General features: G+C 47.0%; 1 protein-coding gene across 1 annotated transcript; it reads right to left on the reverse strand.

Annotated features, from left to right (window-relative positions):
- Positions 1-3,525: 3,525 nt before the first annotated feature.
- hp (haptoglobin) lies at positions 3,526-42,702 on the reverse strand (the record flags this gene model as incomplete). Its single annotated transcript, XM_084308181.1, has 6 exons — positions 3,526-4,083; positions 5,956-6,239; positions 7,695-7,747; positions 41,932-42,198; positions 42,296-42,566; positions 42,660-42,702. 6 exons carry the CDS (start codon positions 42,700-42,702, stop codon positions 3,526-3,528), a joined length of 1,476 nt encoding a protein of 491 aa, XP_084164307.1.
- Positions 42,703-72,089: the final 29,387 nt, after the last annotated feature.

A 72,089-nucleotide genomic window follows, 5' to 3' on the forward strand; every position in this document is an offset into this window, starting at 1 on the left:
CATTCTGCAATGTGTTAAATAACGTTTACATCCATTTCATATCGGTAACGTTACCACATTACGTTAGCATTTAAGCTATATACTATACATGGATATAGCCATTCACATTAGCATGTAGCTAACAACACCGGCGGTCTTTTGTGAGACTAAACTATCCGCTCTTGGTGGTAAATTGTGTTGCTGATGGTTTTGTTTCATCAACAAAATGAGAGGCAGAACACAGTGAATGTATCCGTTTGTTTATTGCAGTTTCTTTCTTTGCTGAAAATATATGTTCCGTTGGCAAAATGATCAATAGGGTCCAGCTGTGCTTCTAAACAGGAAGTTTACTTCTTCTTCTTCAGTGAATTAATGGCAGATCGCGACCCAACAGGAAGTTTAGTGAGCGTTCAGCCTTTTCTGATTGGTTGAAATGGCCTTCATGTCTGAACAACATCGCCGCCTACTGTTTTGGCATTGTACTAAATGTATCGGTTGCTGGGTTCCCAGATCTGCCGTGAGTACGCAGTTATACACGGTTGTTCACCTGTGTTCACCGTGTGGACGGAGTTTTATTTTTTCAAACTTCGGTCATATTAAATCCAAACGCTCGTGTGGACAGGGTCTAAGATCCAGTAGCACTAAAATGGAGCATCTACCAGAGTCGGCGGACATCATTAGATCATTAGAGGCAAATCTTTCCTGTGACAAAATGGCATCCAATGTAATAAAAAAAGTCAACCAACGAACTAGATTCTTGTACCGGATCTCCTCTCTGGTAAACAAGAATACCCTGAAGACTCTGGCAGGAGCACTCATTCAAGGGTACTATGACTATGCGTGCACCTCATGGTACCAAAGCACCTCAAAGGCGCTTAAAACAAAATTACAAACATCACAAAACAAACTGGTCAGACTACTACTTGACCTGAACCCCAGAACCCACCTCACCCCTGCCCACTTTGCCAACCTAGGATGGCTTAGAGTAGACGACAGAGTACAGCAACTTGCAATGGGCCTGGTCTACAAAATACACTATACGACCGGGGTGCCCATGTACATGTCAAAATACTTCCCAAAGGTCAGTGAATACCACAACCACTACACCAGAGGAAGCTCAACAAATCATGTTAAACCCAGATTCGGCTCAAACAAGGGACTAAACACGTTTCGCAATTATGCCACAACAATGTGGAACGCCCTACCCAAAGCTGTAAAGGAATGTGAATCCCTGCCCACATTCAAAACCGCTCTTAAAGAGCACCTACGGGAGGCTGCAATTCGAAACTGGCCACCGTAAATGCCCAAAACCCCCACCACCTCCTAATAGACAGTCTCCTCACCACCGCATGTATATATTCCCTCCCCGCCGTATGTATATTTCCCTCCAACCCACCCACCCCCTCCTAATGTACAGTCCCCTCCCCATCATATGTATATACTCTGTCAGGATCTAGGGGTAACAGTACTGTATATTTGAATACCGTTATGTCACAAATGTATCAGTACTAAATACCTATATGTCCCTATGCCATAAATGTCGTGTATGTTGTGTATGTCATAAATGTCTATATGAATTGAAAATGGGGGACCCTGATGGAAACAAGACAAACGTCTTTCTCAGGTCTGCATCCCCTTAACAATTGTATGTATTGAGCCGTACTGTATTGTACCCATTCTGCAATCTGTTAAATAAAGTTTTCATTCATTCATTCATTCATTCATTCATTCATTCATTCATTCATTCATTCATTCATTCATACTTTTAAAAGTGCAGTCTCCGTGGAGTGTTGCTTACGAAAACCTGACTGGAATTTGTAAAAAATGTGGTGTTCATTTAAAATGGATATAAGCTGGTTGGCAACCATTTTTTCTAAAATCTTGGACTTAAATGTTCATTTGGAGATGGGCCGATAGTTACTTAGTAACGAGGCATCCAGACTTGGCTTTTTTAAAAGCGGCTGAACGATTGGCTGTTTGAAATAGGCGGGGGACCTTGCCAGAGACCAAAGAGAAGTTTATGATGGAAAGCAGACTGGGACCAATAGTGCTGAAAACATGTGACTTAATGTTCTATTTTAATGCTCTTTATACTTATTTTATGTCTGCACTTCATACATTGCTCTTGATCTGCCAATTCTGTGCTGATTTTATGCCTGTCTTTTTATCCTTTTTTTTTTTGCTTCTGTGAAGCACTTTGAGCTGCAATTCTTGTATGAAAGGTGCTATACAAATAATTACTATTCGTATCCTGATTTCACTTGGATATTATGGTGTTATATAAGTACAAAAGTGGTACCGTGTGGTGATACATGCTTTACCGAGGCAGTAGCGTGTGGTGATACATGCTTTACCGAGGCAGTACCGTGTGGTGATACATGCTTTACCGAGGCAGTACCGTGTTCAATCCACAACACGGGACAATGTTGAGTTTCTGCACGCTCTTTAACACTTTGAAAACAAAACGTATTTTATAATAATAATAATAATATAATAATATATAATAATAATTGTATTTAATAACATAATATAATTTATAATAAAACACAAGATATTTGTGCCCTAAGGATAAGGATAACCGCTCAATGAAGAAACCCAATCCCATTGCCAAAGAAAAGTCTATACATAATTATACTATGGAACTACTACTAATAATAACAACAACAACTATAATATATAATATTATAGCCATTCACTTTAACTCAGTCAACAATAAGTCGGCTCCAAGCTGGTCATTGCATTATGATGAAATACTGTATGATCCCTTGAAACACCTTTAGTGCTATTCTGGTCTCCACTCAGCTCTAGAGAAAACATGAGGGTCACTATTGGGCAATAATACTATATCATCTATAAATAATAATAATAACACATTAGCTTTGAATTGTTAAATAATTGTCTGATTCAATGAAGAGTTCACTAACTATGGCAAATCCCTTTCAGACTCTGACTTGATTCATCCTAATTAATAATACCACAGTTAATCGTAATTGACCACATCATATCATTTATCATAACACATGACCAATCTTTATTAGACATTAATTTAACATCAATAGCATTTGTGTGTATTGTACTAACTAGTGTATTACTGCGGTACTCAGCAGCACAGATGCAGGGGTTCTATCTAAGGCTGCCTGGAGTACATCTCAGACATGACCGCTGAGCACAGAGCAGGGGTTCTATCTAAGGCTGCCTGGAGTACATCTCAGACATGACCGCTGAGCACAGATGCAGGGGTTCTATCTAAGGCTGCCTGGAGTACATCTCAGACATGACCGCTGAGCACAGATGCAGGGGTTCTATCTAAGGCTGCCTGGAGTACATCTCAGACATGACCGCTGAGCACAGATGCAGGGGTTCTATCTAAGGCTGCCTGGAGTACATCTCAGACATGACCGCTGAGCACAGATGCAGGGGTTCTATCTAAGGCTGCCTGGAGTACATCTCAGACATGACCGCTGAGCACAGATGCAGGGGTTCTATCTAAGGCTGCCTGGAGTACATCTCAGACATGACCGCTGAGCACAGATGCAGGGGTTCTATCTAAGGCTGCCTGGAGTACATCTCAGACATGACCGCTGAGCGCAGAGTGGCCGATCCTTCGCTGTCTCCTCGAAGGACACTGTTGATCCAGGGCAGATAAGCAGAAATCTTGGTATAGACTGCAAATGTGTCTGCGGAGCAGGCCTTGTCATAAGACAGGATTCCTGCTGCGTACACGTCCCCACCAGGGCCTCTGACCGCCAGGGCCCCCCCTGCGTCCCCACGGCACACGTTCTCGGTATACTTAGTGGCCATTGTGCAAAACATGTTGTCGTCCACTGAGGGTGTGTTTTTACTGGCCGCATACGCCTCCTTACAAGAGTCGTGATTGGCCAGGGGCAGCACCAGGTGTTTGATGGACTGAGCGTAGGTGAAGTGGACCCCCCAGCCCCAGCCAGCGAGGACCCCTGACCCCCTTTCCACATCCAGGCCCTGGTTTCTCTCTGGCAGGGGGATGGGTGTCACTTTATCCCCCAAAGCCACTGGATTCTGTAGTTGGATCAGAGCCAGGTCGTTGTCCCAGTCAGACTGGTTCTGGAAGCCTGGATGGAGAACCACCTGTGGGAGCAGAGCGTATTCTGTGGTTTTTGTACATTTTTATTTTTTTTTAACACAAATTTTCATCTCAAGATTCAAGATTCAAGAGGTTTATTTGTCACATACATACCAGGGCATACAGTGAAATGCGGGTGGCCATGCCCGCTTTGATTGTGCAATAATACTAAATAATAAAATAGACATAATAAACAGGTAATAAAATAGACATAAAATAGGCATGATAAAATAGACATGCCAAGGGCCCATGAAACCAAATCAAAACCAAATGTTAAACAAAAAAAATACAGTGGTGTCAATCTGTCTGTCTGTTTGTTTTTATTCACTTCAATTCAACCTTTCACCATACATGTACATACTTGTATGCATATGTGACCGTGTCCAGCAATTGATGCCACATGTCTCCATTAAAAATGTTCCGATGTTTCCAGATTGTGAAAGTACAGCATATAAACTTTCAAATTATGTGTCATAAGTTGAAGTCTGAGAATATTTGAAGAAGATGTACTCATTTGAATCTGCCCATAATTTTTATTTTCTTTCTGTTTGCTTTAAGCTGTGAAAACGCCTCTCGGAGAAAAGGCTCGAATTAACACCTCTGCCTGTTTCTGCTGGGCGTTAACAATAGCCCCCTACAATCCCCCCAGCCACTCCCCTCACTGAATAGCATTAACATACAGTACTGTAAGCTGTCAGTAAGTGCTGTAACAAATTAAATCTCGTGAAATCTTACTCCTGAAAAGCGGACCCTTTCAGGGAATAGGGGAGAACGGGGGACGTTGTCACACGGGTAGGTTGTCACATTCATTATATTTCACCACCAGAGGATCCTGTCTCCCATACTTTGGTATTTAAATGTCCAGAATTGGGGTCAGAGTTCACGTACATTGTCATATTTGGAGTGAAACAGCTGAATTTGAGGTGAGAGGCCTTTTTGTGTTTTTCATGTCCATTTGTAAATATTCCGCTCCTCAGTATTTTTCTTCTAGGCTTTTACACAATTGGTTTATAATGAAACAATTATTACCCTTAAAAAGTGTGAAGGGATAGCTATAGTTTAGATTGTTGTTAGCTAGCTAACTAGTTGTTAGCCTTGATGCTATCAAGACATTCCAGTTGGGGTTGGTCGTCACATTTTATTTGGGGTTGGTTGTCACATGTTACAACTATGAATTGAAAATGGGGGACCCTGATGTAAACAAGACAAACGTCTTTCTCTGGTCTGCATCCCCTTAACAATTGTGTGTATTGAGCCGTACTGTATTATACCCATTCTGCAATCTGTTAAATAAAGTTTTCATTCATTCATTCATTCATTCATTCATTCATTCATTCATTCATTCATTCATTCATTCATTCATTCATTCATTCATTCATTCATTCATTCATTCATTCATTCATTCATTCATGTTGTGTAGGCTATTATTGTTAGGCCGATTTATTGTGTTCTTATTTTGTTATATAGGAAGGCCTAAAGATGTGTTTCCTGTTTATGTTCATGTTAAGATGCATTAAGTTATGTATTTGTCAACTTGTCAATGCAATTAAACTTTCAAATTTAGTTCTGCCTTCTTTTTAAGATTTTCCCATTAAAACACATGGTGACAACCAACCCCATAGTGTGTGACAACCATCCCCGTGATGGGGTTGGTTGTCACAATGTGTCAGAGTGTCTTTGATCGGTGATTAACTCTTTGTTACAATACGTTGGAAAATGCAGAGGGATACACATTTCAAGCCAACATCTTAGTAAGCTTCAATTTAATGTAGGAATGACTATTAAAAGGTGTTTTGATGATGAGCAATTCACACTAGAGTAAAAAGTGTGACAACGTCCCCCGCTCTCCCCTACACGGGCAGCAACGTCACGCTCACCTTCTGCACCGGAACCTCCGTGGAGTCGGTGGCTTCGTGTCGATGTGAGATGCCCAGGTACACCTTGGGGACGGTCGGCTCTTTTCCCAGAGTGTCCTGGCGACTGTTCCTGACAAACAGATTCCTGCCAGCGGTCAGAACCCAGCGGTCGGAGATGAGCGCGCCTCCCGCGAAGCCCCCGTCCATGATGCTGTCACTCAGGTAGACCATGGCCTGCCACGGAACGTGTGGCGCCAAGGTGCCGCCGACCATACGCCTGGAGCGCAGCGGCGCCGCCCCGCGGGCTGGAACAGGAAGAGAACTCTTTCAGTTATCTTTTACTCAGGCAAGCGCCTACGTACACATGCAACAAGAACAGAGAGACTCTGACTCAGCTTCTTCCCCCAGGCCATCAGAACACTGAACACTGAACTCTCCACACACAAGTACACATGAGCACACACACACACACACACAACACACATGCTGCAATCGCTTTAAACAATCGCTTTAAACAATCGCTTTAAACAAAATGTCACTTTAAACAAAATGGAAAGGTCACTTTAAAGGAATGAGGAATATAAAGGTCACTTTAAGGAAAGAACCGATGTGGTTCTTGTATAGTATAGTTTAGATATAGCAAGTATAGCATAATGACAGAGTTAAAACTATATATTGTAGTAGTGTACATAGGACCCAGTGCCTTCTCAGGAATTTAGCATGTCTATTTTTATCATGCACGTCTTATGTCTTCTTATTACCTGTTTTTCTATGTCTATTTTATTATTAGTATTATTGCACAATCGATGCGGGCATGACCACCCGCATTTCACTCTATGCCCTGGTATGTATGTGAAAAATAAACCTCTTGAATATTGAATCTTGAATCTACTTCATTTGCCAACAAGATTCTCATTTAGATGTGTAAGGGCCATTACCGCCGACGGCCAAATCATATGATTAGAACCGGAATTAGTATCATATGCTTTTCCCCCACTTTGCTTCAGGTCGACGATAAGCCTTGTGTATTCAGAGCCTGTATAGCGGAAATGCCTGACTCAAGGAATCCATCGAGGATAGACGAGTGGAACCTTGTTTACAACATCTGCCCATTTGTTCTAATTTGACGTGTTTGTTTCCTAGAAACTGAAACATTTACAAGATGAGATGTTTTTGAAAACAGAATTTGATCCCTGAGAAAAGCACGAGACAAACATGCAAGGTTCTCCCACCATCTCCATGACCCCAAATAATCCAGCTGTGTATTTTAAAAGAACACGCCAACATTTTGGGAAATTAGCTCACCGTCTTCTCCAGAGAGAGACAAGAAGATAGATACCAGTTTCCTCTCTGTGCGTTCAGTAGAAAGCTATCTGGCTGCACGTTAGGGATCTATCTTCTTGTCTCTCTCTGGGGAAGACGATTGTTCTTTTAAGGTGATAGGGAACCCGTGGGGCCAAATAATTGCTATTTGTTCTGTACATCAATAAAAACACACAAAAAACACTACCCCATCTCAAAGCTTTGAGATGTAAGGAGATGCTTCACATAATGGCTTTAGGCTATACCCACTACCCAGTACGTATGACTTAGAAAGGTGCTTAAATCATGCGTGAATCCATACTTATTGTAGTCATCGGAATTCACCTACAGCATAGCTAGCATTAGAAGGAGTCAAAGCCTGTGGTGTGTGTGTGTGTGTATGTAAGAGAGAGAGAGCAAGAGCGAGAGCGAGAGAGAGAGAGAGAGAGAGATCCTACCATCACTGTGAGCCTCGTCCACCAGACAGACCACCAGGACCACAGCAAAGAACCTTAGAACAACAGGATCACATAAGTATAACACATTTTGAACTGTTTAATAAAAAAAATATAAATAATTAATATATTTAAAACACTGGCAGAAGGTGCACAAGTATATATATATATATATATATATATATATATATATATATATATATATATATATATATATATATATATATATATATATATATATATATATATATATATATATATATATATATATAGAGAGAGAGAGAGAGAGAGAGAGAGAGAGAGAGAGAGAGAGAGAGAGAGAGAGAGAGAGAGAGAGAGAGAAGGGGAGGGGGGCAGGTTGAAATAAACATCTTCAATTATGTTTCAAGTAACACTTACCACATTTTTTTGGGGATATCCATCTTCTGTGTTGTAAATATTTATCTGTCCTGAGTGCGCTGTGTATTCTGTCACATGTAGTGTCCTGGAGACCTTATATAGCCTACTACTGCATGCAGGGAGTGAGCTAGTAACCTTTACACTTCTGGGAATTTCCACTGCGGTTTCTACAAACATCCATTGTGAAATCTCTCTTTAGTCTAATTTGGACTCTCTTCAAGGCCTTACCGGTAGTTGCATTCAGCAGTTGATTATGGCACATACTGTAATGCGTGGAATCACATGGTATTGTAATATTCACTGTTCTGTTTACTGTTATCAACTATTAAATATTAAAGCCAGCGTGTCTCCGTGGGTTGGATTCAGGGCCGGACTGGGGAAATAATTCATACCGGGAGATATAGCGCGAAATATAGCCCCAATCAGGCCACTTTTTAAGCGGGGGGTCTGGGGGTCCCCCACCAGGAATTTTTTTGTTACAAAGACTTAATTTCCTGCATTCTGGTGAATTTGAGTGCATGTGAATCACAAACTAATGAGCCAACAATTGCTTAGTACAATGTACTGTTATGGACCTCAAATAAAACGGTTGTGGCACTAGCAATGCTACTCTCTCCACCTTCAAAAAGAAAAAAGCAAGAGCACAACATATTTTTCTATTTACTATTATAATACAGTTAACCACTCTCTCCTGTAAGGGCCTTTCTTTTTTTTGTTTTATCCCTCTCTCCTCCACCCTTTCTCTTTCTTCCACTGTCCATCTTGACATCAACGTTAATTGACTTTCGCTCTACTGTATCTCTCCCGAGTCCCTCACTACCTGGCTCTGTGAGGTTCGCCTCTTCCCTGGACCTTTAATTCCCTGTCTCCTCACCTCACCAGCCCCCACCCTCGCGTTGTCGTTGTTTATTTATTGCATTCCCTGCCTCGCTCCGTTCCTTTAAGGTACTGTGAGTACTGTGAGGTTCGCCTCTTCCCTGGACCTTTAATTCCTGTTCCCTGGACCTTTTATTCCCTGTCTCCTCACCTCTCCAGCCCCCACCCTCGCGTTCGTTTACTCTCGTCTGCTCTTCAGCAGCCCACACCCTTGGACTACCTTTCATTCTGTGTTTGATTGGTCCGTGCCGAACACACACTTCTAAGTCAAGTATCAATTACCATCACGCACCTGATGTGTGTTCTAATTAGCGCCCCAGTGGGCTTTAAATACCTCGATCTTCCCCCCAGCCCTTGTCGGGTCGTTCTCTATCTGTAGGCTCCTACGGGAGATTCTCTATAACAGTATCTATCTTATCTGTATGCTGGTTCATCTCCGGCGTGAGACGAGGTGCCAGCCTTCGCCACCTGTCGCCGTTTGCCTGGAGTGGGACACAGCCTGCGCTCTCTAATTCTCTACGGGAGGTATTCCAGTGTTCCACTCCAGACCCCGCGCAGACGCGCTCCTACAGCAGACGCGCTCCTACAGCAGATGCGCTCCACTCCAGACCCCGCGCAGACGCGCTCCTACAGCAGACGCGCTCCACTCCAGACCCCGCGCAGACGCGCTCCTACAGCAGACGCGCTCCTACAGCAGACGCGCTCCACTCCAGACCCCGCGCAGACGCGCTCCTACAGCAGACGCGCACCACTCCAGACGCGCATCGCTTCCTAATACTCTACGGGAGGATGCGTCTCTCCGAGCCGGCGCGCTCTTCTAGCCGACGCGGTACTACTCCAGATGCGCTACAACTCCAGACGCGCACCACTCCAGACTTCTAGCCGGCGCGCTACTACTCCAGACGTGCATCGCTCTCTAATTCTCTACGGGAGGATGCGTCTCTCCGAGCCGGCGCGCTCTCCGAGCCGGCGCGCTCTTCAAGCCGACGCGCACCACTCCAGACTTCTAGCCGGCGCGCTACTACTCCAGACGTGCATCGCTCTCTAATTCTCTACGGGAGGATGCGTCTCTCCGAGCCGGCGCGCTCTTCTAGCCGACGCGGTACTACTCCAGATGCGCTACAACTCCAGACGCGCACCACTCCAGACTTCTAGCCGGCGCGCTACTACTCCAGACGCGCATCGCTCTCTAATTCTCTACGGGAGGATGCGTCTCTCCGAGCCGGCGCGCTCTCGGAGCCGGCGCGCTCTTCAAGCCGACGCGCACCACTCCAGACTTCTAGCCGGCGCGCTACTACTCCAGACGTGCATCGCTCTCTAATTCTCTACGGGAGGATGCGTCTCTCCGAGCCGGCGCGCTCTCCTCCAGACGTCTAGCCTGCGCGCTCCTACTCCATCCCTGTAAGCAGCTCTGGCCCTCGCCCTGTCCAAGGCCTTACCCTGTTTTCTCTGTCCCTGTCTCCAGCCCGCCTCCCCGGGCCTCTGTCCCTGTTCCCCTCTCCAGTGCCCCTGTTCCTGCCCTGTCCTTTGCCCTGGCCCTGTCCTTTAGCCTTAGCCCCTTCCCTGTTCCCCTCTCCTGTGCCCCTGTTCCTGCCCTGTCCTTGCCCTGGCCCTGTCCTTTAGCCTTAGCCCCTCAGCCTGCTCGCCTCTTAAAGGCACAGTGCCAATTTTCCCTAATTCTTGTTTCCAGTATTTTGTGTTCTCCCTTAGCCTTCCCCTTAGCCTGCTCGCCTCTTAAAGGCACATTGCCCTTTTTCCTTGTTCCAGTATTTTTGTGTTCTCCCTTAAAGGGACTGTGCCGCTTTTTTGTTTGTTTTCAATAAATGCCCAGTTCTTGGCTTACTCTCATACCTGTCTTGTGTTGTGCGATTGGGGTCGGTTACAAACCATAACAGTACGACCCGACCAGTCGACGACCCCAGCCAGCACAGACAGTGTATGTTGAGTTTGTCCTTGTTAGCCTGTTAGCTCCCCTGTTTGCTTCCCTGTTTAGTTTCCCCTGTTAGTTCCCCTGTTGACTCCCCTGTTAGCTTCCCTGTTAGCTCCCCTGTTAGCCTGTTAGTCTCCCCTGTTAGCTTCCCTGTTAGCTCCCCTGTTTAGCCTGTTAGTCTCCCCTGTTAGCTTCCCTGTTAGCCTCGTTAGCTCCCCTGCAGCTTGCCAGGCCTCTACTACCAGCATGGCCCCGGTCTGCTAGCTTTGCCCCGGCTGCTAGCACAGCCTCTATGTTAATGCAGCCCTTGCAGCTAGCATAGGCCCTGTAGCTAGCCATGCCCAGGCAGCTAACCCGGTCCCTCTGCTTGGCCTCCACTTTTTGTGTAGTTTCCCCACTGCTAGGACTGCCCCTTCAGCTAGCAAGGTCAGTTTTCTCCCACTGCTAGGACTGCCCCTTCAGCTAGCAAGGTCAGTTCTCTCCCACTGCTAGGACTGCCCCTTCAGCTAGCAAGGTCAGTTTCCCCACTGCTAGGACTGCCCCTTCAGCTAGCAAGGTCAGTTTTTCTCCCACTGCTAGGACTGCCCCTTCAGCTAGCAAGGTCAGTTTCCCCACTGCTAGGACTGCCCCTTCAGCTAGCAAGGTCAGTTTCCCCACTGCTAGGACTGCCCCTTCAGCTAGCAAGGTCAGTTTCCCCACTGCTAGGACTGCCCCTTCAGCTAGCAAGGTCAGTTTTCTCCCACTGCTAGGACTGCCCCTTCAGCTAGCAAGGTCAGTTTCCCCACTGCTAGGACTGCCCCTTCAGCTAGCAAGGTCAGTTTTCTCCCACTGCTAGGACTGCCCCTTCAGCTAGCAAGGTCAGTTTTCTCCCACTGCTAGGACTGCCCCTTCAGCTAGCAAGGTCAGTTTTCTCCCTCTGCTAGGACTGCCCCTTCAGCTAGCAAGGTCAGTTTTCCCCACTGCTAGGACTGCCCCTTCAGCTAGCAAGGTCAGTTCCCCCACAGCTAGGACTGTCCTTCCAGCTAGCTTGTTCTCTCATGCTGTTCCAGCCCTGTCTGCTAGCCTAGCTCCGGCAGCTAGCGCAGCCTCTATGTTAATGTAGCATTACAGCTAGCATAGGCCCTGTAGCTATCAGTGCCCTGGCAGTTACCCCTCAGCTCCTCTAGTTACCCCTCAGCTCCTCTAGTTACCCCTCAGCTCCTCTAGTTACCCCTCAGCTCCTCTAGTTACCCCTCAGCTCCTCTAGTTACCCCTCAGCTCCTCTAGTTACCCCTCAGCTCCTCTAGTTACCCCTCAGCTACCATAGTTACCCCTCAGCTACCCTAGTTACCCCTCAGCTACCCTAGTTACCCCTCAGCTACCCTAGTTACCCCTCAGCTACCATAGTTACCCCTCAGCTACCCTAGTTACCCCTCAGCTACCATAGTTACCCCTCAGCTACCATAGTTACCCTTCAGCTACCATAGTTACCCCTCAGCTACCCTAGTTACCCCTCAGCTACCATAGTTACCCCTCAGCTACCCTAGTTACCCCTCAGCTACCCTGTCCCTTTGCTAGCCCCACTTTTGGTGTAGCTTCCCCTGCTAGCATGGCCCAGTATTTTTTTGTTTGTTGCCTTGTTTATGTCCCCTGCCACTCTGTCTGTATTTTTGGGTCGCCCGGTGGCTCCCGTGGAGGGGGGGGTACTGTGAGGTTCGCCTCTTCCCTGGACCTTTAATTCCCTGTCTCCTCACCTCACCAGCCCCCACCCTCACGTTGTCGTTGTTTATTTATTGCATTCCCTGCCTCGCTCCGTTCCTTTAAGGTACTGTGAGTACTGTGAGGTTCGCCTCTTCCCTGGACCTTTAATTCCTGTTCCCTGGACCTTTTATTCCCTGTCTCCTCACCTCTCCAGCCCCCACCCTCGCGTTCGTTTACTCTCGTCTGCTCTTCAGCAGCCCACACCCTTGGACTACCTTTCATTCTGTGTTTGATTGGTCCGTGCCGAACACACACTTCTAAGTCAAGTATCAATTACCATCACGCACCTGATGTGTGTTCTAATTAGCGCCCCAGTGGGCTTTAAATACCTCGATCTTCCCCCCAGCCCTTGTCGGGTCGTTCTCTATCTGTAGGCTCCTACGGGAGATTCTCTATAACAGTATCTATCTTATCTGTATGCTGGTTCATCTCCGGCGTGAGACGAGGTGCCAGCCTTCGCCACCTGTCGCCGTTTGCCTGGAGTGGGACACAGCCTGCGCTCTCTAATTCTCTACGGGAGGTATTCCAGTGTTCCACTCCAGACCCTGCGCAGACGCGCTCCTACAGCAGACGCGCTCCTACAGCAGACGCGCTCCACTCCAGACCCCGCGCAGACGCGCTCCTACAGCAGACGCGCTCCTACAGCATACGCGCCCCACTCCAGACCCCGCGCAGACGCGCTCCTACAGCAGACGCGCACCACTCCAGACGCGCATCGCTTCCTAATACTCTACGGGAGGATGCGTCTCTCCGAGCCGGCGCGCTCTTCTAGCCGACGCGGTACTACTCCAGATGCGCTACAACTCCAGACGCGCACCACTCCAGACTTCTAGCCGGCGCGCTACTACTCCAGATGCGCATCGCTCTCTAATTCTCTACGGGAGGATGCGTCTCTCCGAGCCGGCGCGCTCTCCGAGCCGGCGCGCTCTTCAAGCTGACGCGCACCACTCCAGACTTCTAGCCGGCGCGCTACTACTCCAGACGTGCATCGCTCTCTAATTCTCTACGGGAGGATGCGTCTCTCCGAGCCGGCACGCTCTTCTAGCCGACGCGGTACTACTCCAGATGCGCTACAACTCCAGACGCGCACCACTCCAGACTTCTAGCCGGCGCGCTACTACTCCAGACGCGCATCGCTCTCTAATTCTCTACGGGAGGATGCGTCTCTCCGAGCCGGCGCGCTCTCCGAGCCGGCGCGCTCTTCAAGCCGACGCGCACCACTCCAGACTTATAGCCGGCGCGCTACTACTCCAGACGTGCATCGCTCTCTAATTCTCTACGGGAGGATGCGTCTCTCCGAGCCGGCGCGCTCTCCTCCAGACGTCTAGCCTGCGCGCTCCTACTCCATCCCTGTAAGCAGCTCTGGCCCTCGCCCTGTCCAAGGCCTTACCCTGTTTTCTCTGTCCCTGTCTCCAGCCCGCCTCCCCGGGCCTCTGTCCCTGTTCCCCTCTCCAGTGCCCCTGTTCCTGCCCTGTCTTTTGCCCTGGCCCTGTCCTTTAGCCTTAGCCCCTTCCCTGTTCCCCTCTCCTGTGCCCCTGTTCCTGCCCTGTCCTTGCCCTGGCCCTGTCCTTTAGCCTTAGCCCCTCAGCCTGCTCGCCTCTTAAAGGCACAGTGCCAATTTTCCCTAATTCTTGTTTCCAGTATTTTGTGTTCTCCCTTAGCCTTCCCCTTAGCCTGCTCGCCTCTTAAAGGCACATTGCCCTTTTTCCTTGTTCCAGTATTTTGTGTTCTCCCTTAGCCTTCCCCTTAGCCTGCTCGCCTCTTAAAGGCACATTGCCCTTTTCCCTTGTTCCAGTATTTTTGTGTTCTCCCTTAAAGGGACTGTGCCGCTTTTTTGTTTGTTTTCAATAAATGCCCAGTTCTTGGCTTACTCTCATACCTGTCTTGTGTTGTGCGATTGGGGTCGGTTACAAACCATAACAGTCTCATTGCCTGGCTGTTATTCTGCATCTGAGTGCCGTCTGCCATTCCATTCGCCGCCTCCGCTGTCAATCAGTTGTATCGCCTGGTCCCGCCTCCACCAATCACAAGCGGCAGCACGGCTCCATTGTGTGTGTGTGTGTGATCCGCGTGAGGGAGAGAGAGTCAGATAGTTCTCCAACTCTGTCGCAGACAGTGAAATCCTGGTTGTTCCCCACCCACCTAGGTTATCTAACATCTAACTATCGCGCCGCGCCGCCGCCACAACTAGAAACAATGGCCTGGCAAAAAAAAAAAAAAAAATTTTTTTTTTTTTTTTTTTTATATATATATTTTTTTTTTTGTGCAGGCCAGGCCACCGGGAAAACTCCCGGTGCTCCCGATGGCCAGTCCGGGCCTGGTTGGATTGGATACCTTATGGACAAATCACTTAATATGAATTATGTTGTCAAAACAGTACAGACCAGACATATCATGTCTGTTCTTTGTCTGGTTTGTGGCTTATAGGGTACTTTATTCCATGGATATGAATTTGTATATTATGAGTTGCAAAGACAGGAAAACTTAAATTATGAACGAGGTGGTGGAGGGATTTAACAACTTGTAGATGTGGGCCCTAGACTGGCTGCTGAAATAAACAATACTGGTACACCTTTGTGTACTGAGCACAAAGGTGGAGAGAACATTGCAGAATCAATGTCTTTGGGAACTGTGGAAAAAAAGGAAATAATTGAAATAGTAAACAAATTAAAACGTCCACAGATGGATCCATTTACACACATATGCAACCTGTCATTCAAAACGGGAATATTTCCACGTAAAATGAAGATAGCTAAAGTCATTCCAATATTTAAAGCCAGAGATAAACACCTATTCACCAATTATAGACCAGTATCGTTGTTGCCCCAGTTCTCAAAGATTCTTGAAAGCTATATGATGAAAGACTGGACAATTTCATTGAAAAACGAAATATTCTTATGGAAAGTCAATATGGTTTTAGATCTGCTAGATCCACCTCCGTGGCATTGAATGAATGAATGAATGAAAACTTTATTTAACAGATTGCAGAATGGGTACAATACAGTACAGCTCAATACACACAATTGTTAAGGGGATGCAGACCAGAGAAAGACTTTCGTCTTGTTTACATCAGGGTCCCCCATTTTCAATTCATAGTGACATTTATGACATACACAACATACACGAGTATGTTGATGGAGCTAGTCGAGGAAATAACAACGTGTATAGAGAGAAAAAAAATATGCTCTAGGAATATTCATTGATTTAAAAAAAGCTTTCGACACAATTGATCACAACATTTTACTTGGGAAAATGGAAAGGTGTGGTGTCAGAGGGGTACCCCTTGACTGGCTAAGAAGCTACTTTAGCAATAGACAACAATTTGTTCAGATGGGTCACTCAGCACATCAGGCGGCTCAAACATTATCGGTGGGGTCCCTCAAGGGTCAGTTTTAGGACCCAAATTGTTCATCTTATACATATATCTGCAAAGTGTCTAAAATACTGAAATGTGTTGTCTTCGCGGATGATACAAATATCTTATGCTCTGGGGTTGACCTGCAACAGCTGGAGCCAATACAGAATTGTCCAAATTGAAATGTTGGTTAGATGAAAATAAGTTATCACTGAATCGGAGCAAAACTAAAGTAATGCTATTTGGAAATCATAAAACAAATATCGAAATGTATTTGGAAATTGATAATGTTAAAATGTATAGAGTGTATGAGATCAAGTCATTAGGCCTGTCACAGGCGCGTTCACACCGGGAATAATTGGTTCGGAATGTGAAAAATCTGTGCTCAGCTGGAACGGATTTTTTTCCCCTTGCGAACCATGACATCATCAGTGGGCGTGTCATATTGTAGGCTGTCAGGACGTGTCTATGCTTTTACCAACGTGTTCGTGTTTCCGGGTTCCCGTTTTGCACTCTGATTGGCCACTGACCTACGCTAGTACGCCCCCCCTCGCTATGAGTATTCCCATGGCATGGTGCTGGGCTGTAGCCAGCTAGCGTTGATGCTATCCAATGCTAACAATATTAGCTAAATAATTAGCGTCACATAGCTGGCCTTTTTCTGAAAACCCAAGCACATATTGTTCCATAGCATACCCCTTCAGTTGATCATGACAAATCCTCTCTTAGCTTGACGATTAAAAAGCCTCCATAATTTAGTAAATAGTATTCCGCTGGCATGGTGCTGGGCTGTAGCCAGCTAGCGTTGATGCTATCCAATGCTAACAACATTAGCTAAATAGCTTACCAACTGAGGTAAACGTTAAATACAGACAACGTTTGCTACAATTACAGTGGTATCCTGAGGTAACGTTAAATACAGACAACGTTTGCTAGTCGAAAGGACTGGCCACACACACACACGGACAAGTTAAACATCAATCAATTAATTTATTACAACACAGGTAGTTTGAGCTGCCTCCGACCGCACCACGGGGCTATTATATTCTATACGGCTTTGAGCTCTCTCTCTCTCCTGCCGATTAAAATCCACAGCTCTTCCTCCTCATCAGGGGGGCGTACTAGCGTAGGTCAGTGGCCAATCAGAGCGCAAAACGGGAACCCGGAAACACGAACGCGTTGGTAAAAGCATAGACGCTGTCAGGACAAGCGAAAACGGTGAACAGCAGAGGTTTGGCATTGCACTCAATCGATCCATACAACAGGAAGCGATTTGCGACTGATCTCAAAACGAGATTAGATTTCAATGTATTGTTATTATACAGCACAAGTACAATACACCATCCAACCAGAGTGGATAAATAAATGCTTCAGAAATAAATATGCGTGGAGAAAGTGAAAGTGAGACTCGGCGCGCAAGCACACACACAAATGCACACACACAAATGCACACACGTACTGTATACGTTCAAAATTAATCGTTCCAGCAACGTAGGCTTCTATTATTCAAATGACTTGTTTTATTATCATAGAAGTAAGTCCTACTGTAGAAGATGACATATTAGCATGATGACATCTGATTTATTAATGCCAATACTGAAGACTGCGCCATTGGCTCTTGACAAGTGTAAATTAGGGATTAGTCAGTTGCAGTCAACGTCAGACCCTTTAGCTCAACTAGTTAGTGCAGCTTATAGTCCCAGGTTTAAATTTAAAAATGTTTATTTATGCATTTCTTTATCCACTCTGGTTGGATGATGTATTGTACTGTATAATGACAATACATTTGAATCTGATCTCATCTTGAGATCGCTACCTGTTGAGTGGATCAGCATGGTGCAATGCCGAACCTCTGAAGCTGTTTTATATAGGGCACATTTTGTCACTGTCGTGTCCATATGGTTGTGTTTACCTCCGCCTGCGTAACGCCCCCCCCGTTGATGACGGAGGACAGTGGAACGTTGGTTCTGCTTAAATAGGTGTAAACACGGGCTGGTTGGCCAGAGAGCACCAAGGTTCAGAGGCTCCAGAACGGAGCGGGAGCTGGAGGAGCCCTGCCAGTGTGAAAGGGGCTAGTGGATGACAAGCTCTGCTGGAAACCCCACATAGGATACTTGTGCTCAAAGATATCCAGAAGTGTTGGAATATTGGGTAAAACAAGACAGTTTTTGAACCAGCGGGCACTTTACACCTTATACTGCACACTTATTGTACCATATTGTATTGAAGTTTGGGGAAACACCTACAAAACCAACCTACAAAAGATCTGCATGTTACAGAAAAGAGCGATAAGGATATAGTCCATCATGCCATTATCGAGATCACACTAACCTTCTGTTTTTAAAGAATCAAACTTTGAAATTCACTGACCTGGTTAAATTCAAAACAGCGCAAATTATGTTTAAACTAAGTAATCAATAATACAGTGCCTAGTAACATTCAGAAAATGTTCACAGGCAGAGATGGTATCTACGGGTTAAGAGGGAAACTGCTCCTGAAACACCTTGAAGCAAATGGGCATCTCTGTCTTTTTTTTTTATATTAGAAAATGTAAAAACAGTTATAAACAACAAATACATGAAAGAGGAAAATCTAGAGTAGTACTGTTACTTCTTATGATTATGACATATTCTATTTCTTGCAAATACTGCTTTCTTTTCTTCTCTCAGTTTTAATTATTTTTTTTATCATTTACTATAGATAGAGAGCAAGAATCTGTAAATTGTGTGATGTAAGGAAGGGGCAGGACTAGATAAGCACCGCTTCTTTCTGCCCCTTCTCGAACCAAATGCTATGTTTTGGTTTCTTTTTATGTGTATGTGTGAGTGTGTTTGTGTGTATACGTATATATGTGTGTTTGTATGTATGTGTGTATGTAGATATATGTATGTAGTATGTGTATGTACTGTATGTATATTTATTTAGCTTTTATCAATTTTGTTGTGATAGTTATGTGTGTTGGTTCGAGATAAATAAAAATCAATCAAGTAAATCAAGAATTGGAGATTTTGTAAAATAACGTGACTTCACAATTCATTGTTTAATGATCTTGTGACAAAAATAATGCAATTCCTGAAGGTTTTATTTATGCACAATGTAGCTTTATAATTTACTGAACGTATACATTGAGTGCCTGGATTTCAATGTTTTATCCACGGTGGATGAGACAATACCAGTAAATGACGTTGCTAAACACTGTTCTTTTTGGTTTATCAATATTAAGAAACCTAACACACATCGCATCATCAGATTTAAAAAGTACATGATGTTCTTGGCAGTTTGACAGTGAAAGCTAGTTAGGACAAAAGTCAGAAAGACCCAGCTAATATGATACAACAGTAAACAAGACCTGGGCCAAGTTGTAGTCAGGGGTGAAAGTCCTTGCTTGAAAGTATTGCCGCTTTGTTTAATTACAGATCTGAGAGATCGATACTAGCCACCCAAACAGATGTCCCGAATCATGCAATAGAACCGGCAGACCATTTCTTCGTTCTCCGCAAAGACCGGACGGCATTAGAGTCACTAAAGTCGAGAGGAGGCGGCATTGCCTTCATGATAAACAAGGAGTGGTGCGATTTAGGCAACACAAAGGAAATGTCTAACCACTGCTCCCCAGACCTGGAGTTTATCACGATAAAATGTCGACCCTTCTTCCTCCCAAGAGAGTTAACGTCCATCATCCTCATCGGAGTGTACATTCCACCACACGCGAACACTGGGGTCGCACTTTCAAAACTTCACAACGAGGTAAACAAACTCCAAGCAGCTAATGTTGACGCGGCCATTTTGGTCTTGGGGGATTTCAACAGCGCGCGTCTTAAAACGGTGCTGCCGAATTTCTATCAGCATGTGACCTGTCCCACCAGAGGCGAGAACATATTAGACCATGTATACTCGCAATTTAAGAATGGGTACAAGTCACAGGCTCTTAGTCCATTCGGTAAAAGCGATCACGCCGCAATTTTTCTTTTGCCTAAGTACAAACAGAGTCTCAAGCGAACGCCGGTGGTCTCGCGAGAGGTTAAGCGTTGGGCCGTGACGTCAGTGGAGTCACTCCAAGCAGTGCTGGGAAGCACAGAATGGAGTGTATTCCGTGATAACACAGCCAATATTAACGAATACACCGAAACGGTGATTGACTATGTCTGTACTCAGGTAGAAGTAATAATCCCCACCACCAAAATTAATATCTACCCAAATCAAAAGCCCTGGGTAGACAAATCCGTCCGTGAGGCTCTGAAAGTGCGCACAACAGCATACAACACCGGGCTGGTGACAGGCAACATGGAAGAACACAAGATGGCAAGATACAACGTCAGGAGAGCAGTAATAGAGGCAAAACGGCGTTACAGGGATAAAGTTGAACTTCAGTTTGAACAGGCTGACTCTAGAGGCATGTGGCAGGGCCTCAGAACAATGACAGACTACAAAGGAACCCCCCTCAAACTGAACAGTGACATCTCCTTAGCAAATGATCTCAACTCCTTCTATGCGAGGTTTGAGGCTGTGAATAACAACACCAGCCTACAAACCACGGCAATGGGGGGGGGGGGGGTCTGCTGATGGAGACTCAGTGTTCAGGGTAACAGAGCATGAGGTGAGACGGATCTTTAAAAAAGTGGATATCAGGAAGGCAGCAGGACCGGACGGCATCCCCGGCCGCGTCCTAAAAGTCTGTGCCGACCAACTGGCCCCGGTATTCACTGACATCTTCAACCTGTCCTTGGAACAGGCCGTCATCCCCACCTGTCTGAAGAAGTCCACCATCATCCCTGTACCCAAAAAATCTACGCCCGCTTGCCTCAACGACTACCGCCCTGTAGCCCTCACCTCCATAGCCATGAAGTGCTTTGAGAAGCTAGTGAAGGGCTACATCTGTTCCTCCCTCCCCATCAACCTGGACCCTCTGCAATTTGCATATCGCCCCAACAGGTCCACGGAGGACGCCATAGCCCATGTGCTGCACACAGCAGCATCACATCTGGACAAGAGGCAGGGGAACTATGTGAGAATGCTGTTCATCGACTACAGCTCAGCATTCAATACCATAGTCCCCTCCAAACTCATAGCCAAGCTCAGGGACCTGGGCTTGAACTATGACCTGTGCCAGTGGGTCCTGGACTTCCTGACGGGCAGACCCCAGGTGGTAAGAGCCGGCAACTGCACCTCCTCATCCATCACGCTCAACATAGGGGCCCCCCAGGGCTGTGTTCTGAGCCCCCTCCTCTACTCCCTGTACACACATGACTGCGTAGCACAGCGGAACAACAACACCATCATCAAATTTGCTGATGACACAGTAGTGGTGGGCCTGATCTCTGCCAACGACGAAAGGGCCTACCTGGAAGAGGTAGAGAACCTGTCACAGTGGTGTCAGGAGAACTGCCTCTCCCTGAACGTCAGCAAAACAAAAGAGATGATTGTGGACTTCAGGAGGTCGGGGGTCAAGGACTACAGCCCCCTCAGCATCGACGGGGCACCAGTTGAGAGAGTGAACAGTTTCAAGTACCTCGGAGCCCACATATCCGAGGACTTGACATGGACCACACACATTGACAGTGTTGTGAAGAAGGCACGACAACGCCTCTACTTCCTCAGGCGCCTAAGGAAGTTCCAAGTCAGTCAGAAGATCCTTAGGAACTTCTACTCATGTACAATAGAGAGCATCCTGACCGGCAACATCACCTCCTGGTTTGGGAATAGCACTGCACAAGACCGTAGCAGACTACAAAGAGTGACACGTTCAGCCGAACGCACAATTAGAGGGGGGCTTCCCACCCTCCAGAACATTTACAACAAGCGGTGCAAGGGGAAGGCTAAGATAATTATTAAGGACTCGAGCCACCCGAACAACTGCCTCTTTGAACTGCTGCCGTCAGGCAAGCGATACCGGAGTCTTATGGCGAGCACAGAAAGACTCAGAAGGAGCTTCTATCCCCAGGCCATCAGGCTGCTAAACTAACAATAATCGCTAAACGAACAATAATCACTATGCAACAACCATCAAATGCACACAGCACACACACCCACACGCACACACTCACTCAAACAAACAACACACTGCAGCACCCACTCTCCACACTTTAGATCACACAAACACACTTACACTTTATATTTATTGATAAAGGATTTGCACTACAACTCGTACACCTACTGTGAATTGTACCTAAACTGCACCTCGTCCATTATGCCTTGCACTATATAGTATTGTATATTAGTACACTGCACAGTATTGTATATTGTATGGAAACTACGTCTACGAACATTGTACATATGTCTAAACTGAACACTGTGACCTCTTTTTTTTACTTCTAATTTTTACTATGTCTTTATTTCATACTTATCTTGTCATGCACAGTCTCTGGAGCGCAACAGTAAGAAGCATTTTGTACAAAAGTATTCTGTACTTCTGTATGACAACTATTAAAGAAACTTGAAACTTGAACTGTCTCTTTGCACTGCTGTGGTCAAGCAAGCGCTACCGGAGTCTCATGGCCGGTAGAGAGAGACTCAGAAGGAGCTTCTATCCCCAGGCCATCAGGATGCTCTATGACTTTCTGACTTTATGCAACACTAACCCATCCATTCTACATTTCATTGCACACACATCCACATGCACACACATCCACATGCACACACATCCACATGCACACACTCACTTTAAACATTCACCTTTAACTTTTGCTTTAGACACTTTTGAACGCTACATCTCTACCTCCTTTTTGCATTTTTTTGCATTGAAATGAAGCACAATATTTTTCACAAAGATGAGTATGAAGCACAATCTTAGGAGGGTCACACAGAACCAAGCATTTCACTGTAAGAGAATCATTAAAGACTCCAGTCACCCAAACAACTGCCTCTTTGAACTGCTGCGGTCAGGCAAGCGATACCGGAGTCTTAAGGCGAGCACAGAAAGACTCAGAAGAAGCTTCTATCCCCAGGCCATCAGGCTGCTCAACGAACAATAAACACTATGCAACAACCATCAAAAGCACATAGCACACACATCCACACGCACACACTCACTTTAAACAAACACACTGTATCACCCACTCCCCACACTTTATATTTATTGATAAAGGATTGCACTACAACTCGTACACCTTACTGTAAATTGTACCTAAATTTGACCTCATCCCATGTCTGCTTTGCACTATATAGTATTGTATATTAGTACACTGCATAGTATTGTATATTATATGGTAACTCAGTTACGTCTATTCTGCATCGAACATTGTACATATGTCTATACTGAACACTGTGACCACATTTTCTACTTCTAATTTACATGCTATACTATGTTATTTGATACTATCTTGTCTAGCACAGTCTCTGGAGCATAACAGTAAGAAGCATTTTGTATGAAAGTATTCTGTACTTCTGTATGACAACTATTAAAGAAACTTGAAACTAATGTACCTTATCCTGTATGTGACAAATAAAACAAAACTTGAAAAACAGTTCTGTTGTTATGGTGTTTTCGTGGTTGTTATGGTATTGCTGCGGTCAGGCAAGCGCCTACGTATACACACGCTACGAGAACAGAGAGACTCCGGCTCAGCTTCTTCCCTCAGGCCATCAGAACACTGAACTCTCCACTCACAAGTACAAATACGCACGCACGCACGCACATGCCGGACATTAAGCTGAACATTTATGAGTTATGCAGTGATATAATTATCAGACAAGTAAGACAAGACAAGTAAACAGACTATATGTTCTGCAAAAGGAAACCACACCTTTATGGCTGTGTTTATTGTTGTTTCCATGGACACAGTGAACAAACAAGGCTGCACAGGAATTAAATGATTGAACTCTTTTCAACTCATTTTTGGTTCTTATTTATAAAAGGGAATAAAATATATGTGGTAAACAATAATATCATATTATTTATTCAATATGTTACGGAACATAATACTAGTATAGGTAGCACTGGTTAGTTTACTTCCTCTCTGGGCAGAAATGTATGACAGTGGGATGTCATCCAACTTTCGGCGTCATGTGTATAATGTCAATAGCACTGGCACCTGACAACTTCAACAGTATCACGTCACCTTGTTTACATTTAGGCCTTGTCCACACTGACACATACACTGGTGTTTTTGTGTGTTTTTAGTTGACCACAGAAAATTGGATGAGTTTCAGCTTTTTCCTAGGCAAATGACCAAAATAAATGTCAATAAAAACAAACCCAAAGCTTCCGTCTTCATTTAGGGTAATGCTTTAAATAATTATTAAAAAACGTTTTGCTGCTACAACTGCAGACATTTAGCGCTCACAAACACATGATTGATTAATCACATTCAAACTGAGCAACAACAAGTCTTTATATGTATCTATTGACAAAATGTACACAATTGATAATGGAAGTGCATTAACACTTTCAGCGCCAGGTGTCGCTGTTTACCTTACCTCGCCTATTAACATGGGGATACGTGGCTGTGTTTGCAGGCCTAAAGCTATATTATATATTATAGCTATGGATCTAATAATATAGTTGATTGGCATTGAGTTTCTTCCGGTCAAGATGCAAAAAACTGATTCATTCATACATTCCCGTTTTATACCGTGGTGAATATGAGTATAGTTTTAGAGTAATGCTGTGTAATCCAAGGAAACTGTTATGGTTTGTAACCGACCCCAATCGGACAACACAAGACAGATATGAGAGTAAGCCAAAACAGGGCAAATCTTTATTATAGAACAAAAGGCGGAACAGTCCCTTTATGGGAGAACACAAAAACACTAGAGTCAAGGAAAACTGGAAAATGCGGCACTGTGCCTTTAAGAGGCGAACAGGCTAAGGGACTAGGGCTAAGGGACAGGGCCAGGGCTAAATGTCAAGGACCAGGACCAGGGGCACTGGAGAGGGGAACAGGGGAGAACACAAAAACACTAGAGTCAAGGAAAAATGGAAAAAGCGGCACTGTGCCTTTAAGAGGCGAACAGGCTAAGGGACTAGGGCTAAGGGACAGGGCCAGGGCTAAATGTCAAGGACCAGGACCAGGGGCACTGGAGAGGGGAACAGGGGAGAACACAAAAACACTAGAGTCAAGGAAATAAGGGAAATGCGGCACTGTGCCTTTAAGAGGCGAACAGGCTAATGGACTAGGCCACTGTGCCTTTAAGAGGCGAACAGGCTAAGGGACTAGGGCTAAGGGACAGGGCCAGGGCTAAATGTCAAGGACCAGGACCAGGGGCACTGGAGAGAGGAACAGGGGAGAACACAAAAACACTAGAGTCAAGGAAATAAGGAAAATGTGGCACTGTGCCTTTAAGAGGCGAACAGGCTAAGGGACTAGGGCTAAGGGACAAGGCTAAGAGCCAGAGCTGCTTACAGGGAATGAGGACAGGGTTCCGACGGCGGAGGCCTGGCAAGGGGACAGGGGCCCGACGGCGGAGGCCTGGCACGGGGACAGGGGCCCGACGGCGGAGGCCTGGTACGGGGACAGGGGCCCGACGGCGGAGGCCGGGCACGGAGACAGGGGCCCGACGGCGGAGGCCTGGCACGGGGACAGGGGCCCGACGGCGGAGGCCTGGTACGGGGACAGGGGCCCGACGGCGGAGGCCGGGCACGGAGACAGGGGCCCGACGGCGGAGGCCGGGCACGGAGACAGGGGCCCGACAGCGGAGGCCGGGGGGAAGAGACGCCATCCTCCCGTGGAAATAGGGAGCGACTGGTGTTTTTGTGTGTTTTTAGTTGACCACAGAAAATTGGATGAGTTTCAGCTTTTTCCTAGGCAAATGACCAAAATAAATGTCAATAAAAACAAACCCAAAGCTTCCGTCTTCATTTAGGGTAATGCTTTAAATAATTATTAAAAAACGTTTTGCTGCTACAACTGCAGACATTTAGCGCTCACAAACACATGATTGATTAATCACATTCAAACTGAGCAACAACAAGTCTTTATATGTATCTATTGACAAAATGTACACAATTGATAATGGAAGTGCATTAACACTTTCAGCGCCAGGTGTCGCTGTTTACCTTACCTCGCCTATTAACATGGGGATACGTGGCTGTGTTTGCAGGCCTAAAGCTATATTATATATTATAGCTATGGATCTAATAATATAGTTGATTGGCATTGAGTTTCTTCCGGTCAAGATGCAAAAAACTGATTCATTCATACATTCCCGTTTTATACCGTGGTGAATATGAGTATAGTTTTAGAGTAATGCTGTGTAATCCAAGGAAACTGTTATGGTTTGTAACCGACCCCAATCGGACAACACAAGACAGATATGAGAGTAAGCCAAAACAGGGCAAATCTTTATTATAGAACAAAAGGCGGAACAGTCCCTTTATGGGAGAACACAAAAACACTAGAGTCAAGGAAAACTGGAAAATGCGGCACTGTGCCTTTAAGAGGCGAACAGGCTAAGGGACTAGGGCTAAGGGACAGGGCCAGGGCTAAATGTCAAGGACCAGGACCAGGGGCACTGGAGAGGGGAACAGGGGAGAACACAAAAACACTAGAGTCAAGGAAAAATGGAAAAAGCGGCACTGTGCCTTTAAGAGGCGAACAGGCTAAGGGACTAGGGCTAAGGGACAGGGCCAGGGCTAAATGTCAAGGACCAGGACCAGGGGCACTGGAGAGGGGAACAGGGGAGAACACAAAAACACTAGAGTCAAGGAAATAAGGGAAATGCGGCACTGTGCCTTTAAGAGGCGAACAGGCTAATGGACTAGGCCACTAGGGCTAAGGGACAGGGCCAGGGCTAAATGTCAAGGACCAGGACCAGGGGCACTGGAGAGGGGAACAGGGGAGAACACAAAAACACTAGAGTCAAGGAAATAAGGGAAATGCGGCACTGTGCCTTTAAGAGGCGAACAGGCTAATGGACTAGGGCTAAGGGACAGGGCCAGGGCTAAATGTCAAGGACCAGGACCAGGGGCACTGGAGAGGGGAACAGGGGAGAACACAAAACACTAGAGTCAAGGAAATATGGAAAAAGCGGCACTGTGCCTTTAAGAGGCGAACAGGCTAAGGGACTAGGGCTAAGGGACAGGGCCAGGGCTAAATGTCAAGGACCAGGACCAGGGGCACTGGAGAGAGGAACAGGGGAGAACACAAAAACACTAGAGTCAAGGAAATAAGGAAAATGTGGCACTGTGCCTTTAAGAGGCGAACAGGCTAAGGGACTAGGGCTAAGGGACAAGGCTAAGAGCCAGAGCTGCTTACAGGGAATGAGGACAGGGTTCCGACGGCGGAGGCCTGGCAAGGGGACAGGGGCCCGACGGCGGAGGCCTGGCACGGGGACAGGGGCCCGACGGCGGAGGCCTGGTACGGGGACAGGGGCCCGACGGCGGAGGCCGGGCACGGAGACAGGGGCCCGACGGCGGAGGCCTGGCACGGGGACAGGGGCCCGACGGCGGAGGCCTGGTACGGGGACAGGGGCCCGACGGCGGAGGCCGGGCACGGAGACAGGGGCCCGACGGCGGAGGCCGGGCACGGAGACAGGGGCCCGACAGCGGAGGCCGGGGGGAAGAGACGCCATCCTCCCGTGGAAATAGGGAGCGATGGTGCGCCGGCTTGACGTCTGGAGTGGGAACACTGGCAACCTCCCGTAGAGAATTAGAGAGCGAAGGCGGTGTCCCACTCCAGGCACGGAGATCCTCTTCCTCCTCCTCGGGGGGGCCGGGCACGGAGACAGGGGCCCGACGGCGGAGGCCGGGCACGGAGACAGGGGCCGGACGGCGGAGGCCGGGCACGGAGACAGGGGCCCGACGGCGGAGGCCGGGGGGAAGAGACGCCATCCTCCCGTGGAAATAGGGAGCGATGGCGCGCCGGCTTGACGTCTGGAGTGGGAACACTGGCAACCTCCCGTAGAGAATTAGAGAGCGAAGGCGGTGTCCCACTCCAGGCACGGAGATCCTCTTCCTCCTCCTCGGGGGGGCCGGGCACGGAGACAGGGGCCCGACGGCGGAGGCCGGGGGGAAGAGACGCCATCCTCTCGTGGAAATAGGGAGCGATGGCGCGCCGGCTTGACGTCTGGAGTGGGAACACTGGCAACCTCCCGTAGAAAATTAGAGAGCGAAGACGGTGTCCCACTCCAGGCAAACGGCGACAGGTGGTGATGGCTGGCACGTCGTCTCACGCCGGAGACGCGGCAGGTGATGGTAACGTACAGGATGGTAACGTACAGAACTCCATGAACACAGAGTGAACACAGATACAGAACGACCCGACCAGGACTGGAAGGGAGGTCCAGGTATATAAAGCCCTCTGGGGCGCTAATCACAAACTATGACAGCTGCGTGAAGGTAGTCCAAGGGTGGGGGCTGGTGAAGGAGAGTAGACAGGGAAGAGCTCAGGGAACAGGCGAATCCTCACAGAAACGCCGCTAAACAGCGTTTCAGTGCACTTCACTAGGAAGCGTGCCATTCCTCGCTTGGATCAACAATCAATCTGAGATCAACGCTAGATTATCGGTATTATGTTTCATCATGCATGCATGAAAGGGGGGGGGGGGGGGTTCTATGCTTCGATCGCCACCAACGGAATACAGAATACAGATAGCGGGGAAGTAATTATTGGATCAACGCAATATTGATACCATATAGTCCTTACCTTGACCAGGATCTGTCACGAAAAGAATATTCCAAATACTGATCGCGATCGTGTTTCCAACGTAATCCAGCACTGAACATGATCCGGGGGAACCCCGACCCTCGTCAATGCATGTGTTATAAGCGCTTCGCCTGCCCGGCTAGTTAGACACATCGTTTCAAATGGAGTGCAATAGCGAGGCGGCGGTATTGGACTTTTGCGATCTCAGACCCATCCCCAGTGATAACACACAGCTGCCTGCATGTTTATGAATGGAAATATCGAATAAAAGAAATAACGATGAAAACCCGACTATACTCAGGTTTTCGGGGGTCCTGGTGTAACGGGGAAGCCTGTGAGTATATCCACAGTCACAGAAACAGGGGTGTTGACAAGTGACTGTGGCATTACGGGCTGGTAAATTAAACTCACTTCCTAATAACAGGGTTAATAGACGCATAGGTACGGTACATAGCAGTGGATTCACTTCTTAGTGCAGCGGTCTATGTCGTCGCCCGCGGAGCGGGAGCTCCCCTGTTCGACTCCCATTAGCATTAGCATTTAACATCGACGCAGAGTGAACCAATACGATCCGTCACACTGGCGCTCAACGTGCGGCGAGTTAACCCGACTATAGTCAGGCCCGGCGCTCAAAGTGTTAATGCATAGTTCAAAACAATAGAAAGGAAATCAATCAAATTGGTCCTGAACACAATGGTCCTCATTCTTGAACGTGTTCGTAAGTGCCTTGGTAAATATCTTGGTAAAAATGTCATACCAACAGATTTATGGAAATCCTCCTCTGGATTCCTGAACATGTGAAACGGTCTCCGTAACTCGTCGAAGTATTCGCAACTGGGTTCCCATGAATGAAATACGTCATTCACTCTTAAACTGCGCATTCTCGTTAATTTCATTTGCATACTTTTTTTTAAAGTGTCCTTTCCTTTTGGCCATAAGTGTGCGTGTGTGCGACATGAGTGTGTGCCCGCTCATGTTAAAGTGTTAAGTGGCTGCTCGTGTGTGAGCGTGCACAGCGTGCGTGTCGTGTGTGTGTTCATGTGTGCTTGTGTGTGGATAGTTCAATGTTCTGAGCACTCAATGTTCATTGTTCAGGGCTCTGATGGCCTGGGGGAAGAAGCTGAGCCTAAGCCGCTCTGTCCTAGTAGCTGGGGTTCGCAGGCGTCTGCCTGACCTCAGCAGCTGAAACAGGCTGTTATTGGGGTGGTGAGGGTCTTTCATTATCCTGCAGGCTCTGGATTTGCACCTCTTGTTGTATAGAACCTGCAGGGGGGGTAGTGCAATACCCGTGGTACGCTCGGCTGAGCGCACCACTCTCTGTAGGGCCTTCTTGTCCTGTGCCGTGCTGTTTCCATACCAGGCAGTGATGTTTCCGGTCAGGATGCTCTCTACCGCTCCTGAGTAGAAGGACTGGAGTATCTTCCCCGATACTCTGAACTTCCTTAACTGTCTCAGGTGGTAGAGGCGCTGTTTCGCCTTCTTTACTACTGTGTCTATGTGTGTTGACCATGTCAGGTCCTCTGATATGTGGACCCCCAGGTACTTAAAGCTGCTCACCATGTCCACGGTAGCCCCGTTAATCATCAGTGGTGTGTGCGTCTCCTGCTGTCCTCTCCTATAATCCACGATCAGCTCCTTGGTTTTACCAATGTTCAGGAGCAGGCTGTTGTCCTGGCACCAGCGTTCCAGTACCTCAACCTCCTCCCGGTAGGCCTTCTCGTCGTTGTCCGAGATCAGCCCCACCACCGCGTGTCGTCTGCGAACTTCACTATGGAGTTGGAGCTGAACTTGGCCACACAATCGTGTGTGTAGAGTGAGTACAGCAGGGGGCTCAGAACACAGCCCTGGGGGGACCCGATGCTCAGGGTGATGGTGTTGGAGGTCTGACCCGCCACCCTGACCGCCTGGGGTCTTTCGCTCAGAAAGTCCAGTACCCAGGCGCTCAGGGCGGAGCTCAGACCTAGCTCGATCAGCTTGTCCACCAGTCTGGTGGGGACTATGGTGTTGAACGCTGAGCTGTAGTCAATGAACAACAGTCTCACATAGCCCCCCTTCTGACGGTCAAGGTGCGAGAGGGTGCTGTGCAGTACCTGGGAGACCGCGTCGTCGGTGGACCTGTTTGTCCTGTATGCAAATTGCATAGGGTCCATATCACTGGGGAGGGAGGCACAAATGTGGTCCTTGACCAGCCTCTAGAAACATTTCATGACCACAGAGGTGAGTGCCACCGGTCTGTAGTCATTTGGACATGTTGGGGAGGGTTTCTTCGGTACAGGGATGATGGTAGACATCTTGAAGCAGGCAGGGACAACTGACTCCGCCAGGGATTGATTAAATATGGCGGTGAACACTGGGGCCAGCTGGTTGGCACAGGACTTGAGTATGCGTCCTGTTATGCCATCTGGGCCAGCAGCCTTCCTGGTGTTCACCTGCATAAATGCTCTTCTCACACTGTGTTCCGACAACGAGAGAGCGTCCCCGCCCCCCCGCGGTTGCCCCCCCCCTCCACAACAGCCGACGCGCCAGTGACGTCACTAGCCGGAGAGCCAGCAGCGCCACTGTCTACACCAAACCGAGCGTAGAAGATGTTGAGCTTGTCCGCGAGGGAGGCGTCGTCGCTCCCCATTGAGGGGGCGCTGACTTTATAGTCAGTTATTGTCTTCAGTCCCTGCCATAATCCTCTTGTGTCGTTTTGTGCCATTTGTGTCTCCAGTTTGTCAGCATATGTCCTCTTAGCAAGTTTAACAGCCTTGCGTAGAGTATAGACTGAAGCCTTATACTCCTCCATGTTTCCTGACTCTCTACCCAGGTTGTAGGCGGTGGTACGAGAGTTCAGAGCTGCTCTAATAGTGCTGTCCACCCACGGTTTCTGGTTTGGGAAAACCCGCACCGTTTTTCTGGGGACAATACCATCAGCTATTGTTGTAATGTAGCTCACCACTGTGTCTGCGAGCTCGCTGACGTCACTGGCGCTTCCTTTGAACATATCCCAATCCGTATCTGTAAACACGTCCTGGAGCGTGGCCTCTGATTCGTCGGTCCACTTCTTTGTCTCGCGTGACACGACGGCGTCACGTGATCTCTGTTGATATGCCGGAAATAGCAAGATGGAGTCGTGGTCGCTCGAGCTTGAGGACCCCGTTAATGGCGGAGCGGCTACTGCCTTGTAGCCGGCTCTGAACGGGGAATAACAGTGGTCGAGTGTGTTCTTCCCTCTGGTGGAGCATCCAGTGAGGCAGCCTCAGCGTGCGAGCACGGGATGTGGAAATCGAGTGCACCATTGCACCCTATATACCATTGCAAGTTACCCGGCCATCTCTACAAATACGGCGATTTTCTCGATGGCTCTCTCTTGTGCACAAAGCTCTGCTTAAACTGGTTCCCTCGTACCTAAGTGTGCTTCTGTGCACAAAGCAATATAAGTATGTCTTTCGTTCTCAAGCTGCTCTAACACTGGAAGTTCCCCATTATGAGAACTGAATTGGGAAAAAGGGCTTTTAAATATGCTGCTCCTTCATCTTGGAACAAGATACAGGAGGACCTAAAATTACCAGGACTGGTCACCCTCGGAGAATTCAAAGCCATTTTAAAATCCTACGAACTCAGTTCCCTCGGACAGTGCAACTGTGTTTGATCATTTGCCTGTTTGATAATTTGCCTGAAATTGGAGCTTGCTGTAAATGTTTTATCTGTATTTTATTGTGATGTTCTTTTTTATGTTGAAACTTTCTGCTGCCTTGCTTGGCCAGATCGCTCTTGAAAAAGAGATTTTAATCACAATGATGCTTATCTGGTTAAGTAAAGGATTTGATTGATTGTTTGATTGATTGACACACAAACGCACACACACACACGCACTGTACATGCAAAAATTAATAGCCCCAGCAAAGCAGGCCTCTACACTCCAATAATCCGTTTCACTAGGTATTATAGCAGCAAGTCCCACCGCAGAACAATATTGTCCTTATTGCTCTTTTCTGTAATATGCATATTGGCTGTAGGGTGCACTTGTAGTTATTTCCACAGACCTCCTCACAGTAAGACAGATACAGTAAAAACAGTGAACAGTACAGTATAAAGTGTGTAATGATTTATGATCCAATTATGCGTTTAATTTTCCCTAGAATTACAGTGCATTTTGCCAGTTTAGCTCGGACATGGCTTACATGGGGTTTCCAAATTATTTTGTGGTCTATGATTACTCCAAGAAATGTATTCTCATAAACTCTTTCTATGTGTTTATTGTTTATAATCAGGTTTACCTGTACATTTGTGTTATGTTTTCAAAACAGCATGATCTTTGTTTTCTCCAGATTTAGTCATTAGTTTTTGTCTAACCACAATTCAAATCTATTCATTTCTGTAGTGATCATCCCCAAAATCTCCTGCAAATGTTCCCCGGAACAAAAAATATTTGTATCGTCTGCAAACAAGACAAATTTCAATATTTTTGATACATTACATTACATATGTCGTTTATGTATAATATAAACAGTTTGGGCCCTAATACTGACCCTTTGGTACTGTGACGGATACGAATTGAAAATGGGGGACCCTGATGTAAACAAGACGAAAGTCTTTCTCTGGTCTGCATCCCCTTATTGTATGTATTGAGCTGTACTGTACTGTACCCATTCTGCAATCTGTTAATAAACTTTTCAATCAATCAATCAATCAATCAATCTGTGCACCGCACCCGCACATGTTAACTTGTTCCCTCACCGTATTGTTTGTTTAGTTTAATGTTTGTACACGTTTACATTCATGATGCACATACACAATTTCTATTTCACATAATGACACACGACACTTAAGTGGTCTGCACACGGCGGCCGACCGACGTCGCCTGGCGATGTGATCGCCTGTCGCTCAATGACAATCGCTTAGCCCCCCACACCAGAGGCGACCGTTCAGGTATAATAAGCTATGTGTCGCTCTGTTTAGCTGGGGGTGTTTCCCCCCGGGAGATATAGGAGGGCGGACCGCCGGGACCGGACGTTAGGTTGTCGTGAAGCGGGTTGCTGCCGCTGTGTTGTGCGTTACAAGAGAGTATTAACCTGTAAAACCCATATTGAGCTGGAATTAAACCACCATATTCGAATACAACCTCTCCTCATTCTTCCTGACATTACTGCATGCCTGATCGCTACGATACGTTCATTACCACCGATTGGACAAGTAATATTATGCACCTGCTGAAAGAGAATGTTTTTTTTCACGGAAGACGCAAACTGTTTTGTTCTCAACCATAATTTTCTTTGGACAATAAACCTTACAAACTACATCAGCTGCAGCCTGGACATTAAACTCTGTCAACATCCACAACTTATTTAGTTACCCGAGTATTAAAACACTAGTAGGTGCATCGTGGCGCATTGTTCATTTATTAGTTAATGACAAGCGGCCACTATAGCTTCTCAAACTAACGTTATTTATTTAAATTGTTCCCGTTAATAATAATGAACATAAGTAGCATGGTAATAATACGTAGGTTATTGATCAATGAATGTATTGAATGATACATTAAAGGTGTACAAATGATACACCAGTAGAACTTCTGCACTACTTCTACTGTAGAAGTCATGTTATTTCCTCATTGTCCTGCCTGCCGTCGCCTCAAAAAATAGGATTGAGGCGATATTTAGCGAGGCGACAGAAATAGCTTGGTGACCGTCGCTTCAAAATCTCCTGCCGTGTGTGTTCTCTCATTCATAACAATGAAGGCGATACAATTCTGTCGGTCGGCTCGCTAAAAAAATCGGTCGCCTGGCTAAAATCGCTCGCCGTGTGGGGACCCCTATAGACTTGCGTACTGATATCATATCCATTCTTTATTATTTGACTTACATCATGGTTTAAGTGCATGCATGTCATTCATTGTTTGTTTCTCGCTCTGCAGCTGCGACTGGTCCACTCTAAATAGCCGGATGGGGGAGGTGGACCGAACCATGTCCGGGAGATGTCAGGGGGGGTTTATTGTATTGTAATTTAGTTTCCTTATATGTATTTCCTTATTAATTAAGTTTATTGGTTGTTCAGTTTGGTAGTAGTGTTGTGTGTTGTGTGTTTATTGTTTATTAGATTAATCAGAATTGTAAGATATTATTTAGTAAAATATTAATGATCAATTAGCCCACTTAGGTTAATGTATCTGGCCAGGGCCTATATATAGTTTTGAATTCTCATTTGTCTTGGTCTTCTGTTCTGTTCAGGTCTGTTCTGTCCTGCTTTATTATTTGGACCATTTATGTTATATTTAGTAAATATGTATTTGCATGGGTAAATAAAACCCTTATTCTTTGGCTGTTTTTGAAATGGGTAAAATAAAACTCTTATTTTTTGCCAAAACCACTGTGTCCTCCTTGTCTGGCTGATTGGTCCCTTACAGGTACCCCACAAGTAATATCCATATAGTTTGATTTATGTTCACCTATTTGCACAAATTGTTTCCTGTTTCTTAGATAGCTCCTCATCCAGCTCAACCCAATCCCCCTAATACCATACTTTTATAATTTATGGAATAAAATATCATGAACAATGGTGTCGAAAGCTTTTTTTCCCCCACTTTTTCTCCTTATTTTTCAATTTTCTTCTCATCCCAATTTCGCCTCGCCAATTCTCCCATCAATTCTCCCCTCCCCTGTCTCGAACGTTGCTAGACTATGCCTCCCACTGGTCAGCTGCAGTGAGGATGAAGCCTTGCATCACGTGTCCCCTCCGGTACACGAGGAGGCAGCCGTCGCATCTTTTCACCTGTACAGCGCGATCTCTCAGTGGCGAGGAGTAACGCGTGGGACCGTGGGAGGCTCACGCTGCCCCCGTTACTTCCTGATTCTGCTGTACAGGCGCACCAACCGACCTGTAGGAGTCGCTGTCCACAACGTCCAATCCCCACCCACCAGCTTTCCCACCCCTAACACTGCCAATTGTGTTAGTATGAACAACCAGCCAAGCTGGTAGCAACGCAGAGAGCTGGGCTCGAACCCAGCATCTCCTGCGTTAGTGGTGAGCGCCTTGCCGCCTTGTCGCCCTCAAAAGCTTTTTTTACGTCAATAAATACTAGGGGCGCCCGAGTGGCAAACCAAGTAATGTGCTGCGTCGCAACACGGCCGTCCCGGGTTCGACTCCCGGACCCGGCGACCCTTGCCGAATGTCTTCCCCCGTCTATCTCCCATTCTTCCACTCTCTCTCTCTACCGGACTGCCCGGTAGTAAAAAAACAATAAAAATTTACCAAAAACAAAAAAACTTTTTGTCGATACAATTTGTGATTTCTTCTGTTAATTCCATGAGTGCCAATAATGTTGTCCTTTCTGAATCCATATTGACTGTCTGTCAGCAGGTTGTGTTTTTCAATAAATGTGTCTAGTCTGTCAGTAAATAGCTTTTCAAGTATTTTGGAGAATTGGGAAAGCAAAGAAACAGGCCTATAATTTGTGAAATGGTGTCTATCTCCGTATTTCATTTTTTTTTATATAATTTTTTTTGCATTTCTTAGGTCAGGCATGACCGACAGAGAGCAGATAGAGGAATGTCGGGAGAAGATATGGGGGGAGGACATGCAGCAAATGTACGTCGGGTTCGGCAGACGAACCCGGGTCGACCGCTTAGGTCTGCAGTGCAGTTACGTGGTGCGCCACACAGGCACCCCTATCTCTGGTTTTAAACAGTGGTATCACTTTAGCTATTTTCATATTGTTGGGGAATTTACCGGATTGAAATGACAGAAAGTTGCAGATGTGGGTTAGTGGCTTTTGCAATTCCTTCAATAACGTTTTATTTAGCATTTTCTTACGGTCTCTGTGACTTATTTTTCATCCACTGCTGCCAAAAAGATAGTATTTATATTTCTGTCCCCGCTATCCTCAACAACCCCACCTTCTGTTGTCTTGCTGCCAATTCTGGTCCCACATACAAAGAATTTGTTAAAGCCATCAACCACATCCTCCATAATATTTATTAGATTAGAGACAGATACTGCATGATATTCGAGAATAATCACGGCTCTCAGCCTCTGTCCCTTAGACTTTGCGATCTTCTTTGAGGAAAAAGTGGAGAACATCCGCAGCTCCTTCTCCCAACCCCCACCCATTCCAAATGCTGAATCGAGAACCTCATCCTTCACTCTGTCATCTTTCTCTCCCATTACAGAAGCAGAGACCCTGACACTGGTAACGTCAAACCGTCCGACTACTTGCCAGCTGGACCAGCTACCCTCCCCACTCCTCCAGACCATAGCACCAGACATCCTCCCATTCCTAACTGCAACCATCAACTCCTCACTCAACTCGGGGGTGGTCCCCACCTCCCTAAAACAAGCCAGAGTCACGCCGCTCATAAAAAAACCAACCCTGAACCCTACCGTCATAGGCAACTACCGTCCTGTCTCTCTTCTCTCCTTCCTTTCTAAAACACTTGAACGTGCTGTATCCAACCAACTTACTGCTTATCTCTTACAGAATGACCTCCTAGACCCTAATCAGTCAGGCTTCAGGACTGGTCACTCCACAGAGACAGCCCTCATTGCGGTCACAGAGGCACTTCACTTAGCAAAAGCGAAAGGCCTCTCCTCTGTCCTGATTCTCCTAGATCTATCTGCAGCCTTCGACACAGTCAACCACCAGATCCTCCTTGCGGCCCTCGCAGGAATGGGAGTGGCTGGCTCTGCGCTGACATGGCTGTCATCATACCTCAATGACCGCTCCTACCAAGTGTCATGGAGAGGGACCCTGTCGGCCACCCGCCCCCTGCGGACGGGTGTCCCCCAGGGCTCGGTTTTAGGACCCCTTCTCTTCTCCCTCTACACTAAATCACTGGGTAACATTATCACGTCTCATGGCTTCTCCTACCATTGTTATGCCGACGATACTCAACTCTTCCTCTCCTTCCCTCCCTCAGATATCCACGTCTCTGAGCGGATCTCGGCCTGTCTGTCCGACATCTCAGCCTGGATGACGTCCAACCACCTCAAACTGAACCTAAGCAAAACAGAATTGCTCCACCTGCCGGCCAAATCCTCCCCCCTAACCGACCTTTCAATCACAGTCGAGAATACAGCTGTGACTGCGTCCCCGACCGCCAAGAACCTTGGTGTTGTCCTCGACGACCAGTTGAACTTCTCTGCTCACATCGCAGCGACGACCAGAACCTGCCGATTCCTCCTGAGCAACGTCAGAAGGATACGCCCCTTCCTGACAAAAGAAGCCACCCAACTCCTCGTCCAATCAACAGTCATCTCCCGCCTCGACTACTGCAATGCACTGCTCGCTGGCCTCCCGGCCACTGCCACTAAGCCTCTTCAACTCATTCAGAACGCAGCGGCCCGCCTGATCTCAAACCTACCGAAGTCGGCCCATGTCACCCCACTTCTTAGGGACCTGCACTGGCTCCCCATTGCTGCACGAATCCGCTTCAAGGCCCTCGACCTAGCATACCGTGCGGCAAAGGGAACCGCTCCCGCCTACCTCCGGTCAATGGTCTCTAACTACACACCCTCAAGACCCCTACGCTCTGCATCTTCTGGCCGCCTCAGACCTACTCCTATCCAAGCTCCGGGAGGGTCATCAAAGAGAAGTCGCCTATTCTCAGTCCTTGCCCCACAATGGTGGAATGAACTACCCACCCCAGTTAGGACAGCCGAATCACGTCCAATCTTTCGCCGTCGACTAAAGACGCACTTCTTCAACCATTATCTTAATTTAAAAAAAAAAAAAAAAAAAAAAAAAACAATAAAAAAAAATCTAACCCTAACTAACCGTACTGTCATGCACTTGTCCTAATAAACTAACCTACACTGTAGCACTCAACACTTTGATGAACATTGTTGCTCAGCTGATAGAGTTGTGCCCTTCCTGATGGCTTGTCGTACAGAACTTGTAAGTCGCTTTGGATAAAAGCGTCAGCTAAATGACTAAATGTAAATGTAAATGTAGCCGGCTTAGAAGTGAGAGCGCCGTGTGCTCTGTCACACTCAAGGGGGGCTAGTTAGCAATTATTTGCCCAGGACTTCTTGCAACATCTCAGGAAAAAAGCGTGATGGTTTGGGTCCTTCAATGTCCTCCGGTAGTAGGGTGACGTTTGTCCCGCATCCCGCTGCAACAGCACAATGTCCCGCATTTCAAAGATCATGGTAAATTTTTTTTTAAATGTTGTTCATTTAATGCCTCGCTCCAATTAAGTGTGTCAGTGTCACTCGAGTCAGAAGAAACACGCACCTCTACCCCTGCGGGGCCAGCCGTGTATAGGTGTTGCTTTTTAACAGCGGAGGAGTGCAAGAATGTGACAATGTGACCATGTGACCGCGGCAGCGCGAGAGAGCGGCAGTGCGGAAATAGGCTGTCTATTGCCATTCTCTAAGACAAACGCTAACCTTAACCAGCTCCTTAACAGCGCCTAAACTTAACCCTTCTAACCTTAACCAACTCCGAAACAATGCCTAACCTTAACCTTAACCTTAACCATGCCTAACCTTAACCTTAACCATAGAAAGAATATTGCCATTCTCTAAGACAAACTCTAACCTTAACCAGCTCCTTAACAGCGCCTAAACTTAACCCTTCTAACCTTAACCAACTCCGAAACAATGCCTAACCTTAACCTTAACCTTAACCATGCCTAACCTTAACCGGCGAAAGAATACATGTTAAAAAAAAAAAAAAAAAAAAATTGATGGGATTCGAACTTGTCACCAAGGATCGCACGACCGCAGCGCTGCCAGGTGACGCAAGCTCTGCCGCTCCGCTCCGCTCTGCGGCTGTCGCAGCCAATCAGGGAAAACGCGGAAGCACTCTGCAGCACTCTGCAGCACTCCTCCGCTGTGCAGTTGTGCTGTCTTTAAACTGCTAATGACTCCGGCGAGACGCGGTGGGATGATGATGCGTCGCCACCGTGAGCCAGCGAGGGACCGAAGCTGTCCAGAAAACCGCGAGAGAAGCTCGCATCCTCGCCCGCCACTGGCCCCATCACTCACAGACACAAGAAGAAAAATTTGGGGAAAGGTGGGGAAAATGGGAGGACTATAAGGGGAACGAGAACGACATCACAGAGGAAGAAACAAATACAACACAAGAAGGCGAAAGATAAAGGAGGAAAGAAATTCAAGGGCGCGGTCATTGAACCCATGTCACACTTTTTTGTTTTAGTCTTATCATTTATGTTGAATGTTTGTTGGAATATATTATTATTTTTGTCTGTCAACTGTACTGTAAACTGTGAAAAATTTGAATAAAATTTGAGTTTAAAAAAAAAGAAATAATGACAGTGTTTCTTAAAGGGTAACAAAGCATTAAGAGGGTGAACATGTGATTTTTCTACATTGAACACCAAAAGTATCAACAACATCATATAAAATATTGTACAAAACATTAATCAATTATATAAAGATATACCGGCTACATGCTGTTTGTGTGGTAACCAAGATATACCGGCTACATGCTGTTTGTGTGTTAACCTAAAGATATACCGGCTACATGCTGTTTGTGTGTTAACCTAAAGATATACCGGCTACATGCTGTTTTAACCTAATGGTCTTAGAACATGGATAGAGCAAAGCACCCTGAAATAAACATTTCCCTCACATAAAAAGCATAACCTGTATTTACCATGTCTGTACCATATCTGTACCGTGTATGTATGTACCATGTATGTACCAGTATGTGTACCATGTATATACCAGTATGTACCATGTATGTACCATGCCCTAAAACCATTAAAGGCGATCAAACAACGAAAACTGAAATGGAAAAACAATCATTATGGTTTTTCTACACATCGTCATCGTCAGAGAGATCAGAAATGTCATTAACAGACTGGGGAGGAATGAGACATTGTCCTTCAATATAGTTAATCATGGTGACAGAAATTTACCTGTCAATGGCTTTGGAAATAAGTCATCCGACACAAGGGATCAAAAAACAACCACAAAGAGCAAAAATGCCAATAATACAAATAATGAGGGCCATGATTACAGTAACAGCAACAGTTTTCCATCTACCAAACAGGCTTTTTAAACACTCGTTGACACCGGAATTCTCAGCTAATTCCTGTCTGAGCGCAGCCCATCTAAGGCCTTGGTTACTGAAGCATCAGCGGCGGTATCATTAGGAATGAAACAGGACACAGACACCTCCTTTCTCAGCCAGGATCGTGTTACGATTTGGGTGCTGTGAGGGTGAGAACGCAATTTGCAGACAAGGAAGAGAGGAGGCAGAGACGGCAGGATACGTGGAAATATATACATATATATATAAAACACTGTATACACTGTACTGTACACTCTTCCTACCATATATGAGCTACTGTGCGGAGGTGTGGGGTAATACCTATACAAAAGCACTCTACAGCCAATATGCACCATGCAAAAAAAAGCAATAAGAATAATCAACAATGTAGGATAATATGAACACACCAATAACTTATTTATAAAGCTACAAGCATTGAAATGTATGGACCTAGTGGATTTCAAAACTGCCCTCATTGTATACAAAGCCAGATACAAACTAATCCCAGGCAACATTCAAAAATGGTTCAGAGACAGGGAAGGAGAATATAACTTAAGAGGGAGAGGGAATCTTAAACAACCAAAAGCATGTGCATATCTGTTTGTGGAGTGAAGTTGTGGAATAATTTACCTGAATACATCAAACTGAGTAAACATATGGCACAATTTAAAAAGCAGCTAAAAAAATACACATTAGAGAAATACAGAAATGAGTAATGAGGATAAACAAAGTTATGTTATATTATGTAGTGCTGTCAAGTGAATCAATTTATATTTGTTCATATTATAAGTAAAAGTATATTCTATATTGTAATATACTAAATTATGTTATATCTAGTCAAATTAATGAAAGAACAAATATAAATGTAAGGGGGTAGGGATCAATAAGTTTAGCTTCCCTCTACTCCTTTTTTGGACACGTCTGCTAACCAAACACATTGCTCTTGACCTTTTGTTTATAATTCCTTTTTTTATGTTTTTTTTAATGTTTCTTAATTAAAGAAATTTAAATAAATTGTTGTTATGATTGTTTGGTTTGACGGAGCTAGATACCGTGATTTGTTTGAAGGAATATGGAGAATTACATGTTCAAAAATAAACTTTTTCATTCATTCATTCATTCATTCATTCATTCATTTTCATTCATTCATATCTCTGCAACATTCGAGAAAATGTTTTCCACACATGGAAAATCGACAAATCACAGGTGCACGCTGTCGTGAGGGATAATGGCAAGAATATGGCTAAAGCGATGGAGGACAGTGGACTCACCAGTTTTGGGTGCATGAGAGGAGCGTCATGGCACATACTCTCCAGCTGGCCGTCCACCAGGGGGAGACAGAGGAGCGTCATGGCACATACTCTCCAGCTAGCTGTCCACCAGGGGGAGACAGAGGAGTGTGACGGCACATACTCTCCAGCTGGCCGTCCACCAGGGGGAGATAGAGGAGCGTCATGGCACATACTCTCCAGCTGGCCGTCCACCAGGGGGAGACAGAGGAGCGTGACGGCACATACTCTCCAGCTGGCCGTCCACCAGGGGGAGACAGAGGAGCGTCACAGCACATACTCTCCAGCTGGCCGTCCACCAGGGGGAGACAGAGGAGCGTCACGGCACATACTCTCCAGCTGGCCGTCCACCAGGGGGAGACAGAGGAGCGTCACGGCACATACTCTCCAGCTGGCCGTCCACCAGGGGGAGACAGAGGAGCGTCACGGCACATACTCTCCAGCTGGCCGTCCACCAGGGGGAGACAGAGGAGCGTCACGGCACATACTCTCCAGCTGGCCGTCCACCAGGGGGAGACAGAGGAGCGTCACGGCACATACTCTCCAGCTGGCCGTCCACCAGGGGGAGACAGAGGAGCGTGACGGCACATACTCTCCAGCTGGCCGTCCACCAGGGGGAGATAGAGGAGCGTCATGGCACATACTCTCCAGCTGGCCGTCCACCAGGGGGAGACAGAGGAGCGTGACGGCACATACTCTCCAGCTGGCTGTCCACCAGGGGGAGACAGAGGAGCGTGACGGCACATACTCTCCAGCTGGCCGTCCACCAGAGGGAGACAGAGGAGCGTCACGGCACATACTCTCCAGCTGGCCGTCCACCAGGGGGAGATAGAGGAGCGTCATGGCACATACTCTCCAGCTGGCCGTCCACCAGGGGGAGACAGAGGAGCGTCACGGCACATACTCTCCAGCTGGCCGTCCACCAGGGGGAAACAGAGGAGCGTCACGGCACATACTCTCCAGCTGGCCGTCCACCAGGGGGAGACAGAGGAGCGTCATGGCACATACTCTCCAGCTGGCCGTCCACCAGGGGGAGACAGAGGAGCGTCACGGCACATACTCTCCAGCTGGCCGTCCACCAGGGGGAGACAGAGGAGCGTCACGGCACATACTCTCCAGCTGGCCGTCCACCAGGGGGAGACAGAGGAGCGTCATGGCACATACTCTCCAGCTGGCCGTCCACCAGGGGGAGACAGAGGAGCGTCATGGCACATACTCTCCAGCTGGCCGTCCACCAGAGGGAGACAGAGGAGCGTCACGGCACATACTCTCCAGCTGGCCGTCGACCAGGGGGAGACAGAGGAGCGTCACGGCACATACTCTCCAGCTGGCCGTCCACCAGGGGGAGTCAGAGGAGCGTCTTGGATGTGGTGGCAATAGGCAGGAGAATAGTGGGTCACTTTAAGCAGTCCCCACTCGCATACTCACGCCTACAGGCTCTGCAGGAGACCCAGTTGGGGGTTCCACTAAAACGGCTCCAGTGAGATGTTCCCATGCGCTGGAACAGTACTTTTTATATGCCGGAAAGCCTTCTAGAACAGAAGCGCACACTCGCTGCATATTACGCAGATTATGACCTCCCCCCCGTAACTCTCACTGTGCACCAGTGGGGATTAGTTGAAAACGTCCTCCTCACACTTCTCTCTCTCCGTTTGAACAATTGACTCGAGGAATTAGCGCATCTGAGGCATCGGCTGCCGACGTGATTCCCTGGGTGAGGGCCCTGCCTTCTGAGCAAGGACGTCGACACAGACCGTGGGGTCAAAACTACAAAGACCAAGGACGTCGACACAGACCGTGGGGTCAAAACTACAAAGACCAAGGACGTCGACACAGACCGTGGGGTCAAAACTACAAAGACCAAGGACGTCGACACAGACCGTGGGGTCAAAACTACAAAGACCAAGGACGTCGACACAGACCGTGGGGTCAAAACTACAAAGACCAAGGACGTCGACACACACCGTGGGGTTAAAACTACAAAGACAAAGGATGTCGACACAGACCGTGGGGTCAAAACTACAAAGACAAAGGACGTCGACACAGACCGTGGGGTCAAAACTACAAAGACCAAGGACGTTGACACAGACAGTGGGGTCAAAACTACAAAGACCAAGGACGTCGACACAGACCGCGGTGTCAGAACTACAAGGACGTCGACACAGACCGTGGCGTCAAAACTACAAAGACCACACTGCTAGAGGCAAGGACGTCGACACAGACTGTGGTGTCAGAACTACAAGGACGTCGACACAGACTGTGGGGTCAGAACTACAAAGACCACACTGCTAGAGGCAAGGACATCGACACAGACCGTGTGGTCAGGACTACCCAGAATTCCCCTCTCTCAGCCCTATAAAGAGCCACGCCTGAGTGGACTCTAGAGAGCTCACCTGGGACACACCAGCTGGTGTCCCCGTCGTCGGGTCATTCAGCCATGTACTCTTGACAAAGAAACCTGTGTTTATCAAGTCTATCCTTGACTATCTACAATCATTGATCGCCGGGGGGTGATTTCCCTCACAGAGGTCTCTCCATTCCCAGAAACGAGAGTGCACTTGAATATTGGAACAATAATCACGGCCGTTTCCCTGTACTCACACAAATGGCACGCACAGGTACCTACAGTATCTGCTCCGTGCACCAGCGCGGACAGCGAGCGGCTGTTCAGTGCTGCGTCTCATATTATAGATGAGGAGAGAAACAGACTGAGCTGCGGCGACAAAGCTGAGATGCTTCTCTTTATGAAGAAAAACACGCCGCTTTTTCTTAAGAGGTACTGTAGGCTAAAACGATGTGCGAAGCCGCTCTAAAATCTCTGCGCTTCAACGTTCCTTTTACGATGTGTTCTATTCATTTCATTAGTAAGTAAAGAGGCCTATGTTCATATCAGTGAGCACAATTTGTAACACAAAAAGAGAGACGTGTAGCCTATTTATTTATTTCATATTTTATTTATTCATTTGATTATTATTATTATTTTATTTGTTGTGCCATGCCTAAAATAATAGTCAAGCATAGGGCTAAAACATTTTCTTAAACAATAATATGCATTTTTGTTATATGAAAGAATGTTACAATAAAAGCTTTTCTATACATTTGTCTGGTTGATTGATTGATTGAAAACTTTATTAACAGATTAGCAGAATGGGTACAATACAGTACGGCTCAATACAACAACTGCTAAGAGGATGAAGACCAGAAAAATACTTTCATCTTGTTTACATAAGGGTCCTCCATTTTCAATTCATCAAAACATTTAGAGACATACAAATATACAGTACTATGTAAGAGAGGAGAGAACATCATAAATAGAACATTATTATTATTATTATAATTATTTATTTCTCAAAAATATATATATTTTTTGCACATATATCGGTATCGGCCGATTGTGTTATTTGAACAATCAGTATCGGTATTGTAACTGAGGGGTACAATTCCCTGACTGTATTGTTAGATATGATACTTACTACCACTACCTCTTGTACTTTAGACTCTGGCCACCCAGTACTAGGTATAAATAATTATGATAAACACTCCCACCTGATGAAACGGATCCAACACAAATGTACCAAGTCGAAAGTCTGCGTTTAATAATAATACATAGCAAAAGGTATGTACAACGATCACTTAATTACATTTATGATTTGAAATAGTATGCACTTTTATGGCAAATGAGTATTCGTAGGTAGATCAATATCGAATGTCCAATCTCTGATTGCGCAGGAAGCAAATATACAACCTGGAATATTTAGGGAACAATAGCAATGATACTTGAATGATTATATAGCTGGATACACTAGGGGAAGGTTCCGACTGCTTGTAGGACAGCTGGAGGGGGGGGGGGTAGAGTCTGGCTGTATCCCGTCTGGCCGAGGGTATCCTGGGAGAGCCCACAGTCGTGCGACCCGGTGCCCAGCGATCCTCGATCCACAGATGAAAGCAGTTGGACTCTCTGTGGCCGGCGTCCTCCGGTCCACAATGGAGAGACGTGAGGCGACCTCGTCGTGTAGAGCGTCTTCTCACCTGTCGTCCTCTCCGGGGGGGGTATTTCCAACACACCACAGTGTTGGCCTTTATCCATAGAATAATCAAAGTACTCAAAGCATAATCCAAGCCGGGGAAGGCTAGCCGTCGTCGGTAGAATAATCCAATATACAGGTCCACTCGCTCTTTGGCCTGGAGCTCCTCGGCAGGGGCGTTTTTAGGGTTAGAAAACATTGGGGGCTTCAGCCCAGGGGGGTGGAGGGGGGGGGTCACCCCCCCCCCCCCTTTTTTTTTTTTTTTTTTTTTAAGCACAGAAATATGCAATTTTAGATTAATTAGAGATGAATACTGAATAACTAGAATCATTAGAGGTTCTCAAAGTGAGGTCCAGGTCCATGAGAGGGATATGGGCAGTCCCTAGAAAATTCAAAGTTAACAGGACCAAATCATCAGTTTCTTATTTATTTATTTATTTAGCCAGATAAAACATTGATCTGGTCCAAGAAGCCCCAACAGGAGTACAAATATACATATATACACATATATATACATATAATATATATACATATACTGTACATACATACACATATACACCAATAACAAAATAAAAACACAGTTAATTGTAGATACACAATCAGGTTTAAGCACTATAAAAATGCAGCAGGTGAGTTCACCTGTCTTCAACCAAAATGGAAGGAGAGTGAAGTACTGTACACAGAGAACGTGAAAATATACAATACATTCACCAAACACTACACAAGACAACCAATGATGCAGACTGATGAAAATATACATTTTCTCCCATTTTCCCAAATCAGTCAACATGGAGAATCACAACAAAAAATTATCTTGCCAGATCCAGCTAGGCAAAGAGATAATGTCTAGTATTTTCTGTTTACATTTTTTCAAAAAAAAAATTGTGTTACTGTAATTTTAACCTGTACTGGATACAGTATTTTATGTTTGTCTGATATTTGCTGAGCTTACAGTGTTATGCACATAGTAGCATGAAAACTGGGACATGTATTGTTGTGATTCTCCATGTTGAAATGTTGACTGATTTGGTTATATGGAGAGAAAATGTTATTTTTTTCATCAGTCTGCATCATTGATTTGGGTATATGTAGATAAATAAATTATATTTTCATCAGTCTACAGCATTGGTCTTGTGTAGTGTTTGGTGAATTTATTGTATATTTGCACATTATCTGCGTACTTCACTTACAGTACTCTAATCACTGAGAAGTAGAATTGCTAAATGTGTTTTAGGTTAAGCACAGCAGTGTGTGTAACTGGTTCAAACAGAATTAAGTCATTATGTAATGTGTGTTTCATATGGTAACAAAATTAGTGTATGGTTTTGACAAGTGTTTAATTTAGCAAAGGATCTGAGGTGTTCTGATAATTGTGTGTGTGGTTGTGCTAATTGTGTGTTTTGAAACACCGGGCCCCGTTTTCAAAATCATGCTTAGGCAATCGAAAAAAAACTATTGTGTGTTTCATTATATACATATGTTTCAGTCTTCTCATTAAAAAAATATTCGATTTTTGGGTCTTTTCCTGCCTTTGGTCCGCTTTGCATTCACATCTCAAATGAACCGCAGCAGGGTTCACTTGCAAGAGTGAATGAGCTTTCACACCACCCCAAACCAACCGGACTATCCGAGGTTCGATTAAAGCTTATTATAGGACACTGGACATGGGTATGGATGGCTCCAGGTGCTGCTGCGTTAAAGTGCACATCTTCAATATCTGTACTATTTAAAAGCACAGTGCAGGACACACTCAAAGGTTATCGCACATCAGAGATGGCAGTGGACATGTATGACAGGACAAAGGCCATATGTAATGGCCTTTGGATTGAGGAACATACTACCAGCCAAAGGAGGAAGCAGAAAAGGATGGACGAGTATGTAGTTGAGTCATCTTGTGGCACAAGCTCAGACCTCAGCTCAGGAGATCAGCTGAGACAGAGACTGTTCTATCCAGTCGTCGACAGAATGCTGCAAGAGCTTGAGAGCAGGTTCTCATGAGTTGGATAACAATTTATGAGAAGCATACAGGCATGTTATCCAGCCTCAGACCAGTTTCTCTCAGTGGAATTGCTGCAACCCCTCGCCACACATTACAATATCCAACTATTGCCAGAGGAGATCACAGTTGCAAAGTGTTTCCTGGTCAGGACAGGCAGAGATGCAGTCCCTACTATCCAAAGTGTCTTTTCCCTCCTGGATGATAATAATAATAATAATGCATTTGATTTATAAGGCGCCTTTCAGGACACTAAAAAAAAAGTCCACAAATCGGTGAATGAAAGAATTATAGGATCAAATGAAAACTACTTACTAAAAATGTTTAAAAGTACTAAAAACCAACAAAAAATACCAAACAGTAACAAACATTCAGCACAGACAATGGGGATGCTGACATAAAAAAAAATAAAATAAAAAAAATAAAAATAATTTTTTTTTTTTTTTTTTTTTTTTTAGATCCGGGGCTAGGAGAAAAACATCCGGGGCTAAAGCCCCGGAAGCCCAGGGCTAACGACGCCACTGCTCCTCGGGTGCAGCTTCACGTGGGGTCAACCACCCTGGATAAGCGTCCAGCTGATGCCCGAAACGATGGGGGTGCTGATTACTATAGAACTCTTACCGCACGAGGCACTACATATGAATAGACTATTATTAGCTTAATAGAATACGTCCAACTCGACGATATAGTGCCAAATATGACTATTCAAATATTAATATACACGATGTCTCAATGCCGATACTGGGCCGAATTGGCCTTACTGCCCACACGTGGTTCGCGGGGAGGCTTTTGCGTCTGTCACTCTGTTGGAGGGTAAGGAACTGGACTAAAAAGAAAGCTCTACTTTAATAGCGCAGTATATATACGCACTATGAACAAATAGTACCATTAGTGGTGCGGTAGACATATTCCTACGCGGAACTAGGACTTGTCCATACATGTTGAGCGGTACGATTGAACCTGGTCTGAGGGGTATGGCGACCTGGCACCAAGGTCTCGTCCAATGGTAGAATGGAGACTATTATGGGATGTTCAGTAGACTAGAAGGGATATTCAATGCATATTGTACAAGGAATATACAAGGGATATCAGGGGATATACAAATACAATTAAATATATATATATAAATAAATATATATATTCGGTTTAATCTGATCCTTCAGAACAGCCGCCCCCTAATTGGTCCCAACCCAATTAGTTAAGCAGAGACAGATTAACCGCACTGTCTACCACTCAAGGGTTCGCTGTAAGGGTCAGTCAACTCACAAAGTCATAGGGTCATGGTCATCATCGATTGTGTCTGGGAGTCGGGGCAGTTCTATGAGCCTCGCCACAGGACGGGTGTAAATGCGCCCCTGGACGAGTACTTCAGCTGCTCGGACCTTGCCATCGGCACCGGTGATCACTTTGCTTACGCGGCCAGCCGGCCACATAGCTCTGGGTAGTGACTGGTCAATAATCATGACGACTGTTCCTTCCGTCAAATTGTCTCTCTCTTGTACCCACTTCTGGCGGGTCTGTAGAGACGGTAGGTAGTGCAGTAGGAAACTGCTCCAAAACTTGTCGGCTAATACTTGGCTGTACCTCCACATTCGTCGGCCGTTCGCTTCTTCAGGCCGGTACATTGTCTGGGGTAACGCGGGATCTAGCCGCCCCATCAGGAGGGTGTTGGGGGTGACTGGGTCGACATCTGCTACATCACTGGAGACGTAACCGAGGGGCTTTGAGTTCAATACTCCCTCAATCTCCGTGAGGACTGTCATTAGGACTTCTTCCGCCACAGTCTGGGCCCCAAGTACTGCGTACAGGGCTGTCTTTATAGAACGTACTTCTCGTTCCCAAGTTCCACCGAAGTGGGGTGCGTTTGGGGGGTTGAATTGGAAGTCAATCTGGGCTGGAGCGAGGTGGGTCTTAAGTTCTGGGCCCATAGCTTGGAAGCTCTCCCTCAGCTCTCTTTCTCCGCCTTTGAAGTATGTCCCGTGATCGGACAATAATGTAGACGGTTTTCCTTTCCGTGATGTGAATCTTCGGAAGGCCATAAGGAATGAGTCTGCGCTCATGGTCGGAAGGAGCTCGATATGTATCGCTCTGGTGGTCATGCATTTGAATACAATACCCCACCGCTTCTCGGTGCCTCTTCCTTTCTTTATGTGCAGCGGGCCAAAACAGTCCATGCCTGTTGAGTGGAATGGCTTGTCGCCGAGTCGGAGGCGACATGGAGGTAGGTCAGCCATCCGTGGTATGCTGGGCTGCGCGCGCCACTTTCGGCAGTCTAGACAGGTTCGCTGGAAGCGTCGCACCGCCTCTCTTCCTTGAAGTATCTAGTAACGACGTCTGATTTCCGCGAAGACTCTCTCTGCTCCTGCGTGGTGTACATCCTCGTCGTATTTCTTTATAATCAGCTCTGTGACCTTGTGTCGGCTGTTCAATACGATCGGGTACTTAATGTCATCCGGTAAATTGGGGGCTCTCCGCAGGCGACCACCCACTCTGATGAGGGTATGTGTGTCACTCTCGGGGGCCAGATGAATCAATCTGCTGTCTGATGGGACGGGCTTTCCTCCCTGTAGACAGTCTAGTTCATCGGGGAACGAGTCTCTCTGGGCTCGTTGCAGTAGAAGCAGTTCTGCTTCCTCGTAGTCAGCTGCTGACATATCAGCGGGGGACTTAATCTCTGGGTGGTGCCGCAGGAATGTCCGTTGCTGCGCACTCTCTATGGTAATGCAATCGTCTATGTTGGGGTCTGCGGAGACAACAGTGCTCAATCCACAGAACATGGGTTTCTTATTCTCAGCCTCCTCGTCACTTGCTTCCCTCGGGGTGGGCGTGGGCCAATCTCCTTCCGGGAGCTTGAGGAATGCTGGTCCGTCACTGTAGATGTTATGACGGGTTAAGTCATCTAGGGACATTCCCCGGGTGATGACGTCAGCTGGGTTGTGTTTTGTATCAACATAGCGCCAGTTTGCTTCTCCGGTTAACTCTCCGGTTAACTCTTGAATCTCAGTGACTCTGACTCCCACGAAGACTTTGTATTTGCATGAATCCGATTTGATCCAGGCGAGTACTGTCGTGGAATCTGACCACAGGATTGTTCTATGCACCGGAATGGTGAGCTCACGTTGGATGAGCGTGGCTAGATGCGCTCCTGCGAGGGCTGCGCAGAGCTCTAGACGTGGGATAGACTGTTGCTTGCGTGGGGCTATTCTCGAGCGGGCGAGGATGAATGCTGTGTAGATCTCTCCCCCCTCTTCTTGGGCCCGCAAGTAGGCTACTGATCCGTAGGCGACCTCGGAGGCGTCACTGAAGACGTGTAGATCCATTTTACATGTCTCTGGCCTCACCGTGGGTGGGAAGTAGCTTCGGCGTATATTAACGCCTGGGAGTGAGTGGAGTTCCATCTCCCACTCTCTCCAGGTGGATGCAAGGTGTGCGGGAATGGGGTCGTCCCAGCCCTGGTCCTTGTCCCACAATGCTCGTACAATCATCTTTGCCCTGGTGGTGTACGGTAGTATACATCCTAACGGGTCATATTGTCGGGCGAGTGTTCTGTACACACTCCGTCTGGTGGTCGGTATTGCCGTCGACCTTCCCTGCTCCGTGGTCAGGGGTTTGTGTCTATAGTGGAGCGAATCTGTTTTGAAGCACCACACTAGTCCTAGTGTCATCTCTTGGGCTTCTCCTGGGATTGTGGCCATCCAGGTCTCGCTGCTCGCTGCCTTGTCCTCGGAGGAGAGGCTGCGCAGTACGTGCGGATCGCTGCTGGCCCACTGCCTGAGATCAAAGCCGCCTTTGATCAGAGAGGCGCGGAGTTTAAGTAGGAGAGCCTCGGCTTCTTCCTGGGTCGAAACGCTTTGTAGACAGTTATCTACGTAGAAGCTGTTCTTCACACTGTGTCGGACCTCTTCGTCCGCTGCTGGGTCCTCTGCGACATGTCTCTGTAGTGCAAATGTAGCACAGCATGGGCTGCATGTAGTTCCGAAAGGGAGGACTTCCCATTGGTAGATGGCTGGGTGCTCATCTCCTGGCCTCTCTCTCCATAGGAACCGCAACAGGGGCTTGTCCTCCTCTACTAATCTCACCTGCAGGAACATCCCTTTGATATCCCCGCTGATAGCCACCTTGTCCTGGCGGAAGCGGAGTAGTACGCCTAGTAGGGAGGGGCCGAGTGTAGGACCGGGCAATAGCTCTTTATTCAGATTTTGGGATCCGATCTGGTAGCTGCAGTTAAACACGATGCGGTCTTTGCCGTTGTGATGAACCTTGTGGTGGGGCACGTACCACGATTCAGTCGTCTGGTCGGCCTCTTTAATGTCAATCTTTGTGATGTGTCCCGCTGTGATGAGCTTCTCAATCTCAGCGCGGTATACACTTTCTTGGGCGGGGTCCTTGGCTAAGCGCCGCTCTGTGTTTAGTAGGTACCGCTCTGTTGCGTCTTTCTTTGCGTGAAAGGTAGGCATCCCTTCCCGCCGCAGGAGTGGCGTGGCGTATCTCAACACGCCGCTGACTGGGACTCTCTTTGTTCCCGTCTCGAGGAGGTTAATGGCGTAGATGTCGTCTTTAGAGCGAATGTCTTTCTTTTCGTTCTTAAAGGGCATTTGTTCTAAGGTCCATAGCCTCTCTTCATGCTGCAGGAGTGCGGTGTCTCCCTCTGTGACTCGGGAGTGGAGACAGCTAGTGGCTGTGGTTCGGTTGAGAGATTTGGCGAGTGGGCCTTGGAGAGTCCATCCTAGGCGGGTCTCGACTGCTGCAGGACAGCCTCTGGGTCCGGTATGAACCCGGTCTATCGGGACAATGAGGTCTGCATGGTCGGAGCCTATCAACAGTGTCGGGGTAGCACCGTCTATGAGTGGGATCGGTAGCTTGCGTAGATGTACATATTTCTCCATCAGCTTGGCTACGGGGTATGTGTACCGCGACAGTCCTATTTCTTGGCTGGTGAAAGCGTCTGTAATCCTGTACCGTCGCTCGGGCTGGCCGCTTGCTGCGATAGAGAATGAGACATTCTCGCCCTTTATCGTTTTCAAATCTCTTCTTATTGTCCGAATTGTCATTTGGTTTTCGCTCCCCCGCAGCCCTAGCTGGGCCGCAGCGGACGCGAGCAGAAGGGTCTTCTCTGACCCGTCATCAAGGACGGCGTAAGTGTCCATGACTTTATTCTGGTAGCTCAATGTCACACGGACTACCTTTAAGAGCACTCTGGCTCCGCTGCTGCTGGCGGGGTCGATGTACATGACGCTTGCTTTGCTGCTTGATGGTGCGGGTGGAGGCCGCCGTCTGTTACTGTCGTGGAGTATGTCCGACTGCACTTTTTCTTTAAGCGGCATTCGGCTGCCATGTGTGATCGCGCACAGCGAAAACAGCGTCTGTTGGACTTTATCCATTGACTCGCTTCCTCCGCATTCATCTTGGGGAATGAGTCACATTGTGACAGCCAGTGTTCTTTCTCACAGTAGGGGCACACTATCTTCCACTTCTCCTTTCTTGAGGGGGTACTGTGGCTCCTACTGCTTGGCACTGACTCCGATTGGTGCATGACAGTCACCGATCTTCTTCCATCATTTAGTCTCCTGGTTCCTTCTCTGGAGCCAGGGGTGCTCCGTCCGAATGTATCTAGCCGTAAGCTGCTGACTTCTCTCGCCAGGAAGTCGGCTAGATCGAGGAGGTTCGGTTCGGGGCCATTAGGGTCTCGGTGGTCTCTCTGCCGCCTAAAGCGCTCCTGTCGGGCGGGCGGTAGCTTCTCCAAGATCCTCTCTACATTTGAGTTGGCGTATAGTTCATGCCTACCCTTTTCCCTCTGCGCTCCCAGCATCCCTACCAGGGACTGCACTCTGATGGACAGGTCGTCCAGTGCTCGATTGTCTGTTGCTGGGGGTAGGCGGTCGATGTGCCTGATCTCCTGGATCACGTACTCCCATATACGTCCATATCTCTGGTCCAACGCTACCAGCGCTGCGGTGTATGGGGTCGTGGAAGTGGCGTAGGCGAGCGCTATGTTGTGCGCGCGGGGTACCTTTAAATGCTTCAGTAGTATCGCGTATTTATGGCGTTCATCAATGACATCCACCAACATTGTCTCCAGACACATGCGGAGCTCCGTATACTGGGCCCGGTTCTCCTGGGTGAAGTCTGGTACCATAGGTGTGCCAATGTATGACGCGGATTGTTGATACATCGGCGAGCGTTGGGGGAGAGGCCTCCTAGGCGAGTCTCCTCCTGCTCCTTGGCGTGGGCTGGTACCGGCTGTGTACCATGGCCCGCTGGTCCAGGTGCTGTTCCTCGGTGCGGGTCGTGCGTCGTGCTCACCCGTGAATAGCGTCGGGGGTCTGTAGCGCAGCTCCGCGGGGGTATAGCCTGGGCTGTACTGGACCTCCTGGTCCGGTAGAGTACTGTGCTGTCGTCGGGCGTGGTTCTCCTCCTCTTCCTCTTCGTCTTCCGTTAGGTCATCCAGGGCTTGTAGTCTCTGATTTAGCCTCTCCGCAGTGTATGCTGCTCCTTCCCGGTGGCTGGGTCTCGCTTGGACCGGTTGGGGAAGGGGGTCTGCGGGGGGTATAAACCTCGTCTGTTGGTCAAGTTCAGGGTCGCTTACTCGGCTAGGGGATGCCGCCCTGGAGTGATGTCTAGACGAGTTCCTGGAGCCTCTGGTGGAGGGAGGGGGTGTTGTCCTTCTGATCAGCTGTTCTATTAGTTGCGCTTGTGCTCTGTCGCGCTCGGCTTCGCGCTTGGTGAGATCCGATTCTCTCTGGGCACCGGTGGCGGCGCGCTGGGCGTCGGCCCGGTCTCTTGCCAAGTTTCAAGTTTCTTCAAGTTTCTTTAATAGTTGTCATACAGAAGTACAGAATACTTTTGTACAAAATGCTTCTTACTGTTGCGCTCCAGAGACTGTGCATGACAAGATAAGTATGAAATAAAAACATAGTAAAAATTAGAAGTAAAAAAGAGTAAAAAAGAGGTCACAGTGTTCAGTTTAGACATATGTACAATGTTCGTAGACGTAGTTACCATACAATATACAATACTGTGCAGTGTACTAATATACAATACTATATAGTGCAAGGCATAAATGGACGAGGTGCAGTTTAGGTACAATTCACAGTAGGTGTACGAGTTGTAGTGCAAATCCTTTATCAATAAATATAAAGTGTAAGTGTGTTTGTGTGATCTAAAGTGTGGAGAGTGGGTGCTGCAGTGTGTTGTTTGTTTGAGTGAGTGTGTGCGTGTGGGTGTGTGTGCTGTGTGCATTTGATGGTTGTTGCATAGTGATTATTTTCGTTTAGCGATTATTGTTCGTTTAGCAGCCTGATGGCCTGGGGATAGAAGCTCCTTCTGAGTCTTTCTGTGCTCGCCTTAAGACTCCGGTATCGCTTGCCTGACGGCAGCAGTTCAAAGAGGCAGTTGTTCGGGTGGCTCGAGTCCTTAATAATTCTCTTAGCCTTCCCCTTGCACCGCTTGTTGTAAATGTTCTGGAGGGTGGGAAGCCCCCCTTCAATTGTGCGTTCGGCTGAACGTGTCACTCTTTGTAGTCTGCTACGGTCTTGTGCAGTGCTATTCCCAAACCAGGAGGTGATGTTGCCGGTCAGGATGCTCTCTATTGTACATGAGTAGATCTTCTGACTGACTTGGAACTTCCTTAGGCGCCTGAGGAAGTAGAGGCGTTGTCGTGCCTTCTTCACAACACTGTCAATGTGTGTGGTCCATGTCAAGTCCTTGGATATGTGGGCTCCGAGGTACTTGAAACTGTTCACTCTCTCAACCGGTGCCCCGTCGATGCTGAGGGGGCTGTAGTCCTTGACCCCCGACCTCCTGAAGTCCACAATCATCTCTTTTGTTTTGCTGACGTTCAGGGAGAGGCAGTTCTCCTGACACCACTGTGACAGGTTCTCTACCTCTTCCAGGTAGGCCCTTTCGTCGTTGGCAGAGATCAGGCCCACCACTACTGTGTCATCAGCAAATTTGATGATGGTGTTGTTGTTCCGCTGTGCTACGCAGTCATGTGTGTACAGGGAGTAGAGGAGGGGGCTCAGAACACAGCCCTGGGGGGCCCCTATGTTGAGCGTGATGGATGAGGAGGTGCAGTTGCCGGCTCTTACCACCTGGGGTCTGCCCGTCAGGAAGTACAAGACCCACTGGCACAGGTCATAGTTCAAGCCCAGGTCCCTGAGCTTGGCTATGAGTTTGGAGGGGACTATGGTATTGAATGCTGAGCTGTAGTCGATGAACAGCATTCTCACATAGTTCCCCTGCCTCTTGTCCAGATGTGATGCTGCTGTGTGCAGCACATGGGCTATGGCGTCCTCCGTGGACCTGTTGGGGCGATATGCAAATTGCAGAGGGTCCAGGTTGATGGGGAGGGAGGAACAGATGTAGCCCTTCACTAGCTTCTCAAAGCACTTCATGGCTATGGAGGTGAGGGCTACAGGGCGGTAGTCGTTGAGGCAAGCGGGCGTAGATTTTTTGGGTACAGGGATGATGGTGGACTTCTTCAGACAGGTGGGGATGACAGCCTGTTCCAAGGACAGGTTGAAGATGTCAGTGAATACCGGGGCCAGTTGGTCGGCACAGACTTTTAGGACGCGGCCGGGGATGCCGTCCGGTCCTGCTGCCTTCCTGATATCCACTTTTTTAAAGATCCGTCTCACCTCATGCTCTGTTACCCTGAACACTGAGTCTCCATCAGCAGACCCCCCCCCCCCCCATTGCCGTGGTTTGTAGGCTGGTGTTGTTATTCACAGCCTCAAACCTCGCATAGAAGGAGTTGAGATCATTTGCTAAGGAGATGTCACTGTTCAGTTTGAGGGGGGTTCCTTTGTAGTCTGTCATTGTTCTGAGGCCCTGCCACATGCCTCTAGAGTCAGCCTGTTCAAACTGAAGTTCAACTTTATCCCTGTAACGCCGTTTTGCCTCTATTACTGCTCTCCTGACGTTGTATCTTGCCATCTTGTGTTCTTCCATGTTGCCTGTCACCAGCCCGGTGTTGTATGCTGATGTGCGCACTTTCAGAGCCTCACGGACGGATTTGTCTACCCAGGGCTTTTGATTTGGGTAGATATTAATTTTGGTGGAGGGGATTATTACTTCTACCTGAGTACAGACATAGTCAATCACCGTTTCGGTGTATTCGTTAATATTGGCTGTGTTATCACGGAATACACTCCATTCTGTGCTTCCCAGCACTGCTTGGAGTGACTCCACTGACGTCACGGCCCAACGCTTAACCTCTCGCGAGACCACCGGCGTTCGCTTGAGACTCTGTTTGTACTTTGGCAAAAGGAATATGGCGGCGTGATCGCTTTTACCGAATGGACTAAGAGCCTGTGACTTGTACCCATTCTTAAATTGCGAGTATACATGGTCTAATATGTTCTCGCCTCTGGTGGGACAGGTCACATGCTGATAGAAATTCGGCAGCACCTTTTTAAGACGCGCGCTGTTGAAATCCCCCAAGACCAAAATGGCAGCGTCAACATTAGCTGCCTGGAGTTTGTTTACCTCGTCGTGAAGTTTTGAAAGTGCGACCCCAGTGTTTGCGTGTGGTGGAATGTACACTCCGATGAGGATGATGGACGTTAACTCTCTTGGGAGGAAGAAGGGTCGACATTTTATCGTGATAAACTCCAGGGCCCTCATGCATCAACGTGTTCTACGCACAGATCTGTGCGTAACCCGTGCGTACGATCATTTCTAAGCAAAGAGTGGGATTCATCAATTTCGATTTGAACTTGACTTCGTGCGTACATCTACGCACATTTCAGACCTGGCGTACCTAGCTCCCAGTGGTAGAATATATTATTACAACAAGGAAATGAGCTTCTGTGCATAATAACACTGGATGTTCTGTATGAACCGTAGTTCATTATAGTTCATTGTAAGATAGCAACAGTAGTGTAATTATGGTCAAAACCCTATAAATAGCATTTGGAATAATAGATCTTTCTCTCAGAATGAATGCAGCATGTCATATATGTTACGATGAATTGAAAATGGGGGACCCTGATATAAACAAGACGAAAGTCTTTCTCTGGTCTGCATCCCCTTAACAATTGTATGTATTGAGCTGTACTGTACTGTACCCATTCTGCAATCTGTTAATAAAGTTTTCATTCATTCATTCATTCATGGTTTATATAGCGTTATCGGAATATACGGGGTGTAGGCTACTGACTGACTGCGCTCCGCGTAGCTTGATTGATTGATTGATTGAAAAGTTTATTAACAGATTGCAGAATGGGTACAGTACAGTACAGCTCAGTACATACAATTGTTAATTGGGGATGCAGACCAACTTTCGTCTTGTTTACATCAGGGTCCCCCATTTTCAATTCATCATAAATCATAAAGCTCAACTCGTTATTATTTTGCGCACAGACCGCCGAAACACGGGAACGTTTTGATTATATTTAAAAGGCTTTACGTTAAACGAAACAAGTGGAATTTCGAAGCTGTAAGCAGAATAAGTCATATGAATATAGTGTTCTTCCCCCTTTTTACTGTACAAGAAAGAATAGAAAACGCATTGCAATGACACCATGCAGATAGTGGACAGACTATATGATGGGATTCAAGTTCATGTATTGAAAGGCAGGATACATCATACATGCAGTGAGATTCATTGTTCTATGCTCTCGTATTATATTGTTTATATAGGCTACCCAATACTGACATCAAAATAGATTGTAGTATGCCTCTAGAAATCATATGCAGCAGGTAGAAAATTGACGGGAGATCCATCGCGATTTGGAATAGAATTGAGGAGAACTTTAATCCGTGGGTATTAATCAAACAACACGGGAAAAGGCAGTCATATTCCAGCGCAGTCTTTATTAGCCGACAACAAAATAGATGCCTCTAAAAATCATATAGCCAATCGAACACAACTAATAAAGGCATTCATACAGCACGGTTATAATGACACACAACCAGCGCCAAACAGTGGTCAACGAACGGTCTTTATTAGTATTTTGAGCTGTCCAGGCAGAATTGCAGCAATGGTTTTAGGGAGCCGTTGATATCTGACATCACCGTTTACAAGTCCGCCTTTTATTTATCCCATAAATCATAATACGCGATAGTGTCTTCTTGGTTCGACAGCAGTGAATTCTCCGTGGAGTTTCTCGGAGTCCCGCTCGGGTCGGTCCATTATTTCACATCCCATGGGGGGTGTTTCCTCATTTTCATGACCATATATGGATAATCATGCACGAGCATTGACGGTAGAACAAAGTGGTATTCATCAACACGGAGGACCATAGAGCCTGCGTACGCACGTGTGATGAATGCCGACTTCCCTGTGCGTACGCTAGTTCTACATTCCGTGCTTACGTGTGGAAGTAGGTCAAGTTCAAAGTCCACGTTGATGCATGAGGGCCCAGGTCTGGGGAGCAGTGGTTAGACAGTTCCTTTGTGTTGCCTAAATCGCACCACTCCTTGTTTATCATGAAGGCAATGCCGCCTCCTCTCGTCTTTAGTGACTCTTCTGCCGTCCGGTCTTTGCGGAGAACGAAGAAGTGGTCTGCCGGTTCTATTGCGTGATTCGGGACATCTGGACTCAGCCAAGTTTCTGTGAAACAGAGGACGTTACAATCCCGAATGTCCCTCTGGAATTGGATCCGTGCTCTGATGTCGTCCAATTTGTTTCCTATCGATTGCACATTGGCCAACAATATGCTGGGCAATGTGGTTCTGTGTCGTTTGGACCTCAGTCTGTTCCGGACCCCGGCTCTCTTTCCTCGTCTTCGCGGCGGTTTCTGGTCTTGGCCATGGCCGGCATAACAAAGGATCTCGGCGGGCCATTTCTGCTGTTCAGCGATCCGATCCAGAGAGCAATCCAAACGGTAAGTTTTTCTTAATCCAATGTCAATGATTGACTGACGGTCATACACATATAATGCACCAACAGTTGGTGCAAATAAAACTCCTAATACTATAAAAATTAACAAAATAAAGCACAGTCTCGTCGGAGCGATCAGAATTGCCATATTCTCTTCCATCTGAATGCGTCTTATTTCCAGGCGTATGTGCTCTTCTTCGCTCCGTTGCTGTATCTGCAATCGATCGCGTTCACCCTGGAGTCTATCGCGTTCAGTAGAGGCTTTCAGGCTGACGAGGAATGCCTGCTGTAGTGTCCTCTCTGCCTCGCTGGGAGAAGACGGTTGTATAGGGGAGCCGTCCCTTGGGGTACTCCGTGCGGAGTCTTGGAGCTCTATCTCCACGGTGCTCTCCTCATCTTCTTCCGTGCCGAGTTCTCTCTCGGTAGTGTTGTCTTCCTCCCGGGACTCGTCGGGGACTACTTCTTCGGTATTGGCGGGGTGTAAAGTCATGTCTGGTTACATTTACATTTACATTTAGTCATTTAGCTGACGCTTTTATCCAAAGCGACTTACAAGTTCTGTACGACAAGCCATCAGGAAGGGCACAACTCTATCAGCTGAGCAACAATGTTCATCAAAGTGTTGAGTGCTACAGTGTAGGTTAGTTTATTAGGACAAGTGCATGACAGTACGGTTAGTTAGGGTTAGATTTTTTTTATTGTTTTTTTTTTTTTTTTTTTTTCAGATAATGGTTGAAGAAGTGCGTCTTTAGTCGACGGCGAAAGATTGGACGTGATTCGGCTGTCCTAACTGGGGTGGGTAGTTCATTCCACCATTGTGGGGCAAGGACTGAGAATAGGCGACTTCTCTTTGATGACCCTCCCGGAGCTTGGATAGGAGTAGGTCTGAGGCGGCCAGAAGATGCAGAGCGTAGGGGTCTTGAGGGTGTGTAGTTAGAGACCATTGACCGGAGGTAGGCGGGAGCGGTTCCCTTTGCCGCACGGTATGCTAGGTCGAGGGCCTTGAAGCGGATTCGTGCAGCAATGGGGAGCCAGTGCAGGTCCCTAAGAAGTGGGGTGACATGGGCCGACTTCGGTAGGTTTGAGATCAGGCGGGCCGCTGCGTTCTGAATGAGTTGAAGAGGCTTAGTGGCAGTGGCCGGGAGGCCAGCGAGCAGTGCATTGCAGTAGTCGAGGCGGGAGATGACTGTTGATTGGACGAGGAGTTGGGTGGCTTCTTTTGTCAGGAAGGGGCGTATCCTTCTGACGTTGCTCAGGAGGAATCGGCAGGTTCTGGTCGTCGCTGCGATGTGAGCAGAGAAGTTCAACTGGTCGTCGAGGACAACACCAAGGTTCTTGGCGGTCGGGGACGCAGTCACAGCTGTATTCTCGACTGTGATTGAAAGGTCGGTTAGGGGGGAGGATTTGGCCGGCAGGTGGAGCAATTCTGTTTTGCTTAGGTTCAGTTTGAGGTGGTTGGACGTCATCCAGGCTGAGATGTCGGACAGACAGGCCGAGATCCGCTCAGAGACGTGGATATCTGAGGGAGGGAAGGAGAGGAAGAGTTGAGTATCGTCGGCATAACAATGGTAGGAGAAGCCATGAGACGTGATAATGTTACCCAGTGATTTAGTGTAGAGGGAGAAGAGAAGGGGTCCTAAAACCGAGCCCTGGGGGACACCCGTCCGCAGGGGGCGGGTGGCCGACAGGGTCCCTCTCCATGACACTTGGTAGGAGCGGTCATTGAGGTATGATGACAGCCATGTCAGCGCAGAGCCAGCCACTCCCATTCCTGCGAGGGCCGCAAGGAGGATCTGGTGGTTGACTGTGTCGAAGGCTGCAGATAGATCTAGGAGAATCAGGACAGAGGAGAGGCCTTTCGCTTTTGCTAAGTGAAGTGCCTCTGTGACCGCAATGAGGGCTGTCTCTGTGGAGTGACCAGTCCTGAAGCCTGACTGATTAGGGTCTAGGAGGTCATTCTGTAAGAGATAAGCAGTAAGTTGGTTGGATACAGCACGTTCAAGTGTTTTAGAAAGGAAGGAGAGAAGAGAGACAGGACGGTAGTTGCCTATGACGGTAGGGTTCAGGGTTGGTTTTTTTATGAGCGGCGTGACTCTGGCTTGTTTTAGGGAGGTGGGGACCACCCCCGAGTTGAGTGAGGAGTTGATGGTTGCAGTTAGGAATGGGAGGATGTCTGGTGCTATGGTCTGGAGGAGTGGGGAGGGTAGCTGGTCCAGCTGGCAAGTAGTCGGACGGTTTGACGTTACCAGTGTCAGGGTCTCTGCTTCTGTAATGGGAGAGAAAGATGACAGAGTGAAGGATGAGGTTCTCGATTCAGCATTTGGAATGGGTGGGGGTTGGGAGAAGGAGCTGCGGATGTTCTCCACTTTTTCCTCAAAGAAGATCGCAAAGTCTTCGGCAGAGAAAGATGAGGGAGGGGGGGGTGGGGGGGGAGTGAGGAGGGAGGACATGGTAGCATGCAGTTTGCGAAGATTCTTGGCAGAGGCCTCGATCCTATGGTGGAAGAAAGAAGCTTTGGCATTAGTGATGGTTTTGGAGAATGTTAACAAGAGGTTGTGATATGTGTCGATGTCAGCAGTGAGGCGTGACTTTCTATACTTCCTTTCAGCTGCTCTCAGGACCTGTCTTTGTTCTCTCACTGGATCTGTCAGCCATGGACTGGGTGGGGAACGGCGGGCAGGTTTCTCAACGAGGGGACAGAGCTTGTCGAAGGAGGTTGCAAGGGCTGAAAGGAGGGTGGAGGTTGCCATCTCTGTGGAGAGAGCAGAGAAGGTGTCACTCAAAGGTAGAGCGGATAGTATGTCAGAGGAGAGGGTGGAGGGGGATAGGGAGGGCAGGTTGCGTCTGAGTGAGACTGTTTGAGTTGGGGTGAAGACCTTTCGGTTAAGCATGAGAGTTAGTGAGAAGGATATGAAGGAATGGTCAGATACATGTAGGGGAGTTACCGTGGTGTTAATGATGCTGGAGTTACGGGAAAATATGAGATCCAAGGAGTTGCCTGCTTTGTGGGTGGGAGGCATGGCAGTGGGAGTCAGGTCAAACGATTGTAGGAGGGAGACTACTATGACTGACTGAGATGAGTCAGGCAGGTTGAAGTCGCCCAGTAGAAGGAGAGGGGTACCATCTTCCGGTAAGGAGCTAAGAAGCATGTCCAGCTCATCTGTGAAGTGATCGAGTGTACCTGGAGGGCGGTATAGTGTAACAATGGTGAGATTGAAAGGATTAGAGACAGATACTGCATGATATTCGAGAGAGGAGAGTGACAGTTCTGGGAGTGGTGTTACGTTTATAGCCCATGAAGGAGATGTCATGAGGGCAGTGCCTCCACCCCGTCTGGAAGGTCGAGGTGTGTGAGTGAAGTTATAGTTTGTAGATAATGCTGCAGGTGTTGATGAGTTATTGGGGGTTATCCAGGTCTCAGTTAGAGCCAGGAGCTGCAGATTTAGACTATGGGCGTAGGCAGTAATGAAGTCAGCTTTCTTGACTGCTGATTGACAATTCCATAAGCCTCCCCGTACTGTGACAGGTGTATTAGTGGCTGTAGGAGGGTAGGAGAGATTAGCCGGGTTCCCCCTGGTCCCCACCGTGAGCTGGGTCAGTTACGTTAGAACCCATAGGGGCCTCTATGGTCGGGGTAGCCTGGTCGTTAGGGTTAGACATAATTTTACTTTCTAGTTTTACCGCGTTTACTGTTGGTAGAAGACTAGGTTGTTGACTGACAGCGTAAGCCTCTAGGTACTGAGGGAGCTGTCGTTTGCGCCGCGGGCGTTGTTGGTTAGGAGGATCGTTTCGTGGAGTGTTCATCATAGGCCATTTTAATATTAATAACACTATATTAATATTACACTGATTACCCTCCGGCTCGAAGGACCAATTGTAACTGAGGGGTACAATTCCCTGACTGTATTGTTAGATATGATACTTACTACCACTACCTCTTGTACTTTAGACTCTGGCCACCCAGTACTAGGTATAAATAATTATGATAAACACTCCCACCTGATGAAACGGATCCAACACAAATGTACCAAGTCGAAAGTCTGCGTTTAATAATAATACATAGCAAAAGGTATGTACAACGATCACTTAATTACATTTATGATTTGAAATAGTATGCACTTTTATGGCAAATGAGTATTCGTAGGTAGATCAATATCGAATGTCCAATCTCTGATTGCGCAGGAAGCAAATATACAACCTGGAATATTTAGGGAACAATAGCAATGATACTTGAATGATTATATAGCTGGATACACTAGGGGAAGGTTCCGACTGCTTGTAGGACAGCTGGAGGGGGGGGGGGGGGGGTAGAGTCTGGCTGTATCCCGTCTGGCCGAGGGTATCCTGGGAGAGCCCACAGTCGTGCGACCCGGTGCCCAGCGATCCTCGATCCACAGATGAAAGCAGTTGGACTCTCTGTGGCCGGCGTCCTCCGGTCCACGATGGAGAGACGTGAGGCGACCTCGTCGTGTAGAGCGTCTTCTCACCTGTCGTCCTCTCCGGGGGGGGTATTTCCAACACACCGCAGTGTTGGCCTTTATCCATAGAATAATCAAAGTACTCAAAGCATAATCCAAGCCGGGGAAGGCTAGCCGTCGTCGGTAGAATAATCCAATATACAGGTCCACTCGCTCTTTGGCCTGGAGCTCCTCGGGTGCAGCTTCACGTGGGGTCAACCACCCTGGATAAGCGTCCAGCTGATGCCCGAAACGATGGGGGTGCTGATTACTATAGAACTCTTACCGCACGAGGCACTACATATGAATAGACTATTATTAGCTTAATAGAATACGTCCAACTCGACGATATAGTGCCAAATATGACTATTCAAATATTAATATACACGATGTCTCAATGCCGATACTGGGCCGAATTGGCCTTACTGCCCACACGTGGTTCGCGGGGAGGCTTTTGCGTCTGTCACTCTGTTGGAGGGTAAGGAACTGGACTAAAAAGAAAGCTCTACTTTAATAGCGCAGTATATATACGCACTATGAACAAATAGTACCATTAGTGGTGCGGTAGACATATTCCTACGCGGAACTAGGACTTGTCCATACATGTTGAGCGGTACGATTGAACCTGGTCTGAGGGGTATGGCGACCTGGCACCAAGGTCTCGTCCAATGGTAGAATGGAGACTATTATGGGATGTTCAGTAGACTAGAAGGGATATTCAATGCATATTGTACAAGGAATATACAAGGGATATCAGGGGATATACAAATACAATTAAATATATATATATAAATAAATATATATATTCGGTTTAATCTGATCCTTCAGAACAGGTATGATTGAAATACTCCTACTCATGCTCCTATGCTATATGCCTATATATGATGCTCTATGTTTTATGATGTCTGTCCATGTCCAAAATCAGGGACCATGATGGAAATAAGTGCTTGCACTTTCTCATGTTTTTATCCCTTGGATGCTGTCTTTTACTCCACAATAAAAATCAATCAATCAATCAATGCACTCAACACTGAAGCACTCAGGTTCCTGCTGACTTGTCGTACAAAACTTGTAAGTCGCTTTGGATAAAAACGTTCAGCTAAATTACTAAGTGTAAATGTAAGTTGTGACGTTGCATTTCATTCACTAGTTGTGCCAGGTTTCCAGTCTGCTATAATAAAAAAAAAAAAAAGTAAATGGTGCATTTTATATATCTCTTTTATCCAAAGCGCTTTACAATTTTGTTCCTCACATTTCACCCACTCATTCACACACTGATGGCGGAGGCAACCGTGCAAGGTGCCGACCTGCTCATCGGGAGCAGTCAGGGGTTAAGTGTCTTTTGACACGCTGTTCCCCCGGGAGGAGCAGGTATCGAACCAGGAACCTCCAGATTACCAGACGACTGCTCTACCTCCTGAACCACTGTTTTAACATTCCAGCATCCAATTCTCGTTCTTGACTCAACAGACACCTCAAGGGGGGAAACGCCTGCGGAACACGCCAATATTTTGGGAAATTAGCTTACCGTCTTCTCCAGAGAGAGACACTAAGATAGATACCAGTTTCCTCTCTGTGCGTTCAGTAGAAAGCTATCTGTCTGCACGTTAGCCTAGCTTAGCACAATGAATGGAAGTGGACAGTTAGCCTACACTGTAAAAAATGTATGTTTTTTCACAGGAAATTCACTGTATTATTTTACAGATTACTTTTGTTTTTCTACTTTAAGTGTAAATGCCATAAAAATACAGTAAATGACCTTTTATCAAAATATTAACCATTAAATAAAGGTTGTAATCTGTAAATGTATTTGATTCTACTGTAATTTGACAGTATTTGGCAACCATTGATGCCAGACATTTACCGTTTTCTTTCAGCTTTTTTTCTTACAGTGTGTAGGCATTGTCCAACTAACACCTAACCGGCACTGTCCGCTTCCATTCAGAGAGAGAGAGAGAGAGAGAGAGAGAGAGAGAGAGAGAGAGAGAGAGAGAGAGAGAGAGAGAGAGAGAGAGAGAGAGAGAGAGAGAGAGGAGAAGAGAGAGAAGAGATAGATAGAGAGAGAAGAGATAGAGAGAGAGAGAGATAGAGAGAGAGAGAGAGAGAGAGAGAGAGAGAGAGAGAGAGAGAGAGAGAGAGAGAGAGAGAGAGAGAGAGAGAGAGAGAGAGAGAGAGAGAGAGAGAGAGAGAGAGAGAGAGAGAGAGAAGAGAGAGAAGGATAGATAGAGAGAGATAGAAGAGAGAGAGAAGGAGAGAGAGAAGTGAGAGATAGAAGGAGAGAAGGAGAAGAGAGAGAATGATAGATAGAGAGAGAGAGGAGAGAGAGAAGGAGAGAGAGAGAGAGAGAAGAGAGAGAGAAGGAGAGAGAAAGACGAGAGAGAAGAGAGAGAGAGAGAGAAGGAGAGATAGAGAGAAGGAGAGAGAGAGAAGAGAGAGAGAGAGAAGGAGAGAGAGAAGGAGAGAGAGAAAGAGTGATAGAGAGATAGAGAGAAGGAGATAGAGAGAAGAGAGAGAAGGATAGAGAGAGAGAGAGAGAAGGAGAGAGAGAGAGAAGAGAGAGAGAAGGAGAGATAGAGAGAGAAGGAGAGAGAGACGAGAGAGAGAGAAGGAGAGAGAGAAGAGAGAGAGAAGGAGAGAGAGAGAAGAGAGAGAGTAGGAGGAGAGAGAGAGAAGAGAGAGAGTAGGAGGAGGGTAACAGAGTTAGTGGAGAAGCAGGGAGAGCGGCTGTGAGTGGAGGGTGGGGTAGAGGATGAGCACAGAGCGTGGGAGGAAGAGGAGGAGGGGGGGGGGGATACACATGGGGACAGACCAGTGTGTGTGTGTGTGTGTGTGTGTGTGTGTGTGTGTGTGTGTGTGTGTGTGTGTGTGTGTGTGAGTGAGAGAGAGAGAGAGAGAGAGAGAGAGAGAGAGAGAGAGAGAGAGAGAGAGAGAGAGAGAGAGAGAGAGAGAGAGAGAGAGAGAGAGCATCTCACTGTGTCTAGCTCTGTGCGTCAGAGAGATAAATGATACCACCAGTCCGTGTCTTCTTCTCCGGTGATTCTCACACCTGGATCTTTATTCTCACGAGGAAGCTGCGATCGTATTATTGGATTGTTCCTTGATTCTCTCACAGACCTACTCATAAGCGTGACCTCTCGTCTTAAAAAAGCGACAATGCTGGTAAGTCAACTCTCTTGTCGTTTATATTGTGTTGAGCTATTACTGTGTGGACATTGTGAGCATTTAAGTGGGAAACTAAATATTAAGTGCATGTTATGTAGTAAGTCAAACACTTCTTGGAACCGAAAATGAAAAGAATCAGATGTTAACACATCTTACTGAATGAATTCGATGAATTAGATGGTACAACATATTCAATAGTTTTCTTCTTGAAGTGCACCATGTAGGCTACATACGGCTGGGGATCTGGAGTCTATATCTTGAAATCATAATGTCAACTCAAATGTGAAATTCTGTGGTGAAGTGATTGGATACCTCATAACAATTATGATTTGGTGTTCTTTTATTGTTTAATTTAGCTTTCTGACATAAAAAAAATGTCATTAAAACATTTAGGAGAAAGCTCAGGCTTTACTTTTGTTCTTTTGTTTTGTCGTTTAGGTCCTTCCGCAAGACTATTATTTAGGTACTTACTGTAACAAATGTATGATAGCAAAAAAAGTTATTCTTCGAAATGGCATGGTTTTGCTAGGAAAGATTGATTGACTGATTTATGTGTGTAACGGAGGTACCGCATGTCTATCCACAGTCACGATGGACAGTGTAGTGAAGTGGCTGTGGACGCTAAGCGGTACTGCAAGTAAACTCACTCCCCAGAGGCTTCCAGACACATTACCAAGAAGTGAATTCACCTCTTGGTCTAGTGGTCTGTGATGCCGCCCGCGGCGCGCGAGACCGGGGTTCAACTCCCACTCAGGGCGATCCCTTAACAGGGGTCGAATCGAAAACACAACGCAGAGCAATACGACACCGGTTACATAATGTTCTTATCATCCCTTCATATGCATGCATCATGTGCACACTCTGAAGGTGTTGACTGCAATTTAAAGAGATAGTTCAGGTTTTTGGATATTAAGTTGTATGAAATACTTGCCAGTAGTGTAGTCGATGCTAGTAGCTCACTGTGATCAGAGTTCTGGACGGTTCAGCCTTGCCTTGTAATCAGAGTTACCAATATATGCCAATATCGTTCAGTTTTGTGGTATATAATCCAGAGTAATAATAATAAAAAAAAAAGAATAATCAGGAAGTCATTTGCTTGCAGAAAACTAAAAGCCTTTGGGAAGTGTAGTTTTGAAAAATTCTAACGCTCATTGAAAGAGCTGGATGTCCTCTTCTCAAAATGACTCAAAATGACTACATTCACCGACGGCCGGTAATTCAAAATGGCCGATTTCCGCGATAACAACAACAACAAATTTTTTTTTAACTAAAATCGCACTAATAACACTTGGTCATACTCTAACTAACTAACTCATTGGACGCCACGGATTAGCCTCATCCTGTAGTAGCTACCGCCACCGGGGAGTCGTTCACCTGCAGGGCTATAACTATTTAAATATTATAGCTATATATGCAATACTATGGCCCATTTGACATCGAGTATCTATCGTTCAAGATGTGAAAAAGGAATATTTTGTGTGTGTGGGCGTGCGTGTGTGTGTGTGTTCCTCTGTGTAAGTGTGTGTGGGCGTGCGTGTGTGTGCGTGTTCCACTGTGTAAGTGTGTGTGGGTGTGCCAGCGTTTCCGTTAGAACATATTCGTGCCGGTCTGAGTGTCCTGCAAGATTTCTATCACCGGACATATTCGAGATATTCCGGTCAGAGTTTTAAACAGCAGTCTATTATAATCACATTTTTATGAGCTAACGAATTCCGTTATAATTGGACATGTGTATTAATTACATCAAGCGAAGAATGAGAAATTGATTTGCAGAATCAAATTACTATCTCTCGCCTCTCAAGTTAGTGCGATACGCTACCAGCATCAAGCTCCCGCTGCAGCAGCTCTGTCACACGCACCCCCAAATGAATCTCGAGTCGACATCGCTTCACCTCGTTGTATCAGACACGTCACACATATCATAATGTTCAACTTCACGTATACAGTCATTAATATATTCCAAATAAAATAAGTCCCTCGATACTCCGTGCTGCTGCTGACTTGAAATAAAATAGACCGATACGCAGTCGGTCCGACACTAAACAGCAGTCTGTTATAATCACATTTTTATGAGCTAACGAATTCCGTTATATTGGACATTTGTATTAATTATATCAAGCGAAGAACTGAGAAAGCAGAGAGACGGCAACATTATCGTGGGTTTGCGTGACGACTCTCCACCTCGCAACGACTTATTTGCAAAGAGTATGGCGCTGCAGAGAAGCTGTTCAGCTGTTATTGGCTCTTTTCTGGGAACCGCACAACAGCGCCCCCCACCCAACATTGGCTGAAAATGGCTGAATTGGAGTACTGCTGGAATATTGCATTGTACTGCTGGTACTGCGGCTCTACAGCTTCAGAAAAGTCCGCACACCCAGCACTAAGCTCTCGCCGACAACGTCGTTGTCATTATTAGAAGCAACGAGGAAACAAATGTAATGATCGTTTCGTTCATCGCATAGGCTATTTAATTTTAGCCTATTTTAATACAATTCAAATAATCAAATTGTGCTTAGACTCAGGGAATTATTTTCACCGGACATTAAGACCGGAGAGATAAAATATGTCGGACTTAAACAGATTTTGCCGGTAAAATACCGGTAATTACCGGCTAACGGAAACGCTGGGGTGTGCGTGTGTGTTCCACTGTGTAAGTGTGTGTGGGTGTGCGTGTGTGTTCCACTGTGTAAGTGTGTGTGGGTGTGCGTGTGTGTTCCACTGTGTAAGTGTGTGTGGGTGTGCGTGTGTGTTCCACTGTGTAAGTGTGTGTGTGCGTGCGTGTGTGTGCGTGTTCCTCTGTGTAAGTGTGTGTGGGTGTGCGTGTGTGTGCGTGTTCCTCTGTGTAAGTGTGTGTGTGCGTGCGTGTGTGTGCGTGTTCCGCTGTGTAAGTGTGTGTGGGCGTGCGTGTGTGTGCGTGTTCCTCTGTGTAAGTGTGTGTGTGTCCTGCTGTCTGTTGCCTGTTTCACTTTGCCCGGGGTTCTGCCAGAGGGGAGACGTCCGCCTGTCATCTTTACTCAGATACCAGAGCTCCTTAACGAGGCTCCATCTTCTCTCCACATACCTCCCCTTTGTTTCAGCACCAGCTGAGTCATCAGACCAGTTAAGCCAAGGCCAGGCTAAAGCTGAGTCATCAGACCAGTTAGGCTAAAGCCAGGCTAAAGCTGAGTCATCAGACCAGTTAAACCAAGGCCAGGCTATAAAGCTGAGTCATCAGACCAGTTAAGCCAAGGCCAGGCTAAAGCTGAGTCATCAGACCAGTTAAACCAAGGCCAGGCTAAAGCTGAGTCATCAGACCAGTTAAACCAAGGCCAGGCTAAAGCTGAGTCATCAGACCAGTTAAACCAAGGCCAGGCTAAAGCTGAGTCATCAGACCAGTTAAACCAAGGCCAGGCTAAAGCTGAGTCATCAGACCAGTTAAACCAAGGCCAGGCTAAAGCTGAGTCATCAGACCAGTTAAACCAAGGCCAGGCTATAAAGCTGAGTCATCAGACCAGTTAAGCCAAGGCCAGGCTAAAGCTGAGTCATCAGACCAGTTAAACCAAGGCCAGGCTAAAGCTGCGTCATCAGACCAGTTAAACCAAGGCCAGGCTAAAGCTGAGTCATCAGACCAGTTAAACCAAGGCCAGGCTAAAGCTGCGTCATCAGACCAGTTAAACCAAGGCCAGGCTAAAGCTGAGTCAGACCAGTTAAACCAAGGCCAGGCTAAACTGCATAGCTGTCAACTATCCCGTCTGTCACGTATTTCAACCTTCCTTCCCGCCATCACCCCGTTCATTTCCAGTTTTTTCAAATGCCAATTTTGATAGCTATGGGCTAAAGCTGCATCAGACCAGTTAAACCAAGGCCAGGCTAAAGCTGAGTCATCAGACCAGTTAAACCAAGGCCAGGCTAAAGCTGAGTCAGACCAGTTAAACCAAGGCCAGGCTAAAGCTGAGTCAGACCAGTTAAACCAAGGCCAGGCTAAAGCTGAGTCATCAGACCAGTTAAACCAAGGCCAGGCTAAAGCTGAGTCAGACCAGTTAAACCAAGGCCAGGCTAAAGCTGAGTCATCAGACCAGTTAAACCAAGGCCAGGCTAAAGCTGAGTCATCAGACCAGTTAAACCAAGGCCAGGCTAAAGCTGAGTCAGACCAGTTAAACCAAGGCCAGGCTAAAGCTGAGTCAGACCAGTTAAACCAAGCTGCGACAGAAACACTTTCACCACACTTTTGCAAATACCTGCTATTAAGATGGGCTAATCAACTCGACGGTGACGCAGGTAGCCGGCAGGCTAACACAGCAAACTACCGGAGCCAAAGGACCCTACCCTTCCCCCACCGAAAGCCACCCGGTCAGCGAGACATCACCACAGGGAGCCACGGAATTTCACCACCCGGGCATCGAGACGGAATCAACACAGATGCCAGCAGATGAACCAGGACAGGATAAAGAATCACACCCACCCTCCCACACACGGACCAAATAATAACAACACAGCCCCCCCCCCCCCCCCCCCCCGTTGCGGGACACCCACCCTGATCAAAGGATCCCCCCCCCCGGAAATCACAGAGCCCCCCCCCCCTCCCCACAGATGAAGAATTCTACCTTGATCTCAAGGATATAGGCAACACAGCAAACAAAAACGGACTACATATTTTCCATCTAAATGTAAACAGCCTAAGACACAAACTGGCAGAAATAAGACAACATATCATTAGCGGTAAGGTAAACATTCTATGTTTCTCTGAAACTAAACTGGATTCATCAATAACAGACCCGGAAATAGAA

The sequence above is a fragment of the Notolepis coatsorum genome (genome assembly GCF_963971535.1).
Source record: "Notolepis coatsorum genome assembly, chromosome: 2".
Taxonomy (NCBI): Eukaryota; Metazoa; Chordata; class Actinopteri; order Aulopiformes; family Paralepididae; genus Notolepis; species Notolepis coatsorum.